Source organism: Mytilus californianus, unplaced genomic scaffold, assembly GCF_021869535.1.
Source record: "Mytilus californianus isolate M0D057914Y unplaced genomic scaffold, xbMytCali1.0.p SCAF_33, whole genome shotgun sequence".
Taxonomy (NCBI): domain Eukaryota; kingdom Metazoa; phylum Mollusca; class Bivalvia; order Mytilida; family Mytilidae; genus Mytilus; species Mytilus californianus.
In genome coordinates this window covers 2702602-2774690 of record NW_026262683.1, presented here as the reverse complement: position 1 = coordinate 2774690, position 72089 = coordinate 2702602, and positions in this window count along the sequence as shown.

Genomic DNA, 72089 nt, shown 5'->3' with positions numbered 1-72089 from the left:
ATCAGTTCAATAGTTTGAGAAAAATCTAGTATAATGTAAGACGACATCTACAGCGATTCGAGCAAAATTTCTTCGAAAAATCCAAACCAAGCCGCATCATGATAGAATATAGTGTGGACCAATAAATGATCAAATATTTATCTCATCTGCTTACAAACAGTTGAATATGATACAAAAGATGACTTTAGGATGACAAATACTACTAATGGACCTCTTTGTCTTCCTTATAAGTTCTCTTTTGGTCCATTTATATCTCTCATTTCCTAAAAATTTCTACTTTTTAGGCCAATAAATAAAAATGTTGGGGTAACTTTCACTCATTTATGATATAAATGTTATTATAAATGATTAATTGAAGATTTCTCGATGAATGAACTATCCGTATAAAAGTTTACTGTCTCCAAGGAGGTTTCAATAAGTCCTTACGTAAAACTTAAATTTACGCCGCGTTCCAGAGAGGGACATAAAAAACTTCTCTTTTGGTGAATAATTTGTTGTTACTGCTTTAAAAATAATTTCATTTACTTAAAACTATATATTTATCAAAGTATTTCTTAGGAAAATTTTTCTAGTATAGCAGAATATAAGAAATAAGGAGAAAAAGCTCCCCAAAACTCAAAGTATGGCTTGTTCTGTCAACTAATATTCATGGTAAAGTCCTATTTCAAGGAAATGTTCTCATAAAATGTATTTTGGAGACTCAATCCACTCAGAATATTTCATTATTTGTAATATTTCACTTAAATAGCAAGAAATTTTAACACATGAGAGTACTCACAAGGTCAAAGGTGCATGTACAGCTTCCCATATTAGGTGTAATACCACCATTGATTTTCCCCTGTTAGTCTTTGTTAAATTTGCACTTTTCAAAAAATTGTGCAGAATTTATCTTTGTTTCAAATAAAGAAATACTTGGCATGAGTAAAGATTTATCCTGTCCAGTACTATAGAAAAAAAGTCACATAACATTTCATTGCATATAAGAAAATAACCATCACTGGAAGTTAACCAATCAAATTTTCCCCCTTTTTTAACCTGTGTACAAGCTTTAGTAACCATGTAACCTCAAGTTTCCAAAATATTCTATAGAAACCCCAAATAAAGAAATAATGGTGCTTTGAAATACCCAAGATATATGTTTATGACTCAGAAATGTTTTACTGCAATGAAATGTAGGATCAATTACCTACAACTGTCAAATTCAAGAAAATATTTTTTTTCGACCTATTTTCGTATGCAACCGAATGTGACGTACTATGATTTCGTGGTATTACACCTAAAGAAGACTTTTTTGTTAAATAAACTGAATGTGACTTTTTTCCTTTGTAATACTGGTTATTTCAAGCATTCCTGTCAAGTTTTGTCATAATCAGTTCAATAGTTTGAGAAAAATCTAGTATAATGTAAGACGACATCTACAGCGATTCGAGCAAAATTTCTTCGAAAAATCCAAACCAAGCCGCATCATGATAGAATAAAGTGTGGACCAATAAATGATCACATATTTATCTCATCTGCTTACAAACAGTTGAATATGATACAAAAGATGACTTTAGGATGATAAATACTACAAATGAACCTCTTTGTCTTCCTTATAAGTTCTCTTTTGGTCCATTTATATCTCTCATTTCCTAAAAATTTCTACTTTTTAGGCCAATAAATAAAAATGTTTGGGTAACTTTCACTCATTTATGATAGAAATGTTATTATAAATGATTAATTGAAGATTTCTAGCTGAATGAACTATCCGTATAAAAGTTTACTGTCTCCAAGGAGGTTTCAATAAGTCCTTACGTAAAACTTAAATTTACGCCGCGTTCCAGAGAGGGACATAAAAAACTTCTCTTTTGGTGAATAATTTGTTGTTACTGCTTTAAAAATAATTTCATTTACTTAAAACTATATATTTATCAAAGTATTTCTTAGGAAAAATTTTCTAGTATAGCAGAATATAAGAAATAAGGAGAAAAAGCTCCCCAAAACTCAAAGTATGGCTTGTTCTGTCAACTAATATTCATGGTAAAGTCCTATTTCAAGGAAATGTTCTCATAAAATGTATTTTGGAGACTCAATCCACTCAGAATATTTCATTATTTGTAATATTTCACTTAAATAGCAAGAAATTTTAACACATGAGAGTACTCACAAGGTCAAAGGTGCATGTACAGCTTCCCATATTAGGTGTAATACCACCATTGATTTTCCCCTGTTAGTCTTTGTTAAATTTGCACTTTTCAAAAAATTGTGCAGAATTTATCTTTGTTTCAAATAAAGAAATACTTGGCATGAGTAAAGATTTATCCTGTCCAGTACTATAGAAAAAAAGTCACATAACATTTCATTGCATATAAGAAAATAACCATCACTGGAAGTTAACCAATCAAATTTTCCCCCTTTTTTAACCTGTGTACAAGCTTTAGTAACCATGTAACCTCAAGTTTCCAAAATATTCTATAGAAACCCCAAATAAAGAAATAATGGTGCTTTGAAATACCCAAGATATATGTTTATGACTCAGAAATGTTTTACTGCAATGAAATGTAGGATCAATTACCTACAACTGTCAAATTCAAGGGAATATTTTTTTTCGACCTATTTTCGTATGCAACCGGATGTGACGTACTATGATTTGGTGGTATTACACCTAAAGAAGACTTTTTTGTTAAATAAACTGAATGTGACTTTTTTCCTTTGTAATACTGGTTATTTCAAGCATTCCTGTCAAGTTTTGTCATAATCAGTTCAATAGTTTGAGAAAAATCTAGTATAATGTAAGACGACATCTACAGCGATTCGAGCAAAATTTCTTCGAAAAATCCAAACCAAGCCGCATCATGATAGAATATAGTGTGGACCAATAAATGATCAAATATTTATCTCATCTGCTTACAAACAGTTGAATATGATACAAAAGATGACTTTAGGATGATAAATACTACTAATGGACCTCTTTGTCTTCCTTATAAGTTCTCTTTTGGTCCATTTATATCTCTCATTTCCTAAAAATTTCTACTTTTTAGGCCAATAAATAAAAATGTTTGGGTAACTTTCACTCATTTATGATAGAAATGTTATTATAAATGATTAATTGAAGATTTCTAGCTGAATGAACTATCCGTATAAAAGTTTACTGTCTCCAAGGAGGTTTCAATAAGTCCTTACGTAAAACTTAAATTTACGCCGCGTTCCAGAGAGGGACATAAAAAACTTCTCTTTTGGTGAATAATTTGTTGTTACTGCTTTAAAAATAATTTCATTTACTTAAAACTATATATTTATTAAAGTATTTCTTAGGAAAAATTTTCTAGTATAGCAGAATATAAGAAATAAGGAGAAAAAGCTCCCCAAAACTCAAAGTATGGCTTGTTCTGTCAACTAATATTCATGGTAAAGTCCTATTTCAAGGAAATTTTCTCATAAAATGTATTTTGGAGACTCAATCCACTCAGAATATTTCATTATTTGTAATATTTCACTTAAATAGCAAGAAATTTTAACACATGAGAGTACTCACAAGGTCAAAGGTGCATGTACAGCTTCCCATATTAGGTGTAATACCACCATTGATTTTCCCCTGTTAGTCTTTGTTAAATTTGCACTTTTCAAAAAATTGTGCAGAATTTATCTTTGTTTCAAATAAAGAAATACTTGGCATGAGTAAAGATTTATCCTGTCCAGTACTATAGAAAAAAATTCACATAACATTTCATTGCATATAGGAAAATAACCATCACTGGAAGTTAACCAATCAAATTTTCTCCTTTTTTAACCTGTGTACAAGCTTTAGTAACCATGTAACCTCAAGTTTCCAAAATATTCTATAGAAACCCCAAATAAAGAAATAATGGTGCTTTGAAATACCCAAGATATATGTTTATGACTCAGAAATGTTTTACTGCAATGAAATGTAGGATCAATTACCTACAACTGTCAAGTTCAAGGGAATATTTATTTTCGACCTATTTTCGTATGCAACAGGATGTGACGTACTATGATTTGGTGGTATTACACCTAAAGAAGACTTTTTTGTTAAATAAACTGAATGTGACTTTTTTCCTTTGTAATACTGGTTATTTCAAGCATTCCTGTCAAGTTTTGTCATAATCAGTTCAATAGTTTGAGAAAAATCTAGTATAATGTAAGACGACATCTACAGCGATTCGAGCAAAATTTCTTCGAAAAATCCAAACCAAGCCGCATCATGATAGAATATAGTGTGGACCAATAAATGATCAAATATTTATCTCATCTGCTTACAAACAGTTGAATATGATACAAAAGATGACTTTAGGATGATAAATACTACTAATGGACCTCTTTGTCTTCCTTATAAGTTCTCTTTTGGTCCATTTATATCTCTCATTTCCTAAAAATTTCTACTTTTTAGGCCAATAAATAAAAATGTTTGGGTAACTTTCACTCATTTATGATAGAAATGTTATTATAAATGATTAATTGAAGATTTCTAGCTGAATGAACTATCCGTATAAAAGTTTACTGTCTCCAAGGAGGTTTCAATAAGTCCTTACGTAAAACTTAAATTTACGCCGCGTTCCAGAGAGGGACATAAAAAACTTCTCTTTTGGTGAATAATTTGTTGTTACTGCTTTAAAAATAATTTCATTTACTTAAAACTATATATTTATTAAAGTATTTCTTAGGAAAAATTTTCTAGTATAGCAGAATATAAGAAATAAGGAGAAAAAGCTCCCCAAAACTCAAAGTATGGCTTGTTCTGTCAACTAATATTCATGGTAAAGTCCTATTTCAAGGACATTTTCTCATAAAATGTATTTTGGAGACTCAATCCACTCAGATATTTCACTTAAATAGCAAGAAATTTTAACACATGAGAGTACTCACAAGGTCAAAGGTGCATGTACAGCTTCCCATATTAGGTGTAATACCACCATTGATTTTCCCCTGTTAGTCTTTGTTAAATTTGCACTTTTCAAAAAATTGTGCAGAATTTATCTTTGTTTCAAATAAAGAAATACTTGGCATGAGTAAAGATTTATCCTGTCCAGTACTATAGAAAAAAATTCACATAACATTTCATTGCATATAAAAAATAACCATCACTGGAAGTTAACCAATCAAATTTTCCCCTTTTTTAACCTGTGTACAAGCTTTAGTAACCATGTAACCTCAAGTTTCCAAAATATTCTATAGAAACCCCAAATGAAGAAATAATGGTGCTTTGAAATACCCAAGATATATGTTTATGACTCAGAAATGTTTTACTGCAATGAAATGTAGGATCAATTACCTACAACTGTCAAATTCAAGGGAATATTTTTTTTCGACAAATTTTCGTATGCAACAGGATGTGACGTACTATGATTTGGTGGTATTACACCTAAAGAAGACTTTTTTGTTAAATAAACTGAATGTGACTTTTTTCCTTTGTAATACTGGTTATTTCAAGCATTCCTGTCAAGTTTTGTCATAATCAGTTCAATAGTTTGAGAAAAATCTAGTATAATGTAAGACGACATCTACAGCGATTCGAGCAAAATTTCTTCGAAAAATCCAAACCAAGCCGCATCATGATAGAATAAAGTGTGGACCAATAAATGATCAAATATTTATCTCATCTGCTTACAAACAGTTGAATATGATACAAAAGATGACTTTAGGATGATAAATACTACTAATGGACCTCTTTGTCTTCCTTATAAGTTCTCTTTTGGTCCATTTATATCTCTCATTTCCTAAAAATTTCTACTTTTTAGGCCAATAAATAAAAATGTTGGGGTAACTTTCACTCATTTATGATAGAAATGTTATTATAAATGATTAATTGAAGATTTCTAGCTGAATGAACTATCCGTATAAAAGTTTACTGTCTCCAAGGAGGTTTCAATAAGTCCTTACGTAAAACTTAAATTTACGCCGCATTCCAGAGAGGGACATAAAAAACTTCTCTTTTGGTGAATAATTTGTTGTTACTGCTTTAAAAATAATTTCATTTACTTAAAACTATATATTTATTAAAGTATTTCTTAGGAAAAATTTTCTAGTATAGCAGAATATAAGAAATAAGGAGAAAAAGCTCCCCAAAACTCAAAGTATGGCTTGTTCTGTCAACTAATATTCATGGTAAAGTCCTATTTCAAGGACATTTTCTCATAAAATGTATTTTGGAGACTCAATCCAACGAGAATATTTCATTATTTGTAATATTTCACTTAAATAGCAAGAAATTTTAACACATGAGAGTACTCACAAGGTCAAAGGTGCATGTACAGCTTCCCATATTAGGTGTAATACACCATTGATTTTCCCCTGTTAGTCTTTGTTAAATTTGCACTTTTCAAAAAATTGTGCAGAATTTATCTTTGTTTCAAATAAAGAAATACTTGGCATGAGTAAAGATTTATCCTGTCCAGTACTATAGAAAAAAATTCACATAACGTTTCATTGCATATAAGAAAATAACCATCACTGGAAGTTAACCAATCAAATTTTCCCCCTTTTTTAACCTGTGTACAAGCTTTAGTAACCATGTAACCTCAAGTTTCCAAAATATTCTATAGAAACCCCAAATAAAGAAATAATGGTGCTTTGAAATACAGCCCTTGGATGGTGTAAACTTCCCAAAATAACGTGTATGGTGTAATGGTGTATGGCATATGGTGCAATGGTAGAAGGTGTATGGTGCTATGGTGTATGGTGTAAGGGGAATGGTGTAATGGTGTATGAGGAATGGTGTGATTGTGTAACGTGCGATCGGGAATGGTGTGAATGAATGGTGTACGACATTTCATTGGTTGAAACCGAAGTTCATTTTATTTTAATTTTTCGGATTGTAAACATAAACAATAATAATAATCCTATTGTTCTTTTTTCCCAGTAAAGCAAATTACTTTACTCGTTAGACTCTATGTCATATATATTTAATATACACATATTTTTTCATATTCTTATTTACATTAAACAATGGCTTTAAACTTACACACTTGTGATCACATGCAGTTATCATAAAAGAAAGGATTTTATTTAAACTAGAAGGCGGATAGAAAGGTTATCCACGCATCGGAACAGTATTTTTATATCACGGGTTATCAACATCATTTTTAAAGTTGCTTCGTTCCCCACTTTTGACAGTCTCTTTATAAATATCTTATCGTCATTCACCTATGTTTGCCTTGGATTTACGATTCTGTTTTCCAAAAAATGTTCAAAGGAAAATTGTGCAGTGTTATTGCACATAAGGTGTTGTATAATTATGAACAATCTCGTCAATTTAGTTAGATTTGTCTTTACGGATTATAAATGATATCTTGAACGTCCGAAAAAATATACTTATGTGAAACGGAATGAAATATTTGCCACTTGATATTTAGCCACCAACAAAATCAACCAACCGATATAATATACTAACAGTATACTTTTCCTAGAAGAGCTAGAACTTCTCATACTTTTCATTATAAAGTACAAATGAAATCTGTCATGTCAGTCACACTGTTGGATGATGAGGTGGAATAGTTTTATTATACAAACCATCCTGAACTACTGAGTTTAAATCATCACACCTCAGCAAGCACGGCTTATTTATGCGCAGACCAACCCATCACACAATAACCCAAAAGGAATCTGTGATGTACCCGTCCATATTCAGAAGTCATGGAAGTGGGAAATACAGATACTGATACTGACTTTAGTGACAGTTTTATATAACGAATACAGAGATGAAATGCTGGCACTCTAAATTAAAGCGGACAAGATTTTGTTATCATTGTATTGCAATGTTGCTGTCATTTGTATTATACAATCCATCCTGACATCAAAATATTGCTGATTTACTATGCGGCTGCCGCTATATAGATTTACATAATAAAGTGCAAATATGGTCAGTTTTGTTTGATACTTTAAAATAGTTTTGTTATACGAGTCAGCCTGAGGTATCAAAACTACTGAAATTTTCTTGCGAGACAATATTTTTAATAAAGAGGACATGCTGGCTATCTAGATTGATGGGGACAAATTTTTGTTGTCATTGTATTGCAGTGTTGCTGTCATTTGTATTATACAATCCATCCTCACATCAAAATATTGCTGATTTACTTTGCGGCTATATGCTGATTTACTATGCGGCTATATAGATTTACATACATGACATAATAAAGTGCTAATATGATCAGTTTTGGCTGATGCTTTAAAATAATTTTGTTATACAAGTCAGCCTGAGGTATCAAAACTACTAAAATATTCATGCGAGACAATATTTTGAATAAAAAGAGGACATGCTGGCCAATTACATGTAGATTGATGGGGACAAATTTTTGTTGTCATTGTGTTGCAATGTTGCTGTCATTTAATTTGTATAATGCAATCCATTCTGACATCAAAATATTGTTGTTTACTATGCGGCTATATAGATTTACATAATAAAGTGCAAATATGGTCAGTTTTGGTTGATTCGTTTAAATATTTTTTTTATACGAGTCAGCCTGAGGTATCAAAACTACTGAAATTTTGTTGCGAGACAATATTTTGAATAAAAAGAGGACATGCTGGCTATCTAGATTGATGGGAACAAATTGTTGTTGTCATTGTATTGCAATGTTGCTGTCATTTGTATTATACAATCCATCCTGACATCAAAATATTGCTGATTTACTATGTGGCTATATAGATATACATAATAATGTGCAAATATGGTCAGTTTTTGTTGATACATTTAAATAATTTTGTTATAATAGTCAGCCTTAGGTATTAAAATTACTGAAATTTTGTTGCGAGACAATATATTGAATAAAAAGAGGACATGCTGGTAATTAAGAGATAACTGTATTGTATTTGAAGCTTTGCGGACGTCCATCAGTAGTTGTACTGTCGCAAATTTAGTTTACCTGGCGACGCGTAGCGGAGACAGGTAAACGGGTATTTGCGACAGTACAACTACCGATGGACGTCCGCAAAGCTTCAAATACAATACAGTTATCTCTATTCTAATGCAAAACAAGTACATAATTCATTTTCAATCATTATTTCAGTGTAAAATTCTCATTAAAGAAAATTCCGCGAAAAGATGTTATCTTCTTTGGCCCCAAAACTAGGTGACGTCATAGGTATGCTTCCGGCGTCAAACGTAAACACCGGGCGTTTTCTGGCTTCTTGGCCGCTTCAGAATGTAATAAAATTTGATAAAAAGAAGATTTCTAGGTGCAACATGTGAGTTTTTTTGCTTATTATTGTAAAAATTACATGTCAATACATTCCGCAATTCAAAATGTCGGCTTCCTTAGTTACAGACAAGGAGATAGAGAATTGTACGCTTACTGTCATCCAATCAGAACCATTGATACAAAATAATTGCATTAGAATCTAAATTGATGGGGATAATTTTTGTTGTCAATGTGTTGCAATGTTGCTGTCATTTGTATTATACAATCCATCCTGACAATAAAATATAGCTGCTTTACTATGTGGCTATATAGATATACATAATATTAAAAGTGCAAATATGGTCAGTTTTGGTTGATGCTGTAAAATAATTTTGTTATACAAGTCAGCCTGGGGTATCAAAACTACTGAAATTTTCTTAAGAGACAATATTTTGAATAAAAAGAGGACATGCTGGCTATCTAGATTGATGGGGACAAATTTTTGTTGTCATTGTATTGCAATGTTGCTGTCATTTGTATTATACAATCCATCCTGACATCAAAATATTGCTGATTTACTATGCGGCTATATAGATTTACATAATAAAGTGCAAATATGGTCAGTTTTGGTTGATACTTTAAAATAGTTTTGTTATATGAGTCAGCCTGAGGTATCAAAACTACTGAAATTTTCTTGCGACACAATATTTTGAATAAAAAGAGGACATGCTGGCAATCTAGATTGATGGGGACAAAATTTTGTTGTCATTGTGTTGCAATGTTGCTGTCATTTGTATTATGAAATCCATTCTGACATCAAAATATTGCTGATTTACTATGCGGCTATATAGATTTACATAATAAAATGCAAATATGGTCAGTTTTGGTTGATTTGTTTAAATAATTTTGTTATACGAGTCAGCCTGAGGTATCAAAACTACTGAAATTTTGTTGCGTGACAATATTTTGAATAAAAAGAGGACATGCTGGCTATCTAGATTGATGGGAATAAATTTTTGTTGTCATTGTATTGCAATGTTGTTGTCATTTGTATTATACAATCCATCCTGACATCAAAATATTGCTGATTTACTATGTGGCTATATAGATATACATAATAATGTGCAAATATGGTCAGTTTTTGTTGATGCGTTTCAATAATTTTGTTATACTAGTCAGCCTTAGGTATCAAAATTACTGAAATTTTGTTGCGAGACAATATTTTGAATAAAAAGAGGACATGCTGGCAATCTAAATTGATAGGGATAATTTTTTATGTCATTGTGTTGCAATGTTGCTGTCATTTGTATTATACAATCCATTCTGACAATAAAATATAGCTGCTTTACTATGTGGCTATATAGATATACATAATATTAAAAGTGCAAATATGGTCAGTTTTGGTTGATGCTGTAAAATAATTTTGTTATACAAGTCAGCCTGAGGTATCAAAACTACTGAAATTTTCTTGCGAGACAATATTTTGAATAAAAAGAGGACATGCTGGCTATCTAGATTGATGGGTACAAATTTTTGTTGTCATTGTATTGCAATGTTGCTGTCATTTGTATTATACAATCCATCCTGACATCAAAATATTGCTGATTTACTATGCGGCTATATAGATTTACATAATAAAGTGCAAATATGGTCAGTTTTGGTTGATACTTTAAAATAGTTTTGTTATATGAGTCAGCCTGAGGTATCAAAACTACTGAAATTTTCTTGTGACACAATATTTTGAATAAAAAGAGGACATGCTGGCAATCTAGATTGATGGGGACAAATTTTTGTTGTCATTGTGTTGCAATGTTGCCGTCATTTGTATAAGGCAATCCATTCTGACAACAAAATATTGCTGATTTACTATGCGGCTATATAGATTTACATAATAATAAAATGCAAATATGGTCAGTTTTGGTTGATTCGTTTAAATAATTTCGTTATACGAGTCAGCCTGAGGTATCAAAACTACTGAAATTTTGTTGCGTGACAATATTTTGAATAAAAAGAGGACATGCTGGCTATCTAAATTGATGGGAATAAATTTTTGTTGTCATTTTATTGCAATGTTGCTGTCATTTGTATTATACAATCCATCCTGACATCAAAATATTGCTGATTTACTATGTGGCTATATAGATATACATAATATTAAAAGTGCAAATATGGTCAGTTTTGGTTGATGCTGTAAAATAATTTTGTTATACAAGTCAGCCTGGGGTATCGAAACTACTGAAATTTTCTTACGAGACAATATTTTGAATAAAAAGAGGACATGCTGGCTATCTAGATTGATGGGGACAAATTTTTGTTGTCATTGTATTGCAATGTTGCTGTCATTTGTATTATACAATTCATCCTGACATCAAAATATTGCTGATTTACTATGCGGCTATATAGATTTACATAATAAAGTGCAAATATGGTCAGTTTTGGTTGATACTTTAAAATAGTTTTGTTATATGAGTCAGCCTGAGGTATCAAAACTACTGAAATTTTCTTGTAACACAATATTTTGAATAAAAAGAGGACATGCTGGCAATCTAGATTGATGGGGACAAATTTTTGTTGTCATTGTGTTGCAATGTTGCTGTCATTTGTATAAGGCAATCCATTCTGACAACAAAATATTGCTGATTTACTATGCGGCTATATAGATTTACATAATAATAAAATGCAAATATGGTCAGTTTTGGTTGATTCGTTTAAATAATTTCGTTATACGAGTCAGCCTGAGGTATCAAAACTACTGAAATTTTGTTGCGTGACAATATTTTGAATAAAAAGAGGACATGCTGGCTATCTAAATTGATGGGAATAAATTTTTGTTGTCATTGTATTGCAATGTTGCTGTCATTTGTATTATACAATCCATCCTGACATCAAAATATTGCTGATTTACTATGTGGCTATATAGATATACATAATAATGTGCAAATATGGTCAGTTTTTGTTGATGCGTTTAAAAAATTTTGTTATACTAGTCAGCCTTAGGTATCAAAATTACTGAAATTTTGTTGCGAGACAATATTTTGAATAAAAAGAGAACATGCTGGCAATCTTAATTGATGGGGATAATTTTTGTTGTCATTGTGTTGCAATGTTGCTGTCATTTGTATAATGCAACCCATTCTGACAATAAAATATAGCTGCTTTACTATGTGGCTATATAGATATACATAATATTAAAAGTGCAAATATGGTCAGTTTTGGTTGATGCTTTAAAATAATTTTGTTATACAAGTCAGCCTGAAGTATCAAAACTACTGAAATTTTCTTACGAGACAATATTTTGAATAAAAAGAGGACATGCTGGCTATCTAGATTGATGGGGACAAATTTTTGTTGCCATTGTATTGCAATGTTGCTGTCATTTGTATTATACAATCCATCCTGACATCAAAATATTGCTGATTTACTATGCGGCTATATAGATATACATAATAAAGTGCAAATATGGTCAGTTTTTGTTGATGCGTTTAAATAATTTTGTTATACTAGTCAGCCTTAGGTATCAAAATTACTGAAAAATTGTTGCGAGACCATATTTTAATTAAAAAGAGGACATGCTGGCTATCTAAATTGATGGGTATATTTTTTGTCGTCATTGTGTTGCAATGTTGCTGTCATTTGTATTATACAATCCATTCTGACATCAAAATATTGCTGATTTACTATGCGGCTATATAGATTTACATGATAAAGTGCAAATATGGTCAGTTTTGGTTGATGCTTTAAAATAATTTTGTTATACGAGTCAGCCTGAGGTATCAAAACTACTGAAATTTTCTTGCGACACAATATTTTGAATAAAAGAGGTCATGCTGGCTATCTAGATTGATCAGGTCAAATTTTTGTTGTCATTGTATTGCACTGTTGCTGTCATTTGTGTTATACAATCCATCCTGACAACAAGATATTGCTGATTTACTATGTGGCTTTATAGATATACATAATAAAGTGCAAATATGGTCAGTTTTTGTTGATGCGTTAAAATAATTTTGTTATACGAGTCAACCTGAGGTATCAAAACTACTGAAATTTTGTTGCGAGACAATATATTGAATAAAAAAAGGACATGCTGGCAATCTAGATTGATGGGGACAAATTTTTGTCATTGTACATGTTGTTTTGCAATGTTGCTGTCATTTGTATTATACAATCCACCCTGACATCAAAATATTGCTGATTTACTATGCGGCTATATAGATCTATATAATAAAGTGAAAATATAATAGGTCAGTTTTGATTGATGAGTTAAATAATTTTGTTATATGAGTCAGCCTGAGGTATCAAAATTACTGAAATTTTGTAGCGAGACAATATTTTTAATAAAAAGGAGGGCAAAAATATTTCCAAATTTTTTAACCCTATATAAATTAACAGATTGACACACTCCCCATTTCCATTCTCAATTTTATAATTATAAGTGCAAATATGGTCAGTTTTGGTTGATGCTTAAAATAATTTTGTTGTACATGTTGTACATGTACCAGTCATCCTGAAGTATTCATTTTTGGCATTGTTTGTCGATTTTATCTGAAAACCAAGTTTATAAGATTTACGATACATGTTAAAACCGATAATAATAGCATTGTAACCAATATCGTTTTCAATTTATAGATAGGCAGATCGCGGATAAATTTGCATTACAAGCAAAGTTTTATGCGTACTTTATTTACAAATACATGTATATATATTTAATCTGTATTGTTTATATAACCATCATAGGCATGACCACGGAGATTTTAATTTTATACATTAATTTACAATATTGTGATCAAAATTCGTTTTTTAAATCAAATAAATAATTTTGTAGTCGCACGCTTTCTTTGAAATTTAATTGCATTATGGGTAATTTCGGATCGTGTAGATAGAATGGGGAATGGTGTATGGTGTAATGTGTAAGGTGTATGGTGCAAAGGTGTAACGTGTATGGTGTAATGGCACAAGGTGTATGGTGTAATGGTGTATGGTGAATGGTGTAATGGTGTATGGTGTGAGTGGGAAGTTTACACCATCCAAGGACTGTACCCAAGATATATGTTTATGACTCAGAAATGTTTTACTGCAATGAAATGTAGGATCAATTACCTACAAATGTCAAATTCAAGGGAATATTTTTTTTCGACCTATTTTCGTATGCAACAGGATGTGACGTACTATGATTTGGTGGTATTACACCTAAAGAAGACTTTTTTGTTAAATAAACTGAATGTGACTTTTTTCCTTTGTAATACTGGTTATTTCAAGCATTCCTGTCAAGTTTTGTCATAATCAGTTCAATAGTTTGAGAAAAATCTAGTATAATGTAAGACGACATCTACAGCGATTCGAGCAAAATTTCTTCGAAAAATCCAAACCAAGCCGCATCATGATAGAATATAGTGTGGACCAATAAATGATCAAATATTTATCTCATCTGCTTACAAACAGTTGAATATGATACAAAAGATGACTTTAGGATGATAAATACTACTAATGGACCTCTTTGTCTTTCTTATAAGTTCTCTTTTGGTCCATTTATATCTCTCATTTCCTAAAAATTTCTACTTTTTAGGCCAATAAATAAAAATGTTGGGGTAACTTTCACTCATTTATGATAGAAATGTTATTATAAATGATTAATTGAAGATTTCTAGCTGAATGAACTATCCGTATAAAAGTTTACTGTCTCCAAGGAGGTTTCAATAAGTCCTTACGTAAAACTTAAATTTACGCCGCGTTCCAGAGAGGGACATAAAAAACTTCTCTTTTGGTGAATAATTTGTTGTTACTGCTTTAAAAATAATTTCATTTACTTAAAACTATATATTTATTAAAGAATTTCTTAGGAAAAATTTTCTAGTATAGTAGAATATAAGAAATAAGGAGAAAAAGCTCCCCAAAACTCAAAGTATGGCATTTCTGTCAACTAATATTCATGGTAAAGTCCTATTTCAAAGAAATTTTCTCATAAAATGTATTTTGGAGACTCAATCCACTCAGAATATTTCATTATTTGTAATATTTCACTTAAATAGCAAGAAATTTTAACACATGAGAGTACTCACAAGGTCAAAGGTGCATGTACAGCTTCCCATATTAGGTGTAATACCACCATTGATTTTCCCCTGTTAGTCTTTGTTAAATTTGCACTTTTCAAAAAATTGTGCAGAATTTATCTTTGTTTCAAATAAAGAAATACTTGGCATGAGTAAAGATTTATCCTGTCCAGTACTATAGAAAAAAATTCACATAACATTTCATTGCATATAAGAAAATAACCATCACTGGAAGTTAACCAATCAAATTTTCCCCCTTTTTTAACCTGTGTACAAGCTTCAGTAACCATGTAACCTCAAGTTTCCAAAATATTCTATAGAAACCCCAAATAAAGAAATAATGGTGCTTTGAAATACCCAAGATATATGTTTATGACTCAGAAATGTTTTACTGCAATGAAATGTAGGATCAATTACCTACAAATGTCAAATTCAAGGGAATATTTTTTTTCGACCTATTTTCGTATGCAACAGGATGTGACGTACTATGATTTGGTGGTATTACACCTAAAGAAGACTTTTTTGTTAAATAAACTGAATGTGACTTTTTTCCTTTGTAATACTGGTTATTTCAAGCATTCCTGTCAAGTTTTGTCATAATCAGTTCAATAGTTTGAGAAAAATCTAGTATAATGTAAGACGACATCTACAGCGATTCGAGCAAAATTTCTTCGAAAAATCCAAACCAAGCCGCATCATGATAGAATATAGTGTGGACCAATAAATGATCAAATATTTATCTCATCTGCTTACAAACAGTTGAATATGATACAAAAGATGACTTTAGGATGATAAATACTACTAATGGACCTCTTTGTCCTTCTTATAAGTTCTCTTTTGGTCCATTTATATCTCTCATTTCCTAAAAATTTCTACTTTTTAGGCCAATAAATAAAAATGTTGGGGTAACTTTCACTCATTTATGATAGAAATGTTATTATAAATGATTAATTGAAGATTTCTAGCTGAATGAACTATCCGTATAAAAGTTTACTGTCTCCAAGGAGGTTTCAATAAGTCCTTACGTAAAACTTAAATTTACGCCGCGTTCCAGAGAGGGACATAAAAAACTTCTCTTTTGGTGAATAATTTGTTGTTACTGCTTTAAAAATAATTTCATTTACTTAAAACTATATATTTATTAAAGAATTTCTTAGGAAAAATTTTCTAGTATAGTAGAATATAAGAAATAAGGAGAAAAAGCTCCCCAAAACTCAAAGTATGGCATTTCTGTCAACTAATATTCATGGTAAAGTCCTATTTCAAAGAAATTTTCTCATAAAATGTATTTTGGAGACTCAATCCACTCAGAATATTTCATTATTTGTAATATTTCACTTAAATAGCAAGAAATTTTAACACATGAGAGTACTCACAAGGTCAAAGGTGCATGTACAGCTTCCCATATTAGGTGTAATACCACCATTGATTTTCCCCTGTTAGTCTTTGTTAAATTTGCACTTTTCAAAAAATTGTGCAGAATTTATCTTTGTTTCAAATAAAGAAATACTTGGCATGAGTAAAGATTTATCCTGTCCAGTACTATAGAAAAAAATTCACATAACATTTCATTGCATATAAGAAAATAACCATCACTGGAAGTTAACCAATCAAATTTTCCCCCTTTTTTAACCTGTGTACAAGCTTCAGTAACCATGTAACCTCAAGTTTCCAAAATATTCTATAGAAACCCCAAATAAAGAAATAATGGTGCTTTGAAATACCCAAGATATATGTTTATGACTCAGAAATGTTTTACTGCAATGAAATGTAGGATCAATTACCTACAAATGTCAAATTCAAGGGAATATTTTTTTTCGACCTATTTTCGTATGCAACAGGATGTGACGTACTATGATTTGGTGGTATTACACCTAAAGAAGACTTTTTTGTTAAATAAACTGAATGTGACTTTTTTCCTTTGTAATACTGGTTATTTCAAGCATTCCTGTCAAGTTTTGTCATAATCAGTTCAATAGTTTGAGAAAAATCTAGTATAATGTAAGACGACATCTACAGCGATTCGAGCAAAATTTCTTCGAAAAATCCAAACCAAGCCGCATCATGATAGAATATAGTGTGGACCAATAAATGATCAAATATTTATCTCATCTGCTTACAAACAGTTGAATATGATACAAAAGATGACTTTAGGATGATAAATACTACTAATGGACCTCTTTGTCTTTCTTATAAGTTCTCTTTTGGTCCATTTATATCTCTCATTTCCTAAAAATTTCTACTTTTTAGGCCAATAAATAAAAATGTTGGGGTAACTTTCACTCATTTATGATAGAAATGTTATTATAAATGATTAATTGAAGATTTCTAGCTGAATGAACTATCCGTATAAAAGTTTACTGTCTCCAAGGAGGTTTCAATAAGTCCTTACGTAAAACTTAAATTTACGCCGCGTTCCAGAGAGGGACATAAAAAACTTCTCTTTTGGTGAATAATTTGTTGTTACTGCTTTAAAAATAATTTCATTTACTTAAAACTATATATTTATTAAAGAATTTCTTAGGAAAAATTTTCTAGTATAGTAGAATATAAGAAATAAGGAGAAAAAGCTCCCCAAAACTCAAAGTATGGCATTTCTGTCAACTAATATTCATGGTAAAGTCCTATTTCAAAGAAATTTTCTCATAAAATGTATTTTGGAGACTCAATCCACTCAGAATATTTCATTATTTGTAATATTTCACTTAAATAGCAAGAAATTTTAACACATGAGAGTACTCACAAGGTCAAAGGTGCATGTACAGCTTCCCATATTAGGTGTAATACCACCATTGATTTTCCCCTGTTAGTCTTTGTTAAATTTGCACTTTTCAAAAAATTGTGCAGAATTTATCTTTGTTTCAAATAAAGAAATACTTGGCATGAGTAAAGATTTATCCTGTCCAGTACTATAGAAAAAAATTCACATAACATTTCATTGCATATAAGAAAATAACCATCACTGGAAGTTAACCAATCAAATTTTCCCCCTTTTTTAACCTGTGTACAAGCTTCAGTAACCATGTAACCTCAAGTTTCCAAAATATTCTATAGAAACCCCAAATAAAGAAATAATGGTGCTTTGAAATACCCAAGATATATGTTTATGACTCAGAAATGTTTTACTGCAAAGAAATGTAGGATCAATTACCTACAAATGTCAAATTCAAGGGAATATTTTTTTTCGACCTATTTTCGTATGCAACAGGATGTGACGTACTATGATTTGGTGGTATTACACCTAAAGAAGACTTTTTTGTTAAATAAACTGAATGTGACTTTTTTCCTTTGTAATACTGGTTATTTCAAGCATTCCTGTCAAGTTTTGTCATAATCAGTTCAATAGTTTGAGAAAAATCTAGTATAATGTAAGACGACATCTACAGCGATTCGAGCAAAATTTCTTCGAAAAATCCAAACCAAGCCGCATCATGATAGAATATAGTGTGGACCAATAAATGATCAAATATTTATCTCATCTGCTTACAAACAGTTGAATATGATACAAAAGATGACTTTAGGATGATAAATACTACTAATGGACCTCTTTGTCTTTCTTATAAGTTCTCTTTTGGTCCATTTATATCTCTCATTTCCTAAAAATTTCTACTTTTTAGGCCAATAAATAAAAATGTTGGGGTAACTTTCACTCATTTATGATAGAAATGTTATTATAAATGATTAATTGAAGATTTCTAGCTGAATGAACTATCCGTATAAAAGTTTACTGTCTCCAAGGAGGTTTCAATAAGTCCTTACGTAAAACTTAAATTTACGCCGCGTTCCAGAGAGGGACATAAAAAACTTCTCTTTTGGTGAATAATTTGTTGTTACTGCTTTAAAAATAATTTCATTTACTTAAAACTATATATTTATTAAAGAATTTCTTAGGAAAAATTTTCTAGTATAGTAGAATATAAGAAATAAGGAGAAAAAGCTCCCCAAAACTCAAAGTATGGCATTTCTGTCAACTAATATTCATGGTAAAGTCCTATTTCAAAGAAATTTTCTCATAAAATGTATTTTGGAGACTCAATCCACTCAGAATATTTCATTATTTGTAATATTTCACTTAAATAGCAAGAAATTTTAACACATGAGAGTACTCACAAGGTCAAAGGTGCATGTACAGCTTCCCATATTAGGTGTAATACCACCATTGATTTTCCCCTGTTAGTCTTTGTTAAATTTGCACTTTTCAAAATATTGTGCAGAATTTATCTTTGTTTCAAATAAAGAAATACTTGGCATGAGTAAAGATTTATCCTGTCCAGTACTATAGAAAAAAATTCACATAACATTTCATTGCATATAAGAAAATAACCATCACTGGAAGTTAACCAATCAAATTTTCCCCCTTTTTTAACCTGTGTACAAGCTTCAGTAACCATGTAACCTCAAGTTTCCAAAATATTCTATAGAAACCCCAAATAAAGAAATAATGGTGCTTTGAAATACCCAAGATATATGTTTATGACTCAGAAATGTTTTACTGCAATGAAATGTAGGATCAATTACCTACAACTGTCAAATTCAAGGGAATATTTTTTTTCGACCTATTTTCGTATGCAACAGGATGTGACGTACTATGATTTTGTGGTATTATACCTAAAGAAGACTTTTTTGTTAAATAAACTGAATGTGACTTTTTTCCTTTGTAATACTGGTTATTTCAAGCATTCCTGTCAAGTTTTGTCATAATCAGTTCAATAGTTTGAGAAAAATCTAGTATAATGTAAGACGACATCTACAGCGATTCGAGCAAAATTTCTTCGAAAAATCCAAACCAAGCCGCATCATGATAGCATATAGTGTGGACCAATAAATGATCAAATATTTATCTCATCTGCTTACAAACAGTTGAATATGATACAAAAGATGACTTTAGGATGATAAATACTACTAGTGGACCTCTTTGTCTTCCTTATAAGTTCTCTTTTGGTCCATTTATATCTCTCATTTCCAAAAAATTTCTACTTTTTAGGCCAATAAATAAAAATGTTGGGGTAACTTTCACTCATTTATGATAGAAATGTTATTATAAATGATTAATTGAAGATTTCTAGCTGAATGAACTATCCGTATAAAAGTTTACTGTCTCCAAGGAGGTTTCAATAAGTCCTTACGTAAAACTTAAATTTACGCCGCGTTCCAGAGAGGGACATAAAAAACTTCTCTTTTGGTGAATAATTTGTTGTTACTGCTTTAAAAATAATTTTATTTACTTAAAACTATATATTTATTAAAGTATTTCTTAGGAAAAATTTTCTAGTATACCAGAATATAAGAAATAAGGAGAAAAAGCTCCCCAAAACTCAAAGTATGGCTTGTTCTGTCAACTAATATTCATGGTAAAGTCCTATTTCAAGGAAATTTTCTCATAAAATGTATTTTGGAGACTCAATCCACTCAGAATATTTCATTATTTGTAATATTTCACTTAAATAGCAAGAAATTTTAACACATGAGAGTACTCACAAGGTCTAAGGTGCATGTACAGCTTCCCATATTAGGTGTAATACCACCATTGATTTTCCCCTGTTAGTCTTTGTTAAATTTGCACTTTTCAAAAAATTGTGCAGAATTTATCTTTGTTTCAAATAAAGAAATACTTGGCATGAGTAAAGATGTATCCTGTCCAGTACTATAGAAAAAAATTCACATAACATTTCATTGCATATAAGAAAATAACCATCACTGGAAGTTAACCAATCAAATTTTCCCCCTTTTTTAACCTGTGTACAAGCTTTAGTAACCATGTAACCTCAAGTTTCCAAAATATTCTATAGAAACCCCAAATAAAGAAATAATGGTGCTTTGAAATACCCAAGATATATGTTTATGACTCAGAAATGTTTTACTGCAATGAAATGTAGGATCAATTACCTACAACTGTCAAATTCAAGGGAATATTTTTTTTCGACCTATTTTCGTATGCAACCGGATGTGACGTACTATGATTTGGTGGTATTACACCTAAAGAAGACTTTTTTGTTAAATAAACTGAATGTGACTTTTTTCCTTTGTAATACTGGTTATTTCAAGCATTCCTGTCAAGTTTTGTCATAATCAGTTCAATAGTTTGAGAAAAATCTAGTATAATGTAAGACGACATCTACAGCGATTCGAGCAAAATTTCTTCGAAAAATCCAAACCAAGCCGCATCATGATAGAATATAGTGTGGACCAATAAATGATCAAATATTTATCTCATCTGCTTACAAACAGTTGAATATGATACAAAAGATGACTTTAGGATGATAAATACTACTAATGGACCTCTTTGTCTTCCTTATAAGTTCTCTTTTGGTCCATTTATATCTCTCATTTCCTAAAAATTTCTACTTTTTAGGCCAATAAATAAAAATGTTGGGGTAACTTTCACTCATTTATGATAGAAATGTTATTATAAATGATTAATTGAAGATTTCTAGCTGAATGAACTATCCGTATAAAAGTTTACTGTCTCCAAGGAGGTTTCAATAAGTCCTTACGTAAAACTTAAATTTACTCCGCGTTCCAGAGAGGGACATAAAACACTTCTCTTTTGGTGAATAATTTGTTGTTACTGCTTTAAAAATAATTTCATTTACTTAAAACTATATATTTATTAAAGTATTTCTTAGGAAAAATTTTCTAGTATAGCAGAATATAAGAAATAAGGAGAAAAAGCTCCCTAAAAACTCAAAGTATGGCTTGTTCTGTCAACTAATATTCATGGTAAAGTCCTATTTCAAGGAAATTTTCTCATAAAATGTATTTTGGAGACTCAATCCACTCAGAATATTTCATTATTTGTAATATTTCACTTAAATAGCAATTTTAACACATGAGAGTACTCACAAGGTCAAAGGTGCATGTACAGCTTCCCATATTAGGTGTAATACCACCATTGATTTTCCCCTGTTAGTCTTTGTTAAATTTGCACTTTTCAAAAAATTGTGCAGAATTTATCTTTGTTTCAAATAAAGAAATACTTGGCATGAGTAAAGATTTATCCTGTCCAGTACTATAGAAAAAAATTCACATAACATTTCATTGCATATAAGAAAATAACCATCACTGGAAGTTAACCAATCAAATTTTCCCCCTTTTTTAACCTATGTACAAACTTTAGTAACCATGTAACCTCAAGTTTCCAAAATATTCTATAGAAACCCCAAATAAAGAAATAATGGTGCTTTGAAATACCCAAGATATATGTTTATGACTCAGAAATGTTTAACTGCAATGAAATGTAGGATCAATTACCTACAACTGTCAAATTCAAGGGAATATTTTTTTTCGACCTATTTTCGTATGCAACCGGATGTGACGTACTATGATTTGGTGGTATTACACCTAAAGAAGACTTTTTTGTTAAATAAACTGAATGTGACTTTTTTCCTTTGTAATACTGGTTATTTCAAGCATTCCTGTCAAGTTTTGTCATAATCAGTTCAATAGTTTGAGAAAAATCTAGTATAATGTAAGACGACATCTACAGCGATTCGAGCAAAATTTCTTCGAAAAATCCAAACCAAGCCGCATCATGATAGAATATAGTGTGGACCAATAAATGATCAAATATTTATCTCATCTGCTTACAAACAGTTGAATATGATACAAAAGATGACTTTAGGATGATAAATACTACTAATGGACCTCTTTGTCTTTCTTATAAGTTCTCTTTTGGTCCATTTATATCTCTCATTTCCTAAAAATTTCTACTTTTTAGGCCAATAAATAAAAATGTTGGGGTAACTTTCACTCATTTATGATAGAAATGTTATTATAAATGATTAATTGAAGATTTCTAGCTGAATGAACTATCCGTATAAAAGTTTACTGTCTCCAAGGAGGTTTCAATAAGTCCTTACGTAAAACTTAAATTTACGCCGCGTTCCAGAGAGGGACATAAAAAACTTCTCTTTTGGTGAATAATTTGTTGTTACTGCTTTAAAAATAATTTCATTTACTTAAAACTATATATTTATTAAAGAATTTCTTAGGAAAAATTTTCTAGTATAGTAGAATATAAGAAATAAGGATAAAAAGCTCCCCAAAACTCAAAGTATGGCATTTCTGTCAACTAATATTCATGGTAAAGTCCTATTTCAAAGAAATTTTCTCATAAAATGTATTTTGGAGACTCAATCCACTCAGAATATTTCATTATTTGTAATATTTCACTTAAATAGCAAGAAATTTTAACACATGAGAGTACTCACAAGGTCAAAGGTGCATGTACAGCTTCCCATATTAGGTGTAATACCACCATTGATTTTCCCCTGTTAGTCTTTGTTAAATTTGCACTTTTCAAAAAATTGTGCAGAATTCATCTTTGTTTCAAATAAAGAAATACTTGGCATGAGTAAAGATTTATCCTGTCCAGTACTATAGAAAAAAATTCACATAACATTTCATTGCATATAAGAAAATAACCATCACTGGAAGTTAACCAATCAAATTTTCCCCCTTTTTTAACCTGTGTACAAGCTTCAGTAACCATGTAACCTCAAGTTTCCAAAATATTCTATAGAAACCCCAAATAAAGAAATAATGGTGCTTTGAAATACCCAAGATATATGTTTATGACTCAGAAATGTTTTACTGCAATGAAATGTAGGATCAATTACCTACAAATGTCAAATTCAAGGGAATATTTTTTTTCGACCTATTTTCGTATGCAACAGGATGTGACGTACTATGATTTGGTGGTATTACACCTAAAGAAGACTTTTTTGTTAAATAAACTGAATGTGACTTTTTTCCTTTGTAATACTGGTTATTTCAAGCATTCCTGTCAAGTTTTGTCATAATCAGTTCAATAGTTTGAGAAAAATCTAGTATAATGTAAGACGACATCTACAGCGATTCGAGCAAAATTTCTTCGAAAAATCCAAACCAAGCCGCATCATGATAGAATATAGTGTGGACCAATAAATGATCAAATATTTATCTCATCTGCTTACAAACAGTTGAATATGATACAAAAGATGACTTTAGGATGATAAATACTACTAATGGACCTCTTTGTCTTTCTTATAAGTTCTCTTTTGGTCCATTTATATCTCTCATTTCCTAAAAATTTCTACTTTTTAGGCCAATAAATAAAAATGTTGGGGTAACTTTCACTCATTTATGATAGAAATGTTATTATAAATGATTAATTGAAGATTTCTAGCTGAATGAACTATCCGTATAAAAGTTTACTGTCTCCAAGGAGGTTTCAATAAGTCCTTACGTAAAACTTAAATTTACGCCGCGTTCCAGAGAGGGACATAAAAAACTTCTCTTTTGGTGAATAATTTGTTGTTACTGCTTTAAAAATAATTTCATTTACTTAAAACTATATATTTATTAAAGAATTTCTTAGGAAAAATTTTCTAGTATAGTAGAATATAAGAAATAAGGAGAAAAAGCTCCCCAAAACTCAAAGTATGGCTTGTTCTGTCAACTAATATTCATGGTAAAGTCCTATTTCAAGGAAATTTTCTCATAAAATGTATTTTGGAGACTCAATCCACTCAGAATATTTCATTATTTGTAATATTTCACTTAAATAGCAAGAAATTTTAACACATGAGAGTACTCACAAGGTCAAAGGTGCATGTACAGCTTCCCATATTAGGTGTAATACCACCATTGATTTTCCCCTGTTAGTCTTTGTTAAATTTGCACTTTTCAAAAAATTGTGCAGAATTTATCTTTGTTTCAAATAAAGAAATACTTGGCATGAGTAAAGATGTATCCTGTCCAGTACTATAGAAAAAAATTCACATAACATTTCATTGCATATAAGAAAATAACCATCACTGGAAGTTAACCAATCAAATTTTCCCCCTTTTTTAACCTGTGTACAAGCTTTAGTAACCATGTAACCTCAAGTTTCCAAAATATTCTATAGAAACCCCAAATAAAGAAATAATGGTGCTTTGAAATACCCAAGATATATGTTTATGACTCAGAAATGTTTTACTGCAATGAAATGTAGGATCAATTACCTACAACTGTCAAATTCAAGGGAATATTTTTTTTCGACCTATTTTCGTATGCAACCGGATGTGACGTACTATGATTTGGTGGTATTACACCTAAAGAAGACTTTTTTGTTAAATAAACTGAATGTGACTTTTTTCCTTTGTAATACTGGTTATTTCAAGCATTCCTGTCAAGTTTTGTCATAATCAGTTCAATAGTTTGAGAAAAATCTAGTATAATGTAAGACGACATCTACAGCGATTCGAGCAAAATTTCTTCGAAAAATCCAAACCAAGCCGCATCATGATAGAATATAGTGTGGACCAATAAATGATCAAATATTTATCTGATCTGCTTACAAACAGTTGAATATGATACAAAAGATGACTTTAGGATGATAAATACTACTAATGGACCTCTTTGTCTTCCTTATAAGTTCTCTTTTGGTCTATTTATATCTCTCATTTCCTAAAAATTTCTACTTTTTAGGCCAATAAAGAAAAATGTTGGGGTAACTTTCACTCATTTATGATAGAAATGTTATTATAAATGATTAATTGAAGATTTCTAGCTGAATGAACTATCCGTATAAAAGTTTACTGTCTCCAAGGAGGTTTCAATAAGTCCTTACGTAAAACTTAAATTTACTCCGCGTTCCAGAGAGGGACATAAAAAACTTCTCTTTTGGTGAATAATTTGTTGTTACTGCTTTAAAAATAATTTCATTTACTTAAAACTATATATTTATTAAAGTATTTCTTAGGAAAAATTTTCTAGTATAGCAGAATATAAGAAATAAGGAGAAAAAGCTCCCCAAAACTCAAAGTATGGCTTGTTCTGTCAACTAATATTCATGGTAAAGTCCTATTTCAAGGAAATTTTCTCATAAAATGTATTTTGGAGACTCAATCCACTCAGAATATTTCATTATTTGTAATATTTCACTTAAATAGCAATTTTAACACATGAGAGTACTCACAAGGTCAAAGGTGCATGTACAGCTTCCCATATTAGGTGTAATACCACCATTGATTTTCCCCTGTTAGTCTTTGTTAAATTTGCACTTTTCAAAAAATTGTGCAGAATTTATCTTTGTTTCAAATAAAGAAATACTTGGCATGAGTAAAGATTTATCCTGTCCAGTACTATAGAAAAAAATTCACATAACATTTCATTGCATATAAGAAAATAACCATCACTGGAAGTTAACCAATCAAATTTTCCCCCTTTTTTAACCTGTGTACAAGCTTTAGTAACCATGTAACCTCAAGTTTCCAAAATATTCTATAGAAACCCCAAATAAAGAAATAATGGTGCTTTGAAATACCCAAGATATATGTTTATGACTCAGAAATGTTTAACTGCAATGAAATGTAGGATCAATTACCTACAACTGTCAAATTCAAGGGAATATTTTTTTTCGACCTATTTTCGTATGCAACAGGATGTGACGTACTATGATTTGGTGGTATTACACCTAAAGAAGACTTTTTTGTTAAATAAACTGAATGTGACTTTTTTCCTTTGTAATACTGGTTATTTCAAGCATTCCTGTCAAGTTTTGTCATAATCAGTTCAATAGTTTGAGAAAAATCTAGTATAATGTAAGACGACATCTACAGCGATTCGAGCAAAATTTCTTCGAAAAATCAAAAACAAGCCGCATCATGATAGAATATAGTGTGGACCAATAAATGAACAAATATTTATCTCATCTGCTTATAAACAGTTGAATATGATACAAAAGATGACTTTAGGATGATAAATACTACTAATGGACCTCTTTGTCTTCCTTATAAGTTCTCTTTTGGTCCATTTATATCTCTCATTTCCTAAAAATTTCTACTTTTTAGGCCAATAAATAAAAATGTTGGGGTAACTTTCACTCATTTATGATAGAAATGTTATTATAAATGATTAATTGAAGATTTCTAGCTGAATGAACTATCCGTATAAAAGTTTACTGTCTCCAAGGAGGTTTCAATAAGTCCTTACGTAAAACTTAAATTTACGCCGCGTTCCAGAGAGGGACATAAAACACTTCTCTTTTGGTGAATAATTTGTTGTTACTGCTTTAAAAATAATTTCATTTACTTAAAACTATATATTTATTAAAGTATTTCTTAGGAAAAATTTTCTAGTATAGCAGAATATAAGAAATAAGGAGAAAAAGCTCCCCAAAACTCAAAGTATGGCTTGTTCTGTCAACTAATATTCATGGTAAAGTCCTATTTCAAGGAAATTTTCTCATAAAATGTATTTTGGAGACTCAATCCACTCAGAATATTTCATTATTTGTAATATTTCACTTAAATAGCAATTTTAACACATGAGAGTACTCACAAGGTCAAAGGTGCATGTACAGCTTCCCATATTAGGTGTAATACCACCATTGATTTTCCCCTGTTAGTCTTTGTTAAATTTGCACTTTTCAAAAAATTGTGCAGAATTTATCTTTGTTTCAAATAAAGAAATACTTGGCATGAGTAAAGATTTATCCTGTCCAGTACTATAGAAAAAAATTCACATAACATTTCATTGCATATAAGAAAATAACCATCACTGGAAGTTAACCAATCAAATTTTCCCCCTTTTTTAACCTGTGTACAAGCTTTAGTAACCATGTAACCTCAAGTTTCCAAAATATTCTATAGAAACCCCAAATAAAGAAATAATGGTGCTTTGAAATACCCAAGATATATGTTTATGACTCAGAAATGTTTAACTGCAATGAAATGTAGGATCAATTACCTACAACTGTCAAATTCAAGGGAATATTTTTTTTCGACCTATTTTCGTATGCAACCGGATGTGACGTACTATGATTTGGTGGTATTACACCTAAAGAAGACTTTTTTGTTAAATAAACTGAATGTGACTTTTTTCCTTTGTAATACTGGTTATTTCAAGCATTCCTGTCAAGTTTTGTCATAATCAGTTCAATAGTTTGAGAAAAATCCAGTATAATGTAAGACGACATCTACAGCGATTCGAGCAAAATTTCTTCGAAAAATCCAAAACAAGCCGCATCATGATAGAATATAGTGTGGACCAATAAATGAACAAATATTTATCTCATCTGCTTATAAACAGTTGAATATGATACAAAAGATGACTTTAGGATGATAAATACTACTAATGGACCTCTTTGTCTTCCTTATAAGTTCTCTTTTGGTCCATTTATATCTCTCATTTCCTAAAAATTTCTACTTTTTAGGCCAATAAATAAAAATGTTGGGGTAACTTTCACTCATTTATGATAGAAATGTTATTATAAATGATTAATTGAAGATTTCTAGCTGAATGAACTATCCGTATAAAAGTTTACTGTCTCCAAGGAGGTTTCAATAAGTCCTTACGTAAAACTTAAATTTACGCCGCGTTCCAGAGAGGGACATAAAAAACTTCTCTTTTGGTGAATAATTTGTTGTTACTGCTTTAAAAATAATTTCATTTACTTATAACTATATATTTATTAAAGTATTTCTTAGGAAAAATTTTCTAGTATAGCAGAATATAAGAAATAAGGAGAAAAAGCTCCCCAAAACTCAAAGTATGGCTTGTTCTGTCAACTAATATTCATGGTAAAGTCCTATTTCAAGGAAATTTTCTCATAAAATGTATTTTGGAGACTCAATCCACTCATAATATTTCATTATTTGTAATATTTCACTTAAATAGCAATTTTAACACATGAGAGTACTCACAAGGTCAAAGGTGCATGTACAGCTTCCCATATGAGGTGTAATACCACCATTGATTTTCCCCTGTTAGTCTTTGTTAAATTTGCACTTTTCAAAAAATTGTGCAGAATTTATCTTTGTTTCAAATAAAGAAATACTTGGCATGAGTAAAGATTTATCTTGTCCAGTACTATAGAAAAAAATTCACATAACATTTCATTGCATATAAGAAAAAAACCATCACTGGAAGTTAACCAATCAAATTTTCCCCCTTTTTTAACCTGTGTACAAGCTTTAGTAACCATGTAACCTCAAGTTTCCAAAATATTCTATAGAAACCCCAAATAAAGAAATAATGGTGCTTTGAAATACCCAAGATATATGTTTATGACTCAGAAATGTTTTACTGCAATGAAATGTAGGATCAATTACCTACAACTGTCAAATTCAAGGGAATATTTTTTTTCGACCTATTTTCGTATGCAACCGGATGTGACGTACTATGATTTGGTGGTATTACACCTAAAGAAGACTTTTTTGTTAAATAAACTGAATGTGACTTTTTTCCTTTGTAATACTGGTTATTTCAAGCATTCCTGTCAAGTTTTGTCATAATCAGTTCAATAGTTTGAGAAAAATCTAGTATAATGTAAGACGACATCTACAGCGATTCGAGCAAAATTTCTTCGAAAAATCCAAAACAAGCCGCATCATGATAGAATATAGTGTGGACCAATAAATGAACAAATATTTATCTCATCTGCTTATAAACAGTTTAATATGATACAAAAGATGACTTTAGGATGATAAATACTACTAATGGACCTCTTTGTCTTCCTTATAAGTTCTCTTTTGGTCCATTTATATCTCTCATTTCCTAAAAATTTCTACTTTTTAGGCCAATAAATAAAAATGTTGGGGTAACTTTCACTCATTTATGATAGAAATGTTATTATAAATGATTAATTGAAGATTTCTAGCTGAATGAACTATCCGTATAAAAGTTTACTGTCTCCAAGAAGGTTTCAATAAGTCCTTACGTAAAACTTAAATTTACGCCGCGTTCCAGAGAGGGACATGAAAAACTTCTCTTTTGGTGAATAATTTGTTGTTACTGCTTTAAAAATAATTTCATTTACTTAAAACTATATATTTATTAAAGTATTTCTTAGGAAAAATTTTCTAGTATAGCAGAATATAAGAAATAAGGAGAAAAAGCTCCCCAAAACTCAAAGTATGGCTTGTTCTGTCAACTAATATTCATGGTAAAGTCCTATTTCAAGGACATTTTCTCATAAAATGTATTTTGGAGACTCAATCCAACGAGAATATTTCATTATTTGTAATATTTCACTTAAATAGCAAGAAATTTTAACACATGAGAGTACTCACAAGGTCAAAGGTACATGTACAGCTTCCCATATTAGGTGTAATACCACCATTGATTTTCCCCTGTTAGTCTTTGTTAAATTTGCACTTTTCAAAAAATTGTGCAGAATTTATCTTTGTTTCAAATAAAGAAATACTTGGCATGAGTAAAGATTTATCCTGTCCAGTACTATAGAAAAAAATTCACATAACATTTCATTGCATATAAGAAAATAACTATCACTGGAAGTTAACCAATCAAGTTTTCCCCCTTTTTTAACCTGTGTACAAGCTTTAGTAACCATGTAACCTCAAGTTTCCAAAATATTCTATAGAAACCCCAAATAAAGAAATAATGGTGCTTTGAAATACCCAAGATATATGTTTATGACTCAGAAATGTTTTACTGCAATGAAATGTAGGATCAATTACCTACAACTGTCAAATTCAAGGGAATATTTTTTTTTCGACCTATTTTCGTATGCAACCGGATGTGACGTACTATGATTTGGTGGTATTACACCTAAAGAAGACTTTTTTGTTAAATAAACTGAATGTGACTTTTTTCCTTTGTAATACTGGTTATTTCAAGCATTCCTGTCAAGTTTTGTCATAATCAGTTCAATAGTTTGAGAAAAATCTAGTATAATGTAAGACGACATCTACAGCGATTCGAGCAAAATTTCTTCGAAAAATCCAAACCAAGCCGCATCATGATAGAATATAGTGTGGACCAATAAATGATCAAATATTTATCTCATCTGCTTACAAACAGTTGAATATGATACAAAAGATGACTTTAGGATGATAAATACTACTAATGGACCTCTTTGTCTTCCTTATAAGTTCTCTTTTGGTCCATTTATATCTCTCATTTCCTAAAAATTTCTACTTTTTAGGCCAATAAATAAAAATGTTGGGGTAACTTTCACTCATTTATGATAGAAATGTTATTATAAATGATTAATTGAAGATTTCTAGCTGAATGAACTATCCGTATAAAAGTTTACTGTCTCCAAGGAGGTTTCAATAAGTCCTTACGTAAAACTTAAATTGACGCCGCGTTCCAGAGAGGGACATAAAAAACTTCTCTTTTGGTGAATAATTTGTTGTTACTGCTTTAAAAATAATTTCATTTACTTAAAACTATATATTTATTAAAGTATTTCTTAGGAAAAATTTTCTAGTATAGTAGAATATAAGAAATAAGGAGAAAAAGCTCCCCAAAAATCAATGTATGGCTTGTTCTGTCAACTAATATTCATGGTAAAATCCTATTTCAAGGAAATTTTCTCATAAAATGTATTTTGGAGACTCAATCCACTCAGAATATTTCATTATTTGTAATATTTCACTTAAATAGCAAGAAATTTTAACACATGAGAGTACTCACAAGGTCAAAGGTGCATGTACAGCTTCCCATATTAGGTGTAATACCACCATTGATTTTCCCCTGTTAGTCTTTGTTAAATTTGCACTTTTCAAAAAATTGTGCAGAATTTATCTTTGTTTCAAATAAAGAAATACTTGGCATGAGTAAAGATTTATCCTGTCCAGTACTATAGAAAAAAATTCACATAACATTTCATTGCATATAAGAAAATAACCATCACTGGAAGTTAACCAATCAAATTTTCCCCCTTTTTTAACCTGTGTACAAGCTTTAGTAACCATGTAACCTCAAGTTTCCAAAATATTCTATAGAAACCCCAAATAAAGAAATAATGGTGCTTTGAAATACCCAAGATATATGTTTATGACTCAGAAATGTTTTACTGCAATGAAATGTAGGATCAATTACCTACAACTGTCAAATTCAAGGGAATATTTTTTTTCGACCTATTTTCGTATGCAACAGGATGTGACGTACTATGATTTGGTGGTATTACACCTAAAGAAGACTTTTTTGTTAAATACACTGAATGTGACTTTTTTCCTTTGTAATACTGGTTATTTCAAGCATTCCTGTCAAGTTTTGTCATAATCAGTTCAATAGTTTGAGAAAAATCCAGTATAATGTAAGACGACATCTACAGCGATTCGAGCAAAATTTCTTCGAAAAATCCAAACCAAGCCGCATCATGATAGAATATAGTGTGGACCAATAAATGATCAAATATTTATCTCATCTGCTTATAAACAGTTGAATATGATACAAAAGATGATTTTAGGATGATAAATACTACTAATGGACCTCTTTGTCTTCCTTATAAGTTCTCTTTTGGTCCATTTATATCTCTCATTTCCTAAAAATTTCTACTTTTTAGGCCAATAAATAAAAATGTTGGGGTAACTTTCACTCATTTATGATAGAAATGTTATTATAAATGATTAATTGAAGATTTCTAGCTGAATGAACTATCCGTATAAAAGTTTACTGTCTCCAAGGAGGTTTCAATAAGTCCTTACGTAAAACTTAAATTTACGCTGCGTTCCAGAGAGGGACATAAAAAACTTCTCTTTTGGTGAATAATTTGTTGTTACTGCTTTAAAAATAATTTCATTTACTTAAAACTATATATTTATTAAAGTATTTCTTAGGAAAAATTTTCTAGTATAGCAGAATATAAGAAATAAGGAGAAAAAGCTCCCCAAAACTCAAAGTATGGCTTGTTCTGTCAACTAATATTCATGGTAAAGTCCTATTTCAAGGAAATTTTCTCATAAAATGTATTTTGGAGACTCAATCCACTCAGAATATTTCATTATTTGTAATATTTCACTTAAATAGCAAGAAATTTTAACACATGAGAGTACAAATGTACTCACAAGGTCAAAGGTGCATGTACAGCTTCCCATATTAGGTGTAATACCACCATTGATTTTCCCCTGTTAGTCTTTGTTAAATTTGCACTTTTCAAAAAATTGTGCAGAATTTATCTTTGTTTCAAATAAAGAAATACTTGGCATTAGTAAAGATTTATCCTGTCCAGTACTATAGAAAAAAATTCACATAACATTTCATTGCATATAAGAAAATAACCATCACTGGAAGTTAACCAATCAAATTTTCCCCCTTTTTTAACCTGTGTACAAGCTTTAGTAACCATGTAACCTCAAGTTTCCAAAATATTCTATAGAAACCCCAAATAAAGAAATAATGGTGCTTTGAAATACCCAAGATATATGTTTATGACTCAGAAATGTTTTACTGCAATGAAATGTAGGATCAATTACCTACAACTGTCAAATTCAAGGGAATATTTTTTTTTCGACCTATTTTCGTATGCAACCGGATGTGACGTACTATGATTTGGTGGTATTACACCTAAAGAAGACCTTTTTGTTAAATAAACTAAATGTGACTTTTTTCCTTTGTAATACTGGTTATTTCAAGCATTCCTGTCAAGTTTTGTCATAATCAGTTCAATAGTTTGAGAAAAATCTAGTATAATGTAAGACGACATCTACAGCGATTCGAGCAAAATTTCTTCGAAAAATCCAAACCAAGCCGCATCATGATAGAATATAGTGTGGACCAATAAATGATCAAATATTTATTTCATCTGCTTACAAACAGTTGAATATGATACAAAAGATGACTTTAGGATGATAAATACTACTAATGGACCTCTTTGTCTTCCTTATAAGTTCTCTTTTGGTCCATTTATATCTCTCATTTCCTAAAAATTTCTACTTCTTAGGCCAATAAATAAAAATGTTGGGGTAACTTTCACTCATTTATGATAGAAATGTTATTATAAATGATTAATTGAAGATTTCTAGCTGAATGAACTATCCGTATAAAAGTTTACTGTCTCCAAGGAGGTTTCAATAAGTCCTTACGTAAAACTTAAATTTATGCCGCGTTCCAGAGAGGGACATAAAAAACATCTCTTTTGGTGAATAATTTGGTGTTACTGCTTTAAAAATAATTTCATTTACTTAAAACTATATATTTATTAAAATATTTCTTAGGAAATATTTTCTAGTATAGTAGAATATAAGAAATATGGAGAAAAAGCTCCCTAAAATTCAAAGTATGGCTTGTTCTGTCAACTAATATTCATGGTAAAGTCCTATTTCAAGGAAATTTTCTCATAAAATGTATTTTGGAGACTCAATCCACTCAGAATATTTCATTATTTGTAATATTTCACTTAAATAGCAAGAAATTTTAACACATGAGAGTACTCACAAGGTCAAAGGTGCATGTACAGCTTCCCATATTAGGTGTAATACCACCATTGATTTTCCCCTGTTAGTCTTTGTTAAATTTGCACTTTTTAAAAAAATTGTGCAGAATTTATCTTTGTTTCAAATAAAGAAATACTTGGCATGAGTAAAGATTTATCCTGTCCAGTACTATAGAAAAAAATTCACATAACATTTCATTGCATATAAGAAAATAACCATCACTGGAAGTTAACCAATCAAATTTTCCCCCTTTTTTAACCTGTGTACAAGCTTTAGTAACCATGTAACCTCAAGTTTCCAAAATATTCTATAGAAACCCCAAATAAAGAAATAATGGTGCTTTGAAATACCCAAGATATATGTTTATGACTCAGAAATGTTTTACTGCAATGAAATGTAGGATTGATTACCTACAACTGTCAAATTCAAGGGAATATTTTTTTTTCGACCTATTTTCGTATGCAACCGGATGTGACGTACTATGATTTGGTGGTATTACACCTAAAGAAATTTTTTTGTTAAATAAACTGAATGTGACTTTTTTCCTTTGTAATACTGGTTATTTCAAGCATTCCTGTCAAGTTTTGTCATAATCAGTTCAATAGTTTGAGAAAAATCTAGTATAATGTAAGACGACATCTACAGCGATTCGAGCAAAATTTCTTCGAAAAATCAAAACCAAGCCGCATCATGATAGAATATAGTGTGGACCAATAAATGATCAAATATTTATCTCATCTGCTTACAAACAGTTGAATATGATACAAAAGATGACTTTAGGATGATAAATACTACTAATGGACCTCTTTGTCTTCCTTATAAGTTCTCTTTTGGTCCATTTATATCTCTCATTTCCTAAAAATTTCTACTTCTTAGGCCAATAAATAAAAATGTTGGGGTAACTTTCACTCATTTATGATAGAAATGTTATCATAAATGATTAATTGAAGATTTCTAGCTGAATGAACTATCCGTATAAAAGTTTACTGTCTCCAAGGAGGTTTCAATAAGTCCTTACGTAAAACTTAAATTTATGCCGCGTTCCAGAGAGGGACATAAAAAACATCTCTTTTGGTGAATAATTTGTTGTTACTGCTTTAAAAATAATTTCATTTACTTAAAACTATATATTTATTAAAGTATTTCTTAGGAAAAAATTTCTAGTATAGTAGAATATAAGAAATAAGGAGAAAAAGCTCCCCAAAACTCAAAGTATGGCTTGTTCTGTCAACTAATATTCATGGTAAAGTCCTATTTCAAGGAAATTTTCTCATAAAATGTATTTTGGAGACTCAATCCACTCAGAATATTTCATTATTTGTAATATTTCACTTAAATAGCAAGAAATTTTAACACATGAGAGTACTCACAAGGTCAAAGGTGCATGTACAGCTTCCCATATTAGGTGTAATACCACCATTGATTTTCCCCTGTTAGTCTTTGTTAAAATTGCACTTTTCAAAAAATTGTGCAGAATTTATCTTTGTTTCAAATAAAGAAATACTTGGCATGAGTAAAGATTTATCCTGTCCAGTACTATAGAAAAAAATTCACATAACATTTCATTGCATATAAGAAAATAACCATCACTGGAAGTTAACCAATCAAGTTTTCCCCCTTTTTAAACCTGTGTACAAGCTTTAGTAACCATGTAACCTCAAGTTTCCAAAATATTCTATAGAAACCCCAAATAAAGAAATAATGGTGCTTTGAAATACCCAAGATATATGTTTATGACTCAGAAATGTTTTACTGCAATGAAATGTAGGATCAATTACCTACAACTGTCAAATTCAAGGGAATATTTTTTTTTCGACCTATTTTCGTATGCAACCGGATGTGACGTACTATGATTTGGTGGTATTACACCTAAAGAAGACTTTTTTGTTAAATAAACTGAATGTGACTTTTTTCCTTTGTAATACTGGTTATTTCAAGCATTCCTGTCAAGTTTTGTCATAATCAGTTCAATAGTTTGAGAAAAATCTAGTATAATGTAAGACGACATCTACAGCGATTCGAGCAAAATTTCTTCGAAAAATCAAAACCAAGCCGCATCATGATAGAATATAGTGTGGACCAATAAATGATCAAATATTTATCTCATCTGCTTACAAACAGTTGAATATGATACAAAAGATGACTTTAGGATGATAAATACTACTAATGGACCTCTTTGTCTTCCTTATAAGTTCTCTTTTGGTCCATTTATATCTCTCATTTCCTAAAAATTTCTACTTCTTAGGCCAATAAATAAAAATGTTGGGGTAACTTTCACTCATTTATGATAGAAATGTTATCATAAATGATTAATTGAAGATTTCTAGCTGAATGAACTATCCGTATAAAAGTTTACTGTCTCCAAGGAGGTTTCAATAAGTCCTTACGTAAAACTTAAATTTATGCCGCGTTCCAGAGAGGGACATAAAAAACATCTCTTTTGGTGAATAATTTGTTGTTACTGCTTTAAAAATAATTTCATTTACTTAAAACTATATATTTATTAAAGTATTTCTTAGGAAAAAATTTCTAGTATAGTAGAATATAAGAAATAAGGAGAAAAAGCTCCCCAAAACTCAAAGTATGGCTTGTTCTGTCAACTAATATTCATGGTAAAGTCCTATTTCAAGGAAATTTTCTCATAAAATGTATTTTGGAGACTCAATCCACTCAGAATATTTCATTATTTGTAATATTTCACTTAAATAGCAAGAAATTTTAACACATGAGAGTACTCACAAGGTCAAAGGTGCATGTACAGCTTCCCATATTAGGTGTAATACCACCATTGATTTTCCCCTGTTAGTCTTTGTTAAAATTGCACTTTTCAAAAAATTGTGCAGAATTTATCTTTGTTTCAAATAAAGAAATACTTGGCATGAGTAAAGATTTATCCTGTCCAGTACTATAGAAAAAAATTCACATAACATTTCATTGCATATAAGAAAATAACCATCACTGGAAGTTAACCAATCAAGTTTTCCCCCTTTTTAAACCTGTGTACAAGCTTTAGTAACCATGTAACCTCAAGTTTCCAAAATATTCTATAGAAACCCCAAATAAAGAAATAATGGTGCTTTGAAATACCCAAGATATATGTTTATGACTCAGAAATGTTTTACTGCAATGAAATGTAGGATCAATTACCTACAACTGTCAAATTCAAGGGAATATTTTTTTTTCGACCTATTTTCGTATGCAACCGGATGTGACGTACTATGATTTGGTGGTATTACACCTAAAGAAGACTTTTTTGTTAAATAAACTGAATGTGACTTTTTTCCTTTGTAATACTGGTTATTTCAAGCATTCCTGTCAAGTTTTGTCATAATCAGTTCAATAGTTTGAGAAAAATCTAGTATAATGTAAGACGACATCTACAGCGATTCGAGCAAAATTTCTTCGAAAAATCCAAACCAAGCCGCATCATGATAGAATATAGTGTGGACCAATAAATGATCAAATATTTATCTCATCTGCTTACAAACAGTTGAATATGATACAAAAGATGACTTTAGGACGATAAATACTACTAATGGACCTCTTTGTCTTCCTTATAAGTTCTCTTTTGGTCCATTTATATCTCTCATTTCCTAAAAATTTCTACTTTTTAGGCCAATAAATAAAAATGTTGGGGTAACTTTCACTCATTTATGATAGAAATGTTATTATAAATGATTAATTGAAGATTTCTAGCTGAATGAACTATCCGTATAAAAGTTTACTGTCTCCAAGGAGGTTTCAATAAGTCCTTACGTAAAACTTAAATTTACGCCGCGTTCCAGAGAGGGACATAAAAAACTTCTCTTTTGGTGAATAATTTGTTGTTACTGCTTTAAAAATAATTTAATTTACTTAAAACTATATATTTATTAAAGTATTTCTTAGGAAAAATTTTCTAGTATAGCAGAATATAAGAAATAAGGAGAAAAAGCTCCCCAAAACTCAAAGTATGGCTTGTTCTGTCAACTAATATTCATGGTAAAGTCCTATTTCAAGGAAATTTTCTCATAAAATGTATTTTGGAGACTCAATCCACTCAGAATATTTCATTATTTGTAATATTTCACTTAAATAGCAATTTTAACACATGAGAGTACTCACAAGGTCAAAGGTGCATGTACAGCTTCCCATATTAGGTGTAATACCACCATTGATTTTCCCCTGTTAGTCTTTGTTAAATTTGCACTTTTCAAAAAATTGTGCAGAATTTATCTTTGTTTCAAATAAAGAAATACTTGGCATGAGTAAAGATTTATCCTGTCCAGTACTATAGAAAAAAATTCACATAAATTTCATTGCATATAAGAAAATAACCATCACTGGAAGTTAACCAATCAAATTTTCCCCCTTTTTTAACCTGTGTACAAGCTTTAGTAACCATGTAACCTCAAGTTTCCAAAATATTCTATAGAAACCCCAAATAAAAAAATAATGGTGCTTTGAAATACCCAAGATATATGTTTATGACTCAGAAATGTTTTACTGCAATGAAATGTAGGATCAATTACCTACAACTGTCAAATTCAAGGGAATATTTGTTTCGACCTATTTTCGTATGCAACAGGATGTGACGTACTATGATTTGGTGGTATTACACCTAAAGAAGACTTTTTTGTTAAATAAACTGAATGTGACTTTTTTCCTTTGTAATACTGGTTATTTCAAGCATTCCTGTCAAGTTTTGTCATAATCAGTTCAATAGTTTGAGAAAAATCTAGTATAATGTAAGACGACATCTACAGCGATTCGAGCAAAATTTCTTCGAAAAATCCAAACCAAGCCGCATCATGATAGAATATAGTGTGGACCAATAAATGATCAAATATTTATCTCATCTGCTTACAAACAGTTGAATATGATACAAAAGATGACTTTAGGATGATAAATACTACTAATGGACCTCTTTGTCTTCCTTATAAGTTTTCTTTTGGTCCATTTATATCTCTCATTTCCTAAAAATTTCTACTTTTTAGGCCAATAAATAAAAATGTTGGGGTAACTTTCACTCATTTATGATAGAAATGTTATTATAAATGATTAATTGAAGATTTCTAGCTGAATGAACTATCCGTATAAAAGTTTACTGTCTCCAAGGAGGATCAATAAGTCCTTACGTAAAACTTAAATTTATGCCGCGTTCCAGAGAGGGACATAAAAAACTTCTCTTTTGGTGAATAATTTGTTGTTACTGCTTTAAAAATAATTTCATTTACTTAAAACTATATATTTATTAAATTATTTCTTAGGAAAAATTTTCTAGTATAGTAGAATATAAGAAATAAGGAGAAAAAGCTCCCCAAAACTCAAAGTATGGCTTGTTCTGTCAACTAATACTCATGGTAAAGTCCTATTTCAAGGAAATTTTCTCATAAAATGTATTTTGGAGACTCAATCCACTCAGAATATTTCATTATTTGTAATATTTCACTTAAATAGCAAGAAATTTTAACACATGAGAGTACTCACAAGGTCAAAGGTGCATGTACAGCTTCCCATATTAGGTGTAATACCACCATTGATTTTCCCCTGTTAGTCTTTGTTAAATTTGCACTTTTCAAAAAATTGTGCAGAATTTATCTTTGTTTCAAATAAAGAAATACTTGGCATGAGTAAAGATTTATCCTGTCCAGTACTATAGAAAAAAATTCACATAATATTTCAATGCATATAAGAAAATAACTATCACTGGAAGTTAACCAATCAAATTTTCCCCCTTTTTTAACCTGTGTACAAGCTTTAGTAACCATGTAACCTCAAGTTTCCAAAATATTCTATAGAAACCCCAAATAAAGAAATAATGGTGCTTTGAAATACCCAAGATATATTTTTATGACTCAGAAATGTTTTACTGCAATGAAATGTAGGATCAATTACCTACAACTGTCAAATTCAAGGGAATATTTTTTTTTTCGACCTATTTTTGTATGCAACCGGATGTGACGTACTATGATTTGGTGGTATTACACCTAAAGAAGACTTTTTTGTTAAATAAACTGAATGTGACTTTTTTCCTTTGTAATACTGGTTATTTCAAGCATTCCTGTCAAGTTTTGTCATAATCAGTTCAATACTTTGAGAAAAATCTAGTATAATGTAAGACGACATCTACAGCGATTCGAGCAAAATTTCTTCGAAAAATCCAAAACAAGCCGCATCATGATAGAATATAGTGTGGACCAATAAATGAACAAATATTTATCTCATCTGCTTATAAACAGTTGAATATGATACAAAAGATGACTTTAGGACGATAAATACTACTAATGGACCTCTTTGTCTTCCTTATAAGTTCTCTTTTGGTCCATTTATATCTCTCATTTCCTAAAAATTTCTACTTTTTAGGCCAATAAATAAAAATGTTGGGGTAACTTTCACTCATTTATGATAGAAATGTTATTATAAATGATTAATTGAAGATTTCTAGCTGAATGAACTATCCGTATAAAAGTTTACTGTCTCCAAGGAGGTTTCAATAAGTCCTTACGTAAAACTTAAATTTACGCCGCGTTCCAGAGAGGGACATAAAAAACTTCTCTTTTGGTGAATAATTTGTTGTTACTGCTTTAAAAATAATTTCATTTACTTAAAACTATATATTTATTAAAGTATTTCTTAGGAAAAATTTTCTAGTATAGCAGAATATAAGAAATAAGGAGAAAAAGCTCCCCAAAACTCAAAGTATGGCTTGTTCTGTCAACTAATATTCATGGTAAAGTCCTATTTTAAGGAAATTTTCTCATAAAATGTATTTTGGAGACTCAATCCACTCAGAATATTTCATTATTTGTAATATTTCACTTAAATAGCAATTTTAACACATGAGAGTACTCACAAGGTCAAAGGTGCATGTACAGCTTCCCATATTAGGTGTAATACCACCATTGATTTTCCACTGTTAGTCTTTGTTAAATTTGCACTTTTCAAAAAATTGTGCAGAATTTATCTTTGTTTCAAATAAAGAAATACTTGGCATGAGTAAAGATTTATCCTGTCCAGTACTATAGAAAAAAATTCACATAAATTTCATTGCATATAAGAAAATAACCATCACTGGAAGTTAACCAATCAAATTTTCCCCCTTTTTTAACCTGTGTACAAGCTTTAGTAACCATGTAACCTCAAGTTTCCAAAATATTCTATAGAAACCCCAAATAAAAAAATAATGGTGCTTTGAAATACGCAAGATATATGTTTATGACTCAGAAATGTTTTACTGCAATGAAATGTAGGATCAATTACCTACAACTGTCAAATTCAAGGGAATATTTGTTTCGACCTATTTTCGTATGCAACAGGATGTGACGTACTATGATTTGGTGGTATTACACCTAAAGAAGACTTTTTTGTTAAATAAACTGAATGTGACTTTTTTCCTTTGTAATACTTGTTATTTCAAGCATTCCTGTCAAGTTTTGTCATAATCAGTTCAATAGTTTGAGAAAAATCTAGAATAATGTAAGACGACATCTACAGCGATTCGAGCAAAATTTCTTCGAAAAATCCAAATCAAGCCGCATCATGATAGAATATAGTGTGGACCAATAAATGATCAAATATTTATCTCATCTGCTTACAAACAGTTGAATATGATACAAAAGATGACTTTAGGATGATAAATACTACTAATGGACCTCTTTGTCTTCCTTATAAGTTCTCTTTTGGTCCATTTATATCTCTCATTTCCTAAAAATTTCTACTTTTTAGGCCAATAAATAAAAACACTACAAACCAGTAAAAGTCTGAAATGGCCTATATCTGTACTCTACTGTACTGATTTTTACTCGACCAGTCTGAATTGGTCTGAATTTTACTTGACATTACTCGACCCCAGTCTTAACCATACTCGACCGTACTGATTTGTACTTGACCCTTATCTTTGCCATTGAAAATAGTCTGAACTATTACTCGACCAGTCTGAAACAGTCTTAACCCATTCTCGACCTGTACTCGACCAATTTTTTCAGTCTAAACCATACTCGACCAAAGGTCTGAACAATACTCGACCAGTCTGAACCATACTTGACCAAAAAACCTATATTTTTTTTTAATTTTAGCTGTTAAAATTAATTTCTTTTTTTCTGACATGACAACAGCCACAATAAAATAAAGATATATATAAAAACAGTTTTTACATCCTTACATGATTCTCAGATTTATCAAAAAGAGATAGTTAAATTAAATTGTCTTATATAATAATTTAATAATATTAATTTTAAAGTTTTAGAGTTTTGTTAAAAAAAAGATTTTCTTTTAACTCAAAACCACACCTTTACTGAGGGTAATAAAACTTTATTAAGGTGCTTCTTGTTTTGGCATGTGTTTTTTTTTGGTTTTTTTAAACTTAATTTTCCTAAATTCCTTAAAAAAAAACTATATAGGTTTCATGGTTACATACAATAGTTATATAATTATCTTTTTAATGAGGTAACAACAGCCAAAAAATCACTGAAATTGTTAAACCTTATATTAGAAATATATCTATTCTTATTATAATTTGGGACATATTATATATAATATATATCAAAAAGGGATAAAAAAAATTAAAGAAATAGATAAAATTTTTCTTCTGATTAGTGGTAAAGTATAAAGTAATACCTCCTGCTTGGGGCAAACTCATTAAAAAGATCACACCCGGTCAGCGAGTATTAAATTCTAATTAACATTCAGTAAAAATTGCAACATCCTGTAAAACTTAAATCGCAAGGCCTTTTGAATTCACTAGATAAGTAATACACGAGTTTAAGAAAAAAAGGGCTTTCTTTTTACCTGTAAAACACACATGTACTGAGGTAATTAAACCTTATTAAAGTGCTTCTTGTATGCCATGTCTTTAATTTTGAAAAAAGTTATTTAAATTTAATTGAAATAAATTTTTTCTGCAACTTTGGAACACATTTCCTTTTTTAAATGGTTATCAAGGATTGCTATGGAAGTTCTATTATCATGATTATATTAAATTCTTGGTTTTACAAAACAAAGGTGTGATTTTTGAAATTTATTAAGTTGCTTTATATACTATTTTAAATAAATTTTAATAAAAAAAAAGTTCACTGCATTATTAACTAAACTCAACTGACACCATAAATCTATACAAGGCTTAAGTAAATGGTGAAAATTGTCCAATAACCATAAAATATATCTGAAACATTCAAAAAAATTTGAATAACATTGAAAATATTAGTCACAATTCAATTTTGAGATTATTTGATCAGCTTGTTTTATTCTTATTTTAAAGGTGATATATATATGTAAGTGTTGATAAATATTGTGTTGAATTTATATTATGTTTATTGTGAAATTTTGGTTTCAATGTCATATTGAATACATTTTAAATTTCAAGTTGTTGTTCAAATTTCTAGCCAGGGGAAATAGCTGTTAAAAACAGTTCCTAAATTGATGAAATACAATAGATAGATACAAAAATTAGGTCTAGGTTGGTTAAGACATAGTCGAGTATGGTTAAGACTTAGTCGAGTATGGTTCAGACTAGGTCGAGTATGGTTCAGACTAGGTCCAGCATGGTTCAGACTAGGTCGAGCATGGTTCAGACGAAAATAAAATGGTTAAGTACTGGTCGAGTAAAGGTGTAGTACAAGTTCAGACTGTTAAGTATGGTTCAGACTACAGTCGAATATTATCAAGTAAATTTCAGACCAATTCAGACTGGTCGAGTAAAAATCAGTACAGTCGAGTAAAATATAGGCCATTACAGACTTTTACTGGTTTGTAGTGAAATGTTGGGGTAACTTTCACTCATTTATGATAGAAATGTTATTATAAATGATTAATTGAAGATTTCTAGCTGAATGAACTATCCGTATAAAAGTTTACTGTCTCCAAGGAGGTTTCAATAAGTCCTTACGTAAAACTTAAATGTATGCCGCGTTCCAGAGAGGGACATAAAAAACTTCTCTTTTAGTGAATAATTTGTTGTTACTGCTTTAAAAATAATTTCATGTACTTAAAACTATATATTTATTAAAGTATTTCTTAGGAAAAATTTTCTACTACAGTAGAATATAAGAAATAAGGAGAAAAAGCTCCCCAAAACTCAAAATATGGCTTGTTCTGTCAACTAATATTCATGGTAAAGTCCTATTTCAAGGAAATTTTCTCATAAAATGTATTTTGGAGACTCAATCCACTCAGAATATTTCATTATTTGTAATATTTCACTTAAATAGCAAGAAATTTTAACACACGAGAGTACTCACAAGGTCAAAGGTGCATGTACAGCTTCCCATATTAGGTGTAATACCACCATTTATTTTCCCCTGTTAGTCTTTGTTAAATTTTCACTTTTCAAAAAATTGTGCAGAATTTATCTTTGTTTCAAATAAAGAAATACTTGGCATGAGTAAAGATTTATCCTGTCCAGTACTATAGAAAAAAATTCACATAACATTTCATTGCATATAAGAAAATAACCATCACTGGAAGTTAACCAATCAAATTTTCCCCCTTTTTAAACCTGTGTACAAGCTTTAGTAACCATGTAACCTCAAGTTTCCAAAATATTCTATAGAAACCCCAAATAAAGAAATAATGGTGCTTTGAAATACCCAAGATAAATGTTTATGACTCAGAAATGTTTTACTGCGATGAAATGTAGGATCAATTACCTACAACTGTCAAAGTCAAGGGAATATTTTTTTTCGACCTATTTTCGTATGCAACAGGATGTGACGTACTATGATTTGGTGGTATTACACCTAAAGAAGACTTTTTTGTTAAATAAACTGAATGTGACTTTTTTCCTTTGTAATACTGGTTATTTCAAGCATTCCTGTCAAGTTTTGTCATAATCAGTTCAATAGTTTGAGAAAAATCTAATATAATGTAAGACGACATCTACAGCGATTCGAGCAAAATTTCTTCGAAAAATCCAAACCAAGCCGCATCATGATAGAATATAGTGTGGACCAATAAATGATCAAATATTTATCTCATCTGCTTACAAACAGTTGAATATGATACAAAAGATGACTTTAGGATGATAAATACTACTAATGGACCTCTTTGTCTTCCTTATAAGTTCTCTTTTGGTCCATTTATATCCCTCATTTCCTAAAAATTTCTACTTTTTAGGCCAATAAATAAAAATGTTGGGGTAACTTTCACTCATTTATGATAGAAATGTTATTATAAATGATTAATTGAAGATTTCTAGCTGAATGAACTATCCGTATAAAAGTTTACTGTCTCCAAGGAGGTTTCAATAAGTCCTTACGTAAAACTTAAATTGATGCCGCGTTCCAGAGAGTACATAAAAAACTTCTCTTTTGGTTAATAATTTGTTGTTACTGCTTTAAAAATAATTTCATTTACTTAAAACTATATATTTATTAAAGTATTTCTTAGGAAAAATTTCTAGTATAGTAGAATATAAGAAATAAGGAGAAAAAGCTCCCCAAAACTCAAAGTATGGCTTGTTCTGTCAACTAATATTCATGGTAAGGTCCTATTTCAAGGAAATTTTCTCATAAAATGTATTTTGGAGACTCAATCCACTCAGAATATTTCATTATTTGTAATATTTCACTTAAATAGCAAGAAATTTTAACACATGAGAGTACTCACAAGGTCAAAGGTGCATGTACAGCTTCCCATATTAAAGAAGACTTTTTTGTTAAATAAACTAAATGTGACTTTTTTCCTTTGTAATACTGGTTATTTCAAGCATTCCTGTCAAGTTTTGTCATAATCAGTTCAATAGTTTGAGAAAAATCTAGTATAATGTAAGACATCTACAGCGATTCGAGCAAAATTTCTTCGAAAAATCCAAACCAAGCCGCGTCATTATATAATATAGTGTGGACCAATAAATGATCAAATATTTATGTCATCTGCTTACAAACAGTTGAATATGATACAAAAGATGACTTTAGGATGATAAAAACTACTAATGGACCTCTTTGTCTTCCTTATAAGTTCTCTTTTGGTCCATTTATATCTCTCATTTCCTAAAAATTTCTACTTTTTAGGCCAATAAATAAAAATGTTGGGGTAACTTTCACTCATTTATGATAGAAATGTTATTATAAATGATTAATTGAAGATTTCTAGCTGAATGAACTATCCGTATAAAAGTTTACTGTCTCCAAGGAGGTTTCAATAAGTCCCTACTTAAAACTTAAATTGATGCCGCGTTCAAGAGAGGGACATAAAAAACTTCTCTTTTGGTGAATAATTTGTTGTTACTGCTTTAAAAATAATTTCATTTACTTAAAACTATATATTCATTAAAGTATTTCTTAGGAAAAATTTTCTAGTATAGTAGAATATAAGAAATAAGGAGAAAAAGCTCCCCAAAACTCAAAGTATGGCTTGTTCTGTCAACTAATATTCATGGTAAAGTCCTATTTCAAGGAAATTTTCTCATAAAATGTATTTTGGAGACTCAATCAACTCAGAATATTTCATTATTTGTAATATTTCACTTAAATAGCAAGAAATTTTAACACATGAGAGTACTCACAAGGTCAAAGGTGCATGTACAGCTTCCCATATTAGGTGTAATACCACCATTGATTTTCCCCTGTTAGTCTTTGTTAAATTTGCACTTTTCAAAATTGTGCAGAATTTATCTTTGTTTCAAATAAAGAAATACTTGGGATGAGTAAAGATTTATCCTGTCCAGTACTATAGAAAAAAATTCACATAACATTTCATTGCATATAAGAAAATAACCATCACTGGAAGTTAACCAATCAAATTTTCCCCCTTTTTTAAACCTGTGTACAAGCTTTAGTAACCACGTAACCTCAAGTTTCCAAAATATTCTATAGAAACCCCAAATAAAGAAATAATGGTGCTTTGAAATACCCAAGATATATGTTTATGACTCAGAAATGTTTTACTGCAATGAAATGTAGGATCAATTACCTACAACTGTCAAATTCAAGGGAATATTTTTTTTCGACCTATTTTCGTATGCAACAGGATGTGACGTACTATGATTTGGTGGTATTACACCTAAAGAAGACTTTTTTGTTAAATAAACTGAATGTGACTTTTTTGATTTGTAATACTGGTTATTTCAAGCATTCCTGTCAAGTTTTGTCATAATCAGTTCAATAGTTTGAGAAAAATCTAATATAATGTAAGACGACATCTACAGCGATTCGAGCAAAATTTCTTCGAAAAATCAAAACCAAGCCGCATCATGATAGAATATAGTGTGGACCAATAAATGATCAAATATTTAATTCATCTGCTTACAAACAGTTGAATATGATACAAAAGATGACTTTATGATGATAAATACTACTAATGGACCTCTTTGTCTTCCTTATAAGTTCTCTTTTGGTCCATATATATCTCTTATTTCCTAAAAATTTCTCCTTTTTAGGCCAATAAATAAAAATGTTGGGGTAACTTTCACTCATTTATGATAGAAATGTTATTATAAATGATTAATTGAAGATTTCTAGCTAAATGAACTATCCGTATAAAAGTTTACTGTCTCCAAGGAGGTTTCAATAAGTCCTTACGTAAAACTTAAATTGATGCCGCGTTCCAGAGAGTACATAAAAAACTTCTCTTTTGGTTAATAATTTGTTGTTACTGCTTTAAAAATAATTTCATTTACTTAAAACTATATATTTATTAAAGTATTTCTTAGGAAAAATTTTCTAGTATAGTAGAATATAAGAAATAAGGAGAAAAAGCTCCCCAAAACTCAAAGTATGGCTTGTTCTGTCAACTAATATTCATGGTAAGGTCCTATTTCAAGGAAATTTTCTCATAAAATGTATTTTGGAGACTCAATCCACTCAGAATATTTCATTATTTGTAATATTTCACTTAAATAGCAAGAAATTTTAACACATGAGAGTACTCACAAGGTCAAAGGTGCATGTACAGCTTCCCATATTAAAGAAGACTTTTTTGTTAAATAAACTAAATGTGACTTTTTTCCTTTGTAATACTGGTTATTTCAAGCATTCCTGTCAAGTTTTGTCATAATCAGTTCAATAGTTTGAGAAAAATCTAGTATAATGTAAGACGACATCTACAGCGATTCGAGCAAAATTTCTTCGAAAAATCCAAACCAAGCCGCGTCATTATATAATATAGTGTGGACCAATAAATGATCAAATATTTATCTCATCTGCTTACAAACAGTTGAATATGATACAAAAGATGACTTTATGATGATAAAAACTACTAATGGACCTCTTTGTCTTCCTTATAAGTTCTCTTTTGGTCCATTTATATCTCTCATTTCCTAAAAATTTCTACTTTTTAGGCCAATAAATAAAAATGTTGGGGTAACTTTCACTCATTTATGATAGAAATGTTATTATAAATGATTAATTGAAGATTTCTAGCTGAATGAACTATCCGTATAAAAGTTTACTGTCTCCAAGGAGGTTTCAATAAGTCCTTACGTAAAACTTAAATTGATGCCGCGTTCCAGAGAGTACATAAAAAACTTCTCTTTTGGTTAATAATTTGTTGTTACTGCTTTAAAAATAATTTCATTTACTTAAAACTATATATTTATTAAAGTATTTCTTAGGAAAAATTTTCTAGTATAGTAGAATATAAGAAATAAGGAGAAAAAGCTCCCCAAAACTCAAAGTATGGCTTGTTCTGTCAACTAATATTCATAGTAAGGTCCTATTTCAAGGAAATTTTCTCATAAAATGTATTTTGGAGACTCAATCCACTCAGAATATTTCATTATTTGTAATATTTCACTTAAATAGCAAGAAATTTTAACACATGAGAGTACTCACAAGGTCAAAGGTGCATGTACAGCTTCCCATATTAAAGAAGACTTTTTTGTTAAATAAACTAAATGTGACTTTTTTCCTTTGTAATACTGGTTATTTCAAGCATTCCTGTCAAGTTTTGTCATAATCAGTTCAATAGTTTGAGAAAAATCTAGTATAATGTAAGACGACATCTACAGCGATTCGAGCAAAATTTCTTCGAAAAATCCAAACCAAGCCGCGTCATTATATAATATAGTGTGGACCAATAAATGATCAAATATTTATCTCATCTGCTTACAAACAGTTGAATATGATACAAAAGATGACTTTAGGATGATAAAAACTACTAATGGACCTCTTTGTCTTCCTTATAAGTTCTCTTTTGGTCCATTTATATCTCTCATTTCCTAAAAATTTCTACTTTTTAGGCCAATAAATAAAAATGTTGGGGTAACTTTCACTCATTTATGATAGAAATGTTATTATAAATGATTAATTGAAGATTTCTAGCTGAATGAACTATCCGTATAAAAGTTTACTGTCTCCAAGGAGGTTTCAATAAGTCCCTACTTAAAACTTAAATTTATGCCGCGTTCAAGAGAGGGACATAAAAAACTTCTCTTTTGGTGAATAATTTGTTGTTACTGCTTTAAAAATAATTTCATTTACTTAAAACTATATATTCATTAAAGTATTTCTTCGGAAAAATTTTCTAGTATAGTAGAATATAAGAAATAAGGAGAAAAAGCTCCCCAAAACTCAAAGTATGGCTTGTTCTGTCAACTAATATTCATGGTAAAGTCCTATTTCAAGGAAATTTTCTCATAAAATGTATTTTGGAGACTCAATCCACTCAGAATATTTCATTATTTGTAATATTTCACTTAAATAGCAAGAAATTTTAACACATGAGAGTACTCACAAGGTCAAAGGTGCATGTACAGCTTCCCATATTAGGTGTAATACCACCATTGATTTTCCCCTGTTAGTCTTTGTTAAATTTGCACTTTTCAAAAAATTGTGCAGAATTTATCTTTGTTTCAAATAAAGAAATACTTGGCATGAGTAAAGATTTATCCTGTCCAGTACTATAGAAAAAAATTCACATAACATTTCATAGCATATAAGAAAATAACCATCACTGGAAGTTAACCAATCAAATTTTCCCCCTTTTTTAAACCTGTGTACAAGCTTTATTAACCACGTAACCTCAAGTTTCCAAAATATTCTATAGAAACCCCAAATAAAGAAATAATGGTGCTTTGAAATACCCAAGATATATGTTTATGACTCAGAAATGTTTTACTGCAATGAAATGTAGGATCAATTACCTACAACTGTCAAATTCAAGGGAATATTTTTTTTCGACCTATTTTCGTATGCAACAGGATGTGACGTACTATGATTTGGTGGTATTACACCTAAAGAAGACTTTTTTGTTAAATAAACTGAATGTGACTTTTTTCCTTTGTAATACTGGTTATTTCAAGCATTCCTGTCAAGTTTTGTCATAATCAGTTCAATAGTTTGAGAAAAATCTAGTATAATGTAAGACGACATCTACAGCGATTCGAGCAAAATTTCTTCGAAAAATCAAAACCAAGCCGCATCATGATAGAATATAGTGTGGACCAATAAATGATCAAATATTTATCTCATCTGCTTACAAACAGTTGAATATGATACAAAAGATGACTTTATGATGATAAATACTACTAATGGACCTCTTTGTCTTCCTTATAAGTTCTCTTTTGGTCCATTTATATCTCTTATTTCCTAAAATTTCTACTTTTTAGGCCAATAAATAAAAATGTTGGGGTAACTTTCACTCATTTATGATAGAAATGTTATTATAAATGATTAATTGAAGATTTCTAGCTGAATGAACTATCCGTATAAAAGTTTACTGTCTCCAAGGAGGATCAATAAGTCCTTACGTAAAACTTAAATTTATGCCGCGTTCCAGAGAGGGACATAAAAAACTTCTCTTTTGGTGAATAATTTGTTGTTACTGCTTTCAAAATAATTTCATTTACTTAAAACTATATATTTATTAAATTATTTCTTAGGAAAAATTTTCTAGTATAGTAGAATATAAGAAATAAGGAGAAAAAGCTCCCCAAAACTCAAAGTATGGCTTGTTCTGTCAACTAATATTCATGGTAAAGTCCTATTTCAAGGAAATTTTCTCATAAAATGTATTTTGGAGACTCAATCCACTCAGAATATTTCATTATTTGTAATATTTCACTTAAATAGCAAGAAATTTTAACACATGAGAGTACTCACAAGGTCAAAGGTGCATGTATTGCTTCCCATATTAGGTGTAATACCACCATTGATTTTCCCCTGTTAGTCTTTGTTAAATTTGCACTTTTCAAAAAATTGTGCAGAATTTATCTTTGTTTCAAATAAAGAAATACTTGGCATGAGTAAAGATTTATCCTGTCCAGTACTATAGAAAAAAATTCACATAATATTTCAATGCATATAAGAAAATAACTATCACTGGAAGTTAACCAATCAAATTTTCCCCCTTTTTTAACCTGTGTACAAGCTTTAGTAACCATGTAACCTCAAGTTTCCAAAATATTCTATAGAAACCCCAAATAAAGAAATAATGGTGCTTTGAAATACCCAAGATATATTTTTATGACTCAGAAATGTTTTACTGCAATGAAATGTAGGATCAATTACCTACAACTGTCAAATTCAAGGGAATATTTTTTTTTTCGACCTATTTTTGTATGCAACCGGATGTGACGTACTATGATTTGGTGGTATTACACCTAAAGAAGACTTTTTTGTTAAATAAACTGAATGTGACTTTTTTCCTTTGTAATACTGGTTATTTCAAGCATTCCTGTCAAGTTTTGTCATAATCAGTTCAATAGTTTGAGAAAAATCTAATATAATGTAAGACGACATCTACAGCGATTCGAGCAAAATTTCTTCGAAAAATCCAAAACAAGCCTCATCATGATAGAATATAGTGTGGACCAATAAATGAACAAATATTTATCTCATCTGCTTATAAACAGTTGAATATGATACAAAAAATGACTTTAGGACGATAAATACTACTAATGGACCTCTTTGTCTTCCTTATAAGTTCTCTTTTGGTCCATTTATATCTCTCATTTCCTAAAAATTTCTACTTTTTAGGCCAATAAAGAAAAATGTTGGGGTAACTTTCACTCATTTATGATAGAAATGTTATTATAAATGATTAATTGAAGATTTCTAGCTGAATGAACTATCCGTATAAAAGTTTACTGTCTCCAAGGAGGTTTCAATAAGTCCTTACGTAAAACTTAAATTTACGCCGCGTTCCAGAGAGGGACATAAAAAACTTCTCTTTTGGTGAATAATTTGTTGTTACTGCTTTAAAAATAATTTCATTTACTTAAAACTATATATTTATTAAAGTATTTCTTAGGAAAAATTTTCTAGTATAGCAGAATATAAGAAATAAGGAGAAAAAGCTCCCCAAAACTCAAAGTATGGCTTGTTCTGTCAACTAATATTCATGGTAAAGTCCTATTTCAAGGAAATTTTCTCATAAAATGTATTTTGGAGACTCAATCCACTCAGAATATTTCATTATTTGTAATATTTCACTTAAATAGCAATTTTAACACATGAGAGTACTCACAAGGTCAAAGGTGCATGTACAGCTTCCCATATTAGGTGTAATACCACCATTGATTTTCCCCTGTTAGTCTTTGTTAAATTTGCACTTTTCAAAAAATTGTGCAGAATTTATCTTTGTTTCAAATAAAGAAATACTTGGGATGAGTAAAGATTTATCCTGTCCAGTACTATAGAAAAAAATTCACATAAATTTCATTGCATATAAGAAAATAACCATCACTGGAAGTTAACCAATCAAATTTTCCCCCTTTTTTAACCTGTGTACAAGCTTTAGTAACCATGTAACCTCAAGTTTCCAAAATATTCTATAGAAACCCCAAATAAAGAAATAATGGTGCTTTGAAATACCCAAGATATATGTTTATGACTCAGAAATGTTTTACTGCAATGAAATGTAGGATCAATTACCTACAACTGTCAAATTCAAGGGAATATTTGTTTCGACCTATTTTCGTATGCAACAGGATGTGACGTACTATGATTTGGTGGTATTACACCTAAAGAAGACTTTTTTGTTAAATAAACTGAATGTGAATTTTTTCCTTTGTAATACTTGTTATTTCAAGCATTCCTGTCAAGTTTTGTCATAATCAGTTCAATAGTTTGAGAAAAATCTAGAATAATGTAAGACGACATCTACAGCGATTCGAGCAAAATTTCTTCGAAAAATCCAAACCAAGCCGCATCATGATAGAATATAGTGTGGACCAATAAATGATCAAATATTTATCTCATCTGCTTACAAACAGTTGAATATGATACAAAAGATGACTTTAGGATGATAAATACTACTAATGGACCTCTTTGTCTTCCTTATAAGTTCTCTTTTGGTCCATTTATATCTCTCATTTCCTAAAAATTTCTACTTTTTAGGCCAATAAATAAAAACACTACAAACCAGTAAAAGTCTGAAATGGCCTATATCTGTACTCGACTGTACTGATTTTTACTCGACCAGTCTGAATTGGTCTGAATTTTACTTGACATTACTCGACCCCAGTCTTAACCATGCTCGACCGTACTGATTTGTACTTGACCCTTATCTTTGCCATTGAAAATAGTCTGAACTATTACTCGACCAGTCTGAAACAGTCTTAACCCATTCTCGACCTGTACTCGACCAATTTTTTCAGTCTAAACCATACTCGACCAAAGGTCTGAACAATACTCGACCAGTCTGAACCATACTTGACCAAAAAACCTATATTTTTTTTTAATTTTTTGCTGTTAAAATTAATTTCTTTTTTTCTGACATGACAACAGCCACAATAAAATAAAGATATATATAAAAACAGTTTTTACATCCTTACATGATTCTCAGATTTATCAAAAAGAGATAGTTAAATTAAATTGTCTTATATAATAATTTAATAATATTAATTTTAAAGTTTTAGAGTTTTGTTAAAAAAAAGATTTTCTTTTAACTCAAAACCACACCTTTACTGAGGGTAATAAAACTTTATTAAGGTGCTTCTTGTTTTGGCATGTGTTTTTTTTTGGTTTTTTTAAACTTAATTTTCCTAAATTCCTTAAAAAAAAACTATATAGGTTTCATGGTTACATACAATAGTTATATAATTATCTTTTTAATGAGGTAACAACAGCCAAAAAATCACTGAAATTGTTAAACCTTATATTAGAAATATATCTATTCTTATTATAATTTGGGACATATTATATATAATATATATCAAAAAGGGATAAAAAAAATTAAAGAAATAGATAAAATTTTTCTTCTGATTAGTGGTAAAGTATAAAGTAATACCTCCTGCTTGGGGCAAACTCATTAAAAAGATCACACCTGGTCAGCGAGTATTAAATTCTAATTAACATTCAGTAAAAATTGCAACATCCTGTAAAACTTAAATCGCAAGGCCTTTTGAATTCACTAGATAAGTAATACACGAGTTTAAGAAAAAAAGGGCTTTCTTTTTACCTGTAAAACACACATGTACTGAGGTAATTAAACCTTATTAAAGTGCTTCTTGTATGCCATGTCTTTAATTTTGAAAAAAGTTATTTAAATTTAATTGAAATAAATTTTTTCTGCAACTTTGGAACACATTTCCTTTTTTAAATGGTTATCAAGGATTGCTATGGAAGTTCTATTATCATGATTATATTAAATTCTTGGTTTTACAAAACAAAGGTGTGATTTTTGAAATTTATTAAGTTGCTTTATATACTATTTTAAATAAATTTTAATAAAAAAAAAGTTCACTGCATTATTAACTAAACTCAACTGACACCATAAATCTATACAAGGCTTAAGTAAATGGTGAAAATTGTCCAATAACCATAAAATATATCTGAAACATTCAAAAAAATTTGAATAACATTGAAAATATTAGTCACAATTCAATTTTGAGATTATTTGATCAGCTTGTTTTATTCTTATTTTAAAGGTGATATATATATGTAAGTGTTGATAAATATTGTGTTGAATTTATATTATGTTTATTGTGAAATTTTGGTTTCAATGTCATATTGAATACATTTTAAATTTCAAGTTGTTGTTCAAATTTCTAGCCAGGGGAAATAGCTGTTAAAAACAGTTCCTAAATTGATGAAATACAATAGATAGATACAAAAATTAGGTCTAGGTTGGTTAAGACATAGTCGAGTATGGTTAAGACTTAGTCGAGTATGGTTCAGACTAGGTCGAGTATGGTTCAGACTAGGTCCAGCATGGTTCAGACTAGGTCGAGCATGGTTCAGACGAAAATAAAATGGTTAAGTACTGGTCGAGTAAAGGTGTAGTACAAGTTCAGACTGTTAAGTATGGTTCAGACTACAGTCGAGTATTATCAAGTAAATTTCAGACCAATTCAGACTGGTCGAGTAAAAATCAGTACAGTCGAGTAAAATATAGGCCATTACAGACTTTTACTGGTTTGTAGTGAAATGTTGGGGTAACTTTCACTCATTTATGATAGAAATGTTATTATAAATGATTAATTGAAGATTTCTAGCTGAATGAACTATCCGTATAAAAGTTTACTGTCTCCAAGGAGGTTTCAATAAGTCCTTACGTAAAACTTAAATGTATGCCGCGTTCCAGAGAGGGACATAAAAAACTTCTCTTTTGGTGAATAATTTGTTGTTACTGCTTTAAAAATAATTTCATGTACTTAAAACTATATATTTATTAAAGTATTTCTTAGGAAAAATTTTCTAGTATAGCAGAATATAAGAAATAAGGAGAAAAAGCTCCCCAAAACTCAAAGTATGGCTTGTTCTGTCAACTAATATTCATGGTAAAGTCCTATTTCAAGGAAATTTTCTCATAAAATGTATTTTGGAGACTCAATCCACTCAGAATATTTCATTATTTGTAATATTTCACTTAAATAGCAATTTTAACACATGAGAGTACTCACAAGGTCAAAGGTGCATGTACAGCTTCCCATATTAGGTGTAATACCACCATTGATTTTCCCCTGTTAGTCTTTGTTAAATTTGCACTTTTCAAAAAATTGTGCAGAATTTATCTTTGTTTCAAATAAAGAAATACTTGGGATGAGTAAAGATTTATCCTGTCCAGTACTATAGAAAAAAATTCACATAAATTTCATTGCATATAAGAAAATAACCATCACTGGAAGTTAACCAATCAAATTTTCCCCCTTTTTTAACCTGTGTACAAGCTTTAGTAACCATGTAACCTCAAGTTTCCAAAATATTCTATAGAAACCCCAAATAAAGAAATAATGGTGCTTTGAAATACCCAAGATATATGTTTATGACTCAGAAATGTTTTACTGCAATGAAATGTAGGATCAATTACCTACAACTGTCAAATTCAAGGGAATATTTGTTTCGACCTATTTTCGTATGCAACAGGATGTGACGTACTATGATTTGGTGGTATTACACCTAAAGAAGACTTTTTTGTTAAATAAACTGAATGTGACTTTTTTCCTTTGTAATACTTGTTATTTCAAGCATTCCTGTCAAGTTTTGTCATAATCAGTTCAATAGTTTGAGAAAAATCTAGAATAATGTAAGACGACATCTACAGCGATTCGAGCAAAATTTCTTCGAAAAATCCAAACCAAGCCGCATCATGATAGAATATAGTGTGGACCAATAAATGATCAAATATTTATCTCATCTGCTTACAAACAGTTGAATATGATACAAAAGATGACTTTAGGATGATAAATACTACTAATGGACCTCTTTGTCTTCCTTATAAGTTCTCTTTTGGTCCATTTATATCTCTCATTTCCTAAAAATTTCTACTTTTTAGGCCAATAAATAAAAACACTACAAACCAGTAAAAGTCTGAAATGGCCTATATCTGTACTCGACTGTACTGATTTTTACTCGACCAGTCTGAATTGGTCTGAATTTTACTTGACATTACTCGACCCCAGTCTTAACCATGCTCGACCGTACTGATTTGTACTTGACCCTTATCTTTGCCATTGAAAATAGTCTGAACTATTACTCGACCAGTCTGAAACAGTCTTAACCCATTCTCGACCTGTACTCGACCAATTTTTTCAGTCTAAACCATACTCGACCAAAGGTCTGAACAATACTCGACCAGTCTGAACCATACTTGACCAAAAAACCTATATTTTTTTTTAATTTTAGCTGTTAAAATTAATTTCTTTTTTTCTGACATGACAACAGCCACAATAAAATAAAGATATATATAAAAACAGTTTTTACATCCTTACATGATTCTCAGATTTATCAAAAAGAGATAGTTAAATTAAATTGTCTTATATAATAATTTAATAATATTAATTTTAAAGTTTTAGAGTTTTGTTAAAAAAAAGATTTCTTTTAACTCAAAACCACACCTTTACTGAGGGTAATAAAACTTTATTAAGGTGCTTCTTGTTTTGGCATGTGTTTTTTTTTTGGTTTTTTTAAACTTAATTTTCCTAAATTCCTTAAAAAAAAACTATATAGGTTTCATGGTTACATACAATAGTTATATAATTATCTTTTTAATGAGGTAACAACAGCCAAAAAATCACTGAAATTGTTAAACCTTATATTAGAAATATATCTATTCTTATTATAATTTGGGACATATTATATATAATATATATCAAAAAGGGATAAAAAAAATTAAAGAAATAGATAAAATTTTTCTTCTGATTAGTGGTAAAGTATAAAGTAATACCTCCTGCTTGGGGCAAACTCATTAAAAAGATCACACCCGGTCAGCGAGTATTAAATTCTAATTAACATTCAGTAAAAATTGCAACATCCTGTAAAACTTAAATCGCAAGGCCTTTTGAATTCACTAGATAAGTAATACACGAGTTTAAGAAAAAAAGGGCTTTCTTTTTACCTGTAAAACACACATGTACTGAGGTAATTAAACCTTATTAAAGTGCTTCTTGTATGCCATGTCTTTAATTTTGAAAAAAGTTATTTAAATTTAATTGAAATAAATTTTTTCTGCAACTTTGGAACACATTTCCTTTTTTAAATGGTTATCAAGGATTGCTATGGAAGTTCTATTATCATGATTATATTAAATTCTTGGTTTTACAAAACAAAGGTGTGATTTTTGAAATTTATTAAGTTGCTTTATATACTATTTTAAATAAATTTTAATAAAAAAAAAGTTCACTGCATTATTAACTAAACTCAACTGACACCATAAATCTATACAAGGCTTAAGTAAATGGTGAAAATTGTCCAATAACCATAAAATATATCTGAAACATTCAAAAAAATTTGAATAACATTGAAAATATTAGTCACAATTCAATTTTGAGATTATTTGATCAGCTTGTTTTATTCTTATTTTAAAGGTGATATATATATGTAAGTGTTGATAAATATTGTGTTGAATTTATATTATGTTTATTGTGAAATTTTGGTTTCAATGTCATATTGAATACATTTTAAATTTCAAGTTGTTGTTCAAATTTCTAGCCAGGGGAAATAGCTGTTAAAAACAGTTCCTAAATTGATGAAATACAATAGATAGATACAAAAATTAGGTCTAGGTTGGTTAAGACATAGTCGAGTATGGTTAAGACTTAGTCGAGTATGGTTCAGACTAGGTCGAGTATGGTTCAGACTAGGTCCAGCATGGTTCAGACTAGGTCGAGCATGGTTCAGACGAAAATAAAATGGTTAAGTACTGGTCGAGTAAAGGTGTAGTACAAGTTCAGACTGTTAAGTATGGTTCAGACTACAGTCGAGTATTATCAAGTAAATTTCAGACCAATTCAGACTGGTCGAGTAAAAATCAGTACAGTCGAGTAAAATATAGGCCATTACAGACTTTTACTGGTTTGTAGTGAAATGTTGGGGTAACTTTCACTCATTTATGATAGAAATGTTATTATAAATGATTAATTGAAGATTTCTAGCTGAATGAACTATCCGTATAAAAGTTTACTGTCTCCAAGGAGGTTTCAATAAGTCCTTACGTAAAACTTAAATGTATGCCGCGTTCCAGAGAGGGACATAAAAAACTTCTCTTTTGGTGAATAATTTGTTGTTACTGCTTTAAAAATAATTTCATGTACTTAAAACTATATATTTATTAAAGTATTTCTTAGGAAAAATTTTCTACTACAGTAGAATATAAGAAATAAGGAGAAAAAGCTCCCCAAAACTCAAAATATGGCTTGTTCTGTCAACTAATATTCATGGTAAAGTCCTATTTCAAGGAAATTTTCTCATAAAATGTATTTTGGAGACTCAATCCACTCAGAATATTTCATTATTTGTAATATTTCACTTAAATAGCAAGAAATTTTAACACACGAGAGTACTTACAAGGTCAAAGTTGCATGTACAGCTTCCCATATTAGGTGTAATACCACCATTTATTTTCCCCTGTTAGTCTTTGTTAAATTTGCACTTTTCAAAAAATTGTATATAAGAAAATAACCATCACTGGAAGTTAACCAATCAAATTTTTCCCCTTTTTAAACCTGTGTACAAGCTTTAGTAACCATGTAACCTCAAGTTTCCAAAATATTCTATAGAAACCCCAAATAAAGAAATAATGGTGCTTTGAAATACCCAAGATAAATGTTTATGACTCAGAAATGTTTTACTGCGATGAAATGTAGGATCAATTACCTACAACTGTCAAATTCAAGGGAATATTTTTTTTCGACCTATTTTCGTATGCAACAGGATGTGACGTACTATGATTTGGTGGTATTACACCTAAAGAAGACTTTTTTGTTAAATAAACTGAATGTGACTTTTTTCTTTTGTAATACTGGTTATTTCAAGCATTCCTGTCAAGTTTTGTCATAATCAGTTCAATAGTTTGAGAAAAATCTAGTATAATGTAAGACGACATCTACAGCGATTCGAGCAAAATTTCTTCGAAAAATCCAAACCAACCCGCATCATGATAGAATATAGTGTGGACCAATAAATGATCAAATATTTATCTCATCTGCTTACAAACAGTTGAATATGATACAAAAGAGGACTTTAGGATGATAAATACTACTAATGGACCTCTTTGTCTTCCTTATAAGTTCTCTTTTGGTCCATTTAACTCTCACTTTTCCTAAAAATTTCTACTTTTTAGGCCAATAAATAAACATGTTGGGGTAACTTTCACTCATTTATGATAGAAATGTTATTATAAATGATTAATTGAAGATTTCTAGCTGAATGAACTATCCGTATAAAAGTTTACTGTCTCCAAGGAGGTTTCAATAAGTCCTTACGTAAAACTTAAATTTATGCCGCGTTCCAGAGAGGGACATAAAAAACTTCTCTTTTGGTGAATAATTTGTTGTTACTGCTTTAAAAATAATTTCATTTACTTAAAACTATATATTTATTAAAGTATTTCTTAGGAAAAATTTTCTAGTATAGTAGAATATAAGAAATAAGGAGAAAAAGCTCCCAAAAACTCAAAGTATGGCTTGTTCTGTCAACTAATATTCATGGTAAAGTCCTATTTCAAGGAAATTTTCTCATAAAATGTATTTTGGAGACTCAATCCACTCAGAATATTTCATTATTTGTAATATTTCACTTAAATAGCAAGAAATTTTAACACATGAGAGTACTCACAAGGTCAAAGGTGCATGTACAGCTTCCCATAAAGAAGACTTTTTTGTTAAATAAACTGAATGTGACTTTTTTCCTTTGTAATACTGGTTATTTCAAGCATTCCTGTCAAGTTTTGTCATAATCAGTTCAATAGTTTGAGAAAAATCTAGTATAATGTAAGACGACATCTACAGCGATTCGAGCAAAATTTCTTCGAAAAATCCAAACCAAGCCGCATCATGATAGAATATAGTGTGGACCAATAAATGATCAAATATTTATCTCATCTGCTTACAAACAGTTGAATATGATACAAAAGATGACTTTAGGATGATAAATACTACTAATGGACCTCTTTGTTTTCCTTATAAGTTCTCTTTTGGTCCATTTATATCTCTCATTTCCTAAAAATTTCTACTTTTTAGGCCAATAAATAAAAATGTTGGGGTAACTTTCACTCATTTATGCTAGAAATGTTATTATAAATGATTAATTGAAGATTTCTAGCTGAATGAACTATCCGTATAAAAGTTTACTGTCTCCAAGGAGGTTTCAATAAGTCCTTACGTAAAACTTAAATTTATGCCGCGTTCCAGAGAGGGACATAAAAAACTTCTCTTTTGGTGAATAATTTGTTGTTACTGCTTTAAAAATAATTTCATTTACTTGACACTATATATTTATTAAAGTATTTCTTAGGAAAAATTTTCTAGTATAGTAGCATATAAGAAATAAGGAGAAAAAGCTCCTTAAAACTCAAAGTATGGCTTGTTCTGTCAACTAATATTCATGGTAAAGTCCTATTTCAAGGAAATTTTCTCATAAAATGTATTTTGGAGACTCATTCCACTCAGAATATTTCATTATTTGTAATATTTCACTTAAATAGCAAGAAATTTTAACACATGAGAGTACTCACAAGGTCAAAGGTGCATGTACAGCTTCCCATATTAGGTGTAATACCACCATTGATTTTCCCCTGTTGGTCTTTGTTAAATTTGCACTTTTCAAAAAATTGTGCAGAATTTATCTTTGTTTCAAATAAAGAAATAATTGGCATGAGTAAAGATTTATCCTGTCCAGTACTATAGAAAAAAATTCACATAACATTTCATTGCATATAAGAAAATAACCATCACTGGAAGTTAACCAATCAAATTTTACCCCTTTTTTAACCTGTGTACAAGCTTTAGTAACCATGTAACCTCAAGTTTCCAAAATATTCTATAGAAAGCCCAAATAAAGAAATAATGGTGCTTTGAAATACCCAAGATATATGTTTATGACTCAGAAATGTTTTACTGCAATGAAATGTAGGATCAATTACCTACAACTGTCAAATTCAAGGGAATATTTTTTTTCGACCTATTTTCGTATGCAACCGGATGTGTCGTTCTGTGATTTGGTGGTATTACACCTAAAGAAGACTTTTTTGTTAAATAAACTGAATGTGACTTTTTTCCTTTGTAATACTGGTTATTTCAAGCATTCCTGTCAAGTTTTGTCATAATCAGTTCAATAGTTTGAGAAAAATCTAGTATAATGTAAGACGACATCTACAGCGATTCGAGCAAAATTTCTTCGAAAAATCCAAACCAAGCCGCATCATGATAGAATATAGTGTGGACCAATAAATGATCAAATATTTATCTCATCTGCTTACAAACAGTTGAATATGATACAAAAGATGACTTTAGGATGATAAATACTACTAATGGACCTCTTTGTCTTCCTTATAAGTTCTCTTTTGGTCCATTTATATCTCTCATTTCCTAAAAATTTCTACTTTTTAGGCCAATAAATAAAAATGTTGGGGTAACTTTCACTCATTTATGATAGAAATGTTATTATAAATGATTAATTGAAGATTTCTAGCTGAATGAACTATCCGTATAAAAGTTTACTGTCTCCAAGGAGGTTTCAATAAGTCCTTACGTAAAACTTAAATTTATGCCGCGTTCCAGAGAGGGACATAAAAAACTTCTCTTTTGGTGAATAATTTGTTGTTACTGCTTTAAAAATAATTTCATTTACTTAAAACTATATATTTATTAAAGTATTTCTTAGGAAAAATTTTCTAGTATAGTAGAATATAAGAAATAAGGAGAAAAAGCTCCCCAAAACTCAAAGTATGGCTTGTTCTGTCAACTAATATTCATAGTAAAGTCCTATTTCAAGGAAATTTTCTCATAAAATGTATTTTGGAGACTCATTCCACTCAGAATATTTCATTATTTGTAATATTTCACTTAAATAGCAAGAAATTTTAACACATGAGAGTACTCACAAGGTCAAAGGTGCATGTACAGCTTCCCATAAAGAAGACTTTTTTGTTAAATAAACTGAATGTGACTTTTTTCCTTTGTAATACTGGTTATTTCAAGCATTCCTGTCAAGTTTTGTCATAATCAGTTCAATAGGTTGAGAAAAATCTAGTATAATGTAAGACGACATCAACAGCGATTCGAGCAAAATTTCTTCGAAAAATCCAAACCAAGCCGCATCATGATAGAATATAGTGTGGACCAATAAATGATCAAATATTTATCTCATCTGCTTACAAACAGTTGAATATGATACAAAAGATGACTTTAGGATGATAAATACTACTAATGGACCTCTTTGTCTTCCTTATAAGTTCTCTTTTGGTCCATTTATATCTCTCATTTCCTAAAAATTTCTACTTTTTAGGCCAATAAATAAAAATGTTGGGGTAACTTTCACTCGTTTATGATAGAAATGTTATTATAAATGATCAATTGAAGATTTCTAGCTGAATGAACTATCCGTATAAAAGTTTACTGTCTCCAAGGAGGTTTCAATAAGTCCTTACGTAAAACTTAAATTTATGCCGCGTTCCAGAGAGGGACATAAAAAACTTCTCTTTTGGTGAATAATTTGTTGTTACTGCTTTAAAAATAATTTCATTTACTTAAAACTATATATTTATTAACGTATTTCTTAGGAAAATTTTTCTAGTATAGTAGAATATAAGAAATAAGGAGAAAAAGCTCCCCAAAACTCAAAGTATGGCTTGTTCTGTCAACTAATATTCATGGTAAAGTCCTATTTCAAGGAAATTTTCTCATAAAATGTATTTTGGAGACTCAATCCACTCAGAATATTTCATTATTTGTAATATTTCACTTAAATAACAAGAAATTTTAACACATGAGAGTATTCACAAGGTCAAAGGTGCATGTACAGCTTCCCATATTAGGTGTAATACCACCATTGATTTTCCCCTGTTGGTCTTTGTTAAATTTGCACTTTTCAAAAAATTGTGCAGAATTTATCTTTGTTTCAAATAAAGAAATACTTGGCATGAGTAAAGATTTATCCTGTCCAGTACTATAGAAAAAAATTCACATAACATTTCAATGCATATAAGAAAATAACCATCACTGGAAGTTAACCAATCAAATTTTACCCCTTTTTTAACCTGTGTACAAGCTTTAGTAACCATGTAACCTCAAGTTTCCAAAATATTCTATAGAAACCCCAAATAAAGAAATAATGGTGCTTTGAAATACCCAAGATATATGTTTATGACTCAGAAATGTTTTACTGCAATGAAATGTAGGATCAATTACCTACAACTGTCAAATTCAAGGGAATATTTTTTTTCGACCTATTTTCGTATGCAACCGGATGTGTCGTTCTGTGATTTGGTGGTATTACACCTAAAGAAGACTTTTTTGTTAAATAAACTGAATGTGACTTTTTTCCTTTGTAATACTGGTTATTTCAAGCATTCCTGTCAAGTTTTGTCATAATCAGTTCAATAGTTTGAGAAAAATCTAGTATAATGTAAGACGACATCTACAGCGATTCGAGCAAAATTTCTTCGAAAAATCCAAACCAAGCCGCATCATGATAGAATATAGTGTGGACCAATAAATGATCAAATATTTATCTCATCTGCTTACAAACAGTTGAATATGATTCAAAAGATGACTTTAGGATGATAAATACTACTAATGGACCTCTTTGTCTTCCTTATAAGTTCTCTTTTGGTCTATTTATATCTCTCATTTCCTAAAAATTTCTACTTTTTAGGCCAATAAATAAAAATGTTGGGGTAACTTTCACTCGTTTATGATAGAAATGTTATTATCAATGATTAATTGAAGATTTCTAGCTGAATGAACTATCCGTATAAAAGTTTACTGTCTCCAAGGAGGTTTCAATAAGTCCTTACGTAAAACTTAAATTTATGCCGCGTTCCAGAGAGGGACATAAAAAACTTCTCTTTTGGTGAATAATTTGTTGTTACTGCTTTAAAAATAATTTCATTTACTTAAAACTATATATTTATTAACGTATTTCTTAGGAAAATTTTTCTAGTATAGTAGAATATAAGAAATAAGGAGAAAAAGCTCCCCAAAACTCAAAGTATGGCTTGTTCTGTCAACTAATATTCATGGTAAAGTCCTATTTCAAGGAAATTTTCTCATAAAATGTATTTTGGAGACTCAATCCACTCAGAATATTTCATTATTTGTAATATTTCACTTAAATAACAAGAAATTTTAACACATGAGAGTATTCACAAGGTCAAAGGTGCATGTACAGCTTCCCATATTAGGTGTAATACCACCATTGATTTTCCCCTGTTGGTCTTTGTTAAATTTGCACTTTTCAAAAAATTGTGCAGAATTTATCTTTGTTTCAAATAAAGAAATACTTGGCATGAGTAAAGATTTATCCTGTCCAGTACTATAGAAAAAAATTCACATAACATTTCAATGCATATAAGAAAATAACCATCACTGGAAGTTAACCAATCAAATTTTACCCCTTTTTTAACCTGTGTACAAGCTTTAGTAACCATGTAACCTCAAGTTTCCAAAATATTCTATAGAAACCCCAAATAAAGAAATAATGGTGCTTTGAAATACCCAAGATATATGTTTATGACTCAGAAATGTTTTACTGCAATGAAATGTAGGATCAATTACCTACAACTGTCAAATTCAAGGGAATATTTTTTTTCGACCTATTTTCGTATGCAACCGGATGTGTCGTTCTGTGATTTGGTGGTATTACACCTAAAGAAGACTTTTTTGTTAAATAAACTGAATGTGACTTTTTTCCTTTGTAATACTGGTTATTTCAAGCATTCCTGTCAAGTTTTGTCATAATCAGTTCAATAGTTTGAGAAAAATCTAGTATAATGTAAGACGACATCTACAGCGATTCGAGCAAAATTTCTTCGAAAAATCCAAACCAAGCCGCATCATGATAGAATATAGTGTGGACCAATAAATGATCAAATATTTATCTCATCTGCTTACAAACAGTTGAATATGATTCAAAAGATGACTTTAGGATGATAAATACTACTAATGGACCTCTTTGTCTTCCTTATAAGTTCTCTTTTGGTCTATTTATATCTCTCATTTCCTAAAAATTTCTACTTTTTAGGCCAATAAATAAAAATGTTGGGGTAACTTTCACTCGTTTATGATAGAAATGTTATTATCAATGATTAATTGAAGATTTCTAGCTGAATGAACTATCCGTATAAAAGTTTACTGTCTCCAAGGAGGTTTCAATAAGTCCTTACGTAAAACTTAAATTTATGCCGCGTTCCAGAGAGGGACATAAAAAACTTCTCTTTTGGTGAATAATTTGTTGTTACTGCTTTAAAAATAATTTCATTTACTTAAAACTATATATTTATTAACGTATTTCTTAGGAAAATTTTTCTAGTATAGTAGAATATAAGAAATAAGGAGAAAAAGCTCCCCAAAACTCAAAGTATGGCTTGTTCTGTCAACTAATATTCATGGTAAAGTCCTATTTCAAGGAAATTTTCTCATAAAATGTATTTTGGAGACTCAATCCACTCAGAATATTTCATTATTTGTAATATTTCACTTAAATAGCAAGAAATTTTAACACATGAGAGTACTCACAAGGTCAAAGGTGCATGTACAGCTTCCCATATTAGGTGTAATACCACCATTGATTTTCCCCTGTTGGTCTTTGTTAAATTTGCACTTTTCAAAAAATTGTGCAGAATTTATCTTTGTTTCAAATAAAGAAATACTTGGCATGAGTAAAGATTTATCCTGTCCAGTACTATAGAAAAAAATTCACATAACATTTCATTGCATATAAGAAAATAACCATCACTGGAAGTTAACCAATCAAATTTTACCCCTTTTTTAACCTGTGTACAAGCTTTAGTAACCATGTAACCTCAAGTTTCCAAAATATTCTATAGAAACCCCAAATAAAGAAATAATGGTGCTTTGAAATACCCAAGATATATGTTTATGACTCAGAAATGTTTTACTGCAATGAAATGTAGGATCAATTACCTACAACTGTCAAATTCAAGGGAATATTTTTTTTCGACCTATTTTCGTATGCAACCGGATGTGTCGTTCTGTGATTTGGTGGTATTACACCTAAAGAAGACTTTTTTGTTAAATAAACTGAATGTGACTTTTTTCCTTTGTAATACTGGTTATTTCAAGCATTCCTGTCAAGTTTTGTCATAATCAGTTCAATAGTTTGAGAAAAATCTAGTATAATGTAAGACGACATCTACAGCGATTCGAGCAAAATTTCTTCGAAAAATCCAAACCAAGCCGCATCATGATAGAATATAGTGTGGACCAATAAATGATCAAATATTTATCTCATCTGCTTACAAACAGTTGAATATGATACAAAAGATGACTTTAGGATGATAAATACTACTAATGGACCTCTTTGTCTTCCTTATAAGTTCTCTTTTGGTCCATTTAACTCTCACTTTTCCTAAAAATTTCTACTTTTTAGGCCAATAAATAAAAATGTTGGGGTAACTTTCACTCATTTATGATAGAAATGTTATTATAAATGATTAATTGAAGATTTCTAGCTGAATGAACTATCCGTATAAAAGTTTACTGTCTCCAAGGAGGTTTCAATAAGTCCTTACGTAAAACTTAAATTTATGCCGCGTTCCAGAGAGGGACATAAAAAACTTCTCTTTTGGTGAATAATTTGTTGTTACTGCTTTAAAAATAATTTCATTTACTTAAAACTATATATTTATTAAAGTATTTCTTAGGAAAAATTTTCTAGTATAGTAGAATATAAGAAATAAGGAGAAAAAGCTCCCCAAAACTCAAAGTATGGCTTGTTCTGTCAACTAATATTCATGGTAAAGTCCTATTTCAAGGAAATTTTCTCATAAAATGTATTTTGGAGACTCAATCCACTCAGAATATTTCATTATTTGTAATATTTCACTTAAATAGCAAGAAATTTTAACACATGAGAGTACTCACAAGGTCAAAGGTGCATGTACAGCTTCCCATAAAGAAGACTTTTTTGTTAAATAAACTGAATGTGACTTTTTTCCTTTGTAATACTGGTTATTTCAAGCATTCCTGTCAAGTTTTGGCATAATCAGTTCAATAGTTTGAGAAAAATCTAGTATAATGTAAGACGACATCTACAGCGATTCGAGCAAAATTTCTTCGAAAAATCCAAACCAAGCCGCATCATGATAGAATATAGTGTGGACCAATAAATGATCAAATATTTATCTCATCTGCTTACAAACAGTTGAATATGATACAAAAGATGACTTTAGGATGATAAATACTACTAATGGACCTCTTTGTCTTCCTTATTAGTTCTCTTTTGGTCCATTTATATCTCTCATTTCCTAAAAATTTCTACTTTTTAGGCCAATAAATAAAAATGTTGGGGTAACTTTCACTCATTTATGATAGAAATGTTATTATAAATGATTAATTGAAGATTTCTAGCTGAATGAACTATCCGTATAAAAGTTTACTGTCTCCAAGGAGGTTTCAATAAGTCCTTACGTAAAACTTAAATTTATGCCGCGTTCCAGAGAGGGACATAAAAAACTTCTCTTTTGGTGAATAATTTGTTGTTACTGCTTTAAAAATAATTTCATTTACTTAAAACTATATATTTATTAAAGTATTTCTTAGGAAAAATTTTCTAGTATAGTAGAATATAAGAAATAAAGAGAAAAAGCTCCCCAAAACTCAAAGTATGGCTTGTTCTGTCAACTAATATTCATGGTAAAGTCCTATTTCAAGGAAATTTTCTCATAAAATGTATTTTGGAGACTCAATCCACTCAGAATATTTCATTATTTGTAATATTTCACTTAAATAGCAAGAAATTTTAACACATGAGAGTACTCACAAGGTCAAAGGTGCATGTACAGCTTCCCATATTAGGTGTAATACCACCATTGATTTTCCCCTGTTGGTCTTTGTTAAATTTGCACTTTTCAAAAAATTGTGCAGAATTTATCTTTGTTTCAAATAAAGAAATACTTGGCATGAGTAAAGATTTATCCTGTCCAGTACTATAGAAAAAAATTCACATAACATTTCATTGCATATAAGAAAATAATCATCACTGGAAGTTAACCAATCAAATTTTCCCCCTTTTTTAACCTGTGTACAAGCTTTAGTAACCATGTAACCTCAAGTTTCCAAAATATTCTATAGAAACCCCAAATAAAGAAATAATGGTGCTTCGAAATACCCAAGATATATGTTTATGACTCAGAAATGTTTTACTGCAATGAAATGTAGGATCAATTACCTACAACTGTCAAATTCAAGGGAATATTTTTTGTCGACCTATTTTCGTATGCAACCAGATGTGACGTACTATGATTTGGTGGTATTACACCTAAAGAAGACTTTTTTGTTAAATAAACTGAATGTGACTTTTTTCCTTTGTAATACTGGTTATTTCAAGCATTCCTGTCAAGTTTTGTCATAATCAGTTCAATAGTTTGAGAAAAATCTAGTATAATGTAAGACGACATCTACAGCGATTCGAGCAAAATTTCTTCGAAAAATCCAAACCAAGCCGCATCATGATAGAATATAGTGTGGACCAATAAATGATCAAATATTTATCTCATCTGCTTACAAACAGTTGAATATGATACAAAAGATGACTTTAGGATGATAAATACTACTAATGGACCTCTTTGTCTTCCTCATAAGTTCTCTTTTGGTCCATTTATATCTCTCATTTCCTAAAAATTTCTACTTTTTAGGCCAATAAATAAAAATGTTGGGGTAACTTTCACTCATTTATGATAGAAATGTTATTATAAATGATTAATTGAAGATTTCTAGCTGAATGAACTATCCGTATAAAAGTTTACTGTCTCCAAGGAGGTTTCAATAAGTCCTTACGTAAAACTTAAATTTATGCCGCGTTCCAGAGAGGGACATAAAAAACTTCTCTTTTGGTGAATAATTTGTTGTTACTGCTTTAAAAATAATTTCATTTACTTAAAACTATATATTTATTCAAGTATTTCTTAGGAAAATTTTTCTAGTATAGTAGAATATAAGAAATAAGGAGAAAAAGCTCCCCAAAACTCAAAGTATGGCTTGTTCTGTCAACTAATATTCATGGTAAAGTCCTATTTCAAGGAATTTTTCTCATAAAATGTATTTTGGAGACTCAATCCACTCAGAATATTTCATTATTTGTAATATTTCACTTAAATAGCAAGAAATGTTAACACATGAGAGTACTCACAAGGTCAAAGGTGCATGTACAGCTTCCCATATTAGGTGTAATACCACCATTGATTTTCCCCTGTTAGTCTTTGTTAAATTTGCACTTTTCAAAAAATTGTGCAGAATTTATCTTTGTTTCAAATAAAGAAATACTTGGCATGAGTAAAGATTTATCCTGTCCAGTACTATAGAAAAAAATTCAAATAACATTTCATTGCATATAAGAAAATAACCATCACTGGAAGTTAACCAATCAAATGTTCCCCCTTTTTTAACCTGTGTACAAGCTTTAGTAACCATGTAACCTCAAGTTTCCAAAATATTCTATAGAAACCCCAAATAAAGAAATAATGGTGCTTTGAAATACCCAAGATATATGTTTATGACTCAGAAATGTTTTACTGCAATGAAATGTAGGATCAATTACCTACAACTGTCAAATTCAAGGGAATATTTTTTGTCGACCTATTTTCGTATGCAACCAGATGTGACGTACTATGATTTGGTGGTATTACACCTAAAGAAGACTTTTTTGTTAAATAAACTGAATGTGACTTTTTTCCTTTGTAATACTGGTTATTTCAAGCATTCCTGTCAAGTTTTGTCATAATCAGTTCAATAGTTTGAGAAAAATCTAGTATAATGTAAGACGACATCTACAGCGATTCGAGCAAAATTTCTTCGAAAAATCCAAACCAAGCCGCATCATGATAGAATATACAGTACAGATTTCGCGAAAGGCTTCCCAAACTCCGAACACCAAGTTTTTTCTTGGTGTGACACCAGGAAACTCCGACATCCCTCCCTAAATGCTCGGAGAAATTTGGGAGTATTCCCTCCGACTTCCGCGTAAATTCGCTACCTTTTGTTTATTGTATTAGCGACATCTCTCCCAGTCCGGTGTGACGCGGTGTCACACCAGGTAATTAATTGCCCTAATCCTTCTGATCTATACCGGCACACGACAGTCAAGGTATGTGAGATTACTTATGTAATTAAACAATTGTATTTCCTGTCTATTGATAATCAGGTTATATTTCTGATTGCTTGAAACAAATAAAAGATTTAAAAGCAAAACGTTGTTGTTAATTCTTTCAATTACACTGTACATTTAAAAATAGTTTTATTAAAAAAAAACTGTATTTGATTTTTACCTCGTTTTTTTTTTTCTGGTCAGTAAATTAATATTTAATTTACAAGAAAAGATATACTTGTGTAAAAATAAACGGAGACTTACGCTGAATAAATGTGGGCAGTTTAAAGGAAAATTACATGTCTCAAAGTTTTGTATACAAGTAAAAAAGAAAATATTATTCACTATTCGTTATGCTAATAAGTCCACGCCATTTTCATTTTACGATTACATAATTGCTTGAAACAAATTAAAGATTTAAAAGCAGAATGTTGTTGTTAATTCTTTCAATTGCATTAAAGTTTTATAACAAAAACTATACTTGATTTTGACCTTGTTTAAGTTCATCGGTAAATTATTTTATTTACGAAAAGAGTCATACTTGCGTAAAAATAAACGGAAACTAACGCTGAATATAAAAGTGAGCAGTTTAAAGAAAATTACGTGTCTCAAAATTTGTATATGCTAGTAAAAAAGAAAATACTATTCACCATTCGTTATGCTTAATAAGTCTACGGCATTTTCTCTTTACGATTTGTTGGCATTACTTTAGGATAAATAATTACATTTCGGCTACAACAGGAATACTTCTATAGCTGCATCAACTCGTCGTTGCATAATATTCATTTACGCACAATGAATGTAAACTTGTGTGTTGCATAAAGGACAGTGATTCTTAAATTTTTTAAAAGAAATTAATTGCCGTGGGAAGACGATACA